The sequence below is a fragment of the Theobroma cacao genome, chromosome 6 (genome assembly GCF_000208745.1).
Source record: "Theobroma cacao cultivar B97-61/B2 chromosome 6, Criollo_cocoa_genome_V2, whole genome shotgun sequence".
NCBI classification, from domain to species: domain Eukaryota; kingdom Viridiplantae; phylum Streptophyta; class Magnoliopsida; order Malvales; family Malvaceae; genus Theobroma; species Theobroma cacao.
Window position 1 is genome coordinate 6573372 of NC_030855.1, and position 72089 is coordinate 6645460.

Genomic DNA, 72089 nt, shown 5'->3' on the forward strand with positions numbered 1-72089 from the left:
AGACTTGTGACATTCTACCACATCTAATTGTGTAACACCCTCGTTGCATTAGCTCTTTCACACATAGAGGACAGGGACTCACTTTTGTTTAGATCTATTTTGACCCTAATATTTCTAATGAGGGATCCTACATCAATAAAGAGTTAAATAGGCTTTGATACCAGAGTTAACAAGTACACATTTTCAACCCAAAAGGTATATGTTAGGTGAAAGAACATTCTTATTTATAAACTTAAGGTTTATCTCATCTTTTATTAATATGAAGATCTATAACATAGAAACTCTCACCATCTCGCACCCATTCGGCTTCAAAAGATGAAAGGTTTTTTGTTTTTAATTTTGGGAAGAAACGAACCTTACTTTTCAATGGGGGATCAAGAAAAATAAATGTATTTCTTCTTTCATCTATCAGTTTGACTATGCAAAGAAGTTAATCATAACTTCATCCCATGACATACTAACCCACATGCCTAAATCCAAACCTAAAATCTCTTATCTTTTTTTTTTAAGAGAAATATCACCAAAATCGTTGAATTTTTTTTTAATAGATAAAGGTTTAAAAACTAAAGACAAAAATACAACTAATTGTGGTTGATAAGGTTGTTTGATAATTGATAGAAGAAAAAGCAGGATATTTGATCAGGTTGAACATGTGTTAGGACCTAGGGAGAAGAAAGAGGACCTACATCTTTTACCTACTTCTAACCAACACCCTATCGAGTTTCGTCCTTACCAACTAACTGTGTCATGTGATATTCTAATAAATTTGGTTGATTTGGTTGCCCAAGCAAATGATTGCAACTTAATAAATTTTTGTGACTCGATTCTCTCCCACTCAGATTTGGTTTCGTTTGTTTCTCTCCTTTTGAGGGTATATACTGTTCATATCATCTCCTGCATTATATATGACGTAGGCTTTTATTTCACCTCATAAGTCTCATTAAAGTCTCAAGTTTTAACCAACAAAAATTTGATGAAATGTCTTCTGGCAATCCTTACCAAGCCTTCTATTTTTAACCCAAAATGGAAGATTTAAAAAGTTTTATATTAAGTTCATTTGTTTGACACTTTTTGTTATTTGCTTTTCACTTGTGAAAATAAATAAATAAATAAACAAAAAGTGCATTCAATTAGAGGTCTCCACGAGTCAAATCCGATTCGGTTGATATTTTTAAAAGTTCAAACTCCATTCGTCAATTTAATTAAATTTATTATTAAAATATTAAATATATTTTTATATTTAAATTTGTCGTAACGTGCAACTCCAGGAACTCGACAGCCAGACGCGATGCGAAAATTCTAAAAATTAAAAAAACTAGGAGTCGCCACCAATCTTTTTTACTAGATGCGATTGGCCACCTATTGACTCAATTCTAATCGATGAAGCCTTAAATTAATTTTAAGCCCACCAAAAAGAACCTTAAACTGGTCTACATTTTTTTAGATCTAAGTTCGGGAGTACGGTTACGCTCGGGGAAGGATTAGCACCCCCGGGACGCCCGTTTCATGAACGGTACTATTTTTAGATTATCCTATTAGGCTTTAATTTTTAATTTCACTATATTTTTTTAGTTATTATTCTCTTATTTTATCTCCTATTTAACCTAAAATGGAATGCAAATGTGAGGCAAGATGAGATGCATGGCGTGAGATAAAAATGTCGGACGAGTAACCTTTTATTGAGAATGTTCTCCCGAATCCGCCCATCATACTGATGGGATCCGAGGTGTTCTCTCACTTAGAGAATTATTCGAGAAATTCACCTTCGCAAATTCGACGAATAAATCTCGTCATCGAGGTCATCGTATGTTTTCTTTTAAAATAATATTTTCATGCATAATGAACCTAATTCAGGCAAAAGTCTTTTATTAAAGATGTTTCTCGAGCCCTCTCATCATACTGGTGGGACCCGATGACATCTTTTCACCTAGGGGACTTTTCGAGGAATACCCGCATTTGCAAGATCCTCAAGAAATCCCATTATCGGGGCTTAAACTCGAAAACAGAAATATTTGTATGCAATGATACACATGATGTAACATATATATATATATGCTATGCTAATGCAATTATCTATTTTTTTGTCATTTTTTATTATTTAATTATTATTTTCATTTTATTTCATATTATCATATTTTTTATTTTTATTCTCCTATATTTTATTTTTTTATATTCTAAGTTTCTCCTATATATTCCTTGATATTTCTTATCTTATCATTTTTTACATAATATTTATTAATTTATACCTTATACCATTAGATATTTAATACTTGATTTTAAATCATTTAGTGTTTTGGGTTTTCCTCATTAATAGTTTTTATTATTTGTCTATTTATTTAATGTCATGGATATTACCTTTTCACAAATTTATTATATACATATCTGAATTATTATCATTATTGTTTTATTTTATTTTTTTTCTTTTTATCTATTATTTGTTTATTTATTATTTTTTTTGATGATTTTGTGTTGTTAATTTTTTAAATTTTTATAAAAAATTTCGGGATCTCGATATTGAGGCCCTCCCATCGTACTGGTGGAGCCTTAATTCGAATTTCGAACCTAGGAAAAATTGGCCCCGGATTGCGACTTCTCGCATCCCGACCAATCATCCCATCCTCGATATTAAGTTTAAACAATGTTGTTGATAATTCTTTATATTATCTTAATTTCATTCTCTCTTCATCTATATCCTTCTCCATGTTATATAAAGCGCCCCTTTTTTTTATATTTTCATATTTTTGTTTCATTACATTTTAATTCTAATTCTTCCTAATTTATTCTCATTCCTATGGTTTCTATATACATTGACATAACTATGTATCTTATGAATATATTCCACATTTCATCCTTTCCCACACTTATATTTTTTTTAAACAATATTCTAAATCCAAATATGTGCATATATTATTAATCTAAATAAATCTATTTCTACCCTTCAATGTTTACTTTTCCTATGCTTACTACTTAAATAAATCTATTAATCTTTTTTAATAATTAAATGTTTATTTATTTCTCTATATATTTTATGCTTGGACCTATTTTTATAGCTAAATAACTATTTCACTAGATTTTATTTTTATTTATTATATAATCAAATATATACTCTTATATTATTTTTTTTATCTACTCTCATTTTTTATCATCATTCATTCATCATTCATTTTTTTTTTCATTAAACATCCTATTTTATCCTCATCTATTTTTTTAATTTTTATTTCCTAATAATTTTTTTAATTTCCATTGCCAAGCACAACCACAAAATCAAAAAAAAAAAAAAGTGTATACCTTCAGTGGATTAACAGTAGCCCAACACAATCGGCCTGACCCAACTAGTCTGCCTCTCAAAGCCCAACGTCTGGTCCCTAGTCCAGTAGCCCCAAATGCCCAAAACGGCATCGTTTCACTCTAACCCTAACTATAAAATCCTTCTTGTCTTTCATCTCTCCCCATTTTCCCCTTTTTGTTTCTCTATCTAACCGTCGAACCTTCTTCCTTCTCTCTAAAACCCCAATGTCTCCTCTTTGCCAGATTTCTCACCCTCACGCCGGCGAACTCCTCTTGGCCATCAATTTACAGGTGGCCTCACGTCGGCGAACTCCTCTTTGCCACCGATCTACAGGTGGCCTCGCAGGTTCCCCTTTGGCGTAACCAATCCACCCTTCGACTTTCCCTTTAGGCGTCGATCGATCCTCTCCCCACCGTCAGCCTTCTCTAGTTGTTCGCTGGATCTCTCTCACTCTCTTTTCGCCGGTGATTGGCAAACCGCACCTCTCCTCTCTCTTAGCCCCTTCCTTCCGTCGGTGGCTATCCCCAAAGCTTTCCTTCCTCAATCTCTCTCTAAAAAACCCACTAAAAATTCCCCAAAAAATGACACAGTTACTTGCTTTGTTTCATTGTGATTTTTTGGTATATTTTTTTGATTTGTGAATTGCAGTTGTTTTGGCTGTTAGACTAGGATTTTTTATTTTCGATGCTGTGTTTCTGTGTTGATAGGGATTCCTAGGAATTTTTGGTTTTTTTTTTTTGGCTCCCCCCAAATGAGTGCTACAATACCCCCTTTATACTGGGTTAAAGAGGGCATGCTCCCACTACTCTACCAGACGCAAATTTTTTGCGTCTAGCAGGGTGAGGGTGGTGGCTGGTAGGGTGCGTCCGCACCCTGCCAGTCATACCTCTCTCTCCTTTTTTCCTCTTCTTTTTTTCCCTTTTTTGTTTATTTTTCATTTACTTTTAATTAATTATGATTTTTTTTTTACAGTGTCTATAAAATTAAAAATATTTTCTTAATATAAATAATATTTTAGATCATACCTTGGCCGAAATTATCTTTTAAAGCGAGGTCTGACGCTCACAACCTATGGACAGATTTAATTTGGATACAAATAGTAATAAAACTTTTGAAGGATTCTACACAAATTAAATATGTAATTCGTTTAAATGATAAAATATATACGATTTCATTTCTATATAAACTAATTAAGTTATAATAGGTATTATATTTAATGATTTTAAATCAACTATTATGTTCTACAAAAAAAATCAATTATGATATTATTTTTTATCTTTTACTTTTTTTGCTTTATAATAGCAATTTTTCAAAAAATAAAAGTAAATAACAAAAAATAAGAAATATAAGTATCAACCAAACAAAATATAAATGATTAAACTACAATAGAAATTCAATATTATAAAATTGAAAGGTAAAAGAATGGTAAAAAGTTTTTCATAAAAAAATTAAAAAAATGAAAATAAAACTTATGGGGGAGTTGAGATAATAGAAATGTTCACATGTGAAGTAATAGTATATATATATATAATATATAAANATAAAAAAATTAAAAAAATGAAAATAAAACTTATGGGGGAGTTGAGATAATAGAAATGTTCACATGTGAATATATATATATATATATATATATATATATAGAAAGTTGGTGATGGAAGTAATGATGAGCTTAGGGTGGAATCACTGAATTAGCATTTACAAGGTTTTTAATTAAATAAAATAAAAAAATGATAAAATATTTTATTATTTTTAATTTTTAATTATAATTATATGTTTACTAATTTATAAAATAAACATTTCATCTCAAACAGTTAAACAATGTTAATATTTAAATTAAAATGTCTAAAATATCTCTTTTTTTATCTTTTTTGAATCAACCGACGATGTTCCTCGCCCTGACTGGCCACCCCGTGATTGGATCTGAACCAGATTCGATCAGATTTCTCATGAAGCACTAGATCTAGTGCTCTCAAAATCACCAAGATTGATGTTCCCCAGGGAGCACTGGATCAATGCTCCCTATGGAGCACCCATCTATGCTCTCTGGGGAGCACGGAAACAGTGCTCCCTATGGAGCACCCATCTAGGCTCCCCAGGGAGCACGAGAACAGTGCTCCCTAGAGAGCACCCACAATGGGTGTTCCCATAGAGCACCACCAGATCGGTGCTCCACAAGGAGCACCACGTTGGTTGCTCTTGAGGGAGCACTGGGGAGGGCTTTTTTTTTAATAACAAAAAAAATTAAAAATAAAAAATTATAATTTATATAATACGATAATTTTTAAAATTGATAAAAGGTAAAATTATCTTTTCAATATTAGCATGTCATTAAACTAATAGCAATATTAATGGTAAGCTAACAACTGGACTTATGTGTCTAGCGTAAAATAGTTTTTGAGACGGACTATTCATTTTGAAAATTAATGAACTTTCGTAACAGTATGATTAAAAGTTAAAAGGTAAGGGTATTTTAGCCAAAGGAAAATGGAGATGGACATAATAGTATGGACCAAACATCTTCTGCAAGATATATATCTAAAACAATACCACCTACTATCATTTATCAATTATGGATGAATGATAATATTCAAAAATAATTCATCAATTCTCATGAGCATTAGTGGAAGAATCACCCCCTCACAAGAATGAAAGAAGTGAACCCTCCATTTATAATTTGACTAAAATAATGACTAAAATCAGGTTGATGACCATATCTCTTGTCCCTTTAGGAACCCTTACTTGTCTAGTCTTATAAGGAGCATGTCTTCTAATAGGACAATGGTAGGGTTTCATTGCAGAAAATATAAGAGAGGTGAAAGAGTAAACAAAATCAGGCTTGGACTTCATTCCTTTTCCTCAACCCTTTCAAGGAATGTTATATGTATGCTAATCCTATGGCTTAACAAAACAAGTGACTTCCCACACTTATGCCTCTTCTTTGAAAATATCTACTACTTATATTTATCAAAACCTAAATAGATCTTCCATCTTCTGCCCAAGTCCTACAAAATTAGTTGTGGAGCACCAGAAAACACAATTCAAATAAACGACCTCCAATAAACCTTAAGCTTTTTTCTATAATTTCATTGGTAACAAAAAATACCACGTATTTACAATAAGTAATATAGACACGCTTTCAACAAGAGATGCAAAACCAGGGACACCGTCAAAAGCTACTATTCCTATGTTGAGAAGCTGAGGAAAAGCTGTAAATTATCCCCCCACCCCATTCTCCAATCTTCTTTATACTTCTCTACAACGTAGAAAACTGACAAAGCTACATGCAAGTTGATAAAGTACGGACCTGGTCTGCTGATCATGCGATGCAAAGAATGCAGCCGATTACCTCATTCCTTGCAACTTAGGAGCCCCAAAATCTTCTTTCTACAATATCACTATTTACAAGGAAGATAATAGCACTTCATCAAACTCCTTCCTTCAAAAAAGTGGAAGACTTTCATCCTTAGGTCCTACAAGCTCAAAGAATTGTCTATTTCACTGTGCTATTGGTGAATCTGATCTCGCAGTGCCCCCTTTTTTAGGATTTTGGTGGACCTGTGAGAAGACAAATAAGACCATCAAATGTAGATAATATCCAAATTATACTTCAATCACAAGGTTATCAAGATATATTTTTCACTTCACAAATTGTATCATTTTCATCTTTCCAACACGCAAGTGCAGTCAAAAGGATGTACAAGACAACCACATACTGGCAAGTAAGACGTCCATCATGTTATCAAGAGATAGGTTGTATCTAGGAACTAGCCATATCTTTCTTCCTGAAGAATAATAATATTTATATAGATCCATAAAAAATGATTACATATTTTTCTCTGGAAGTACCAACTTGATCTCTAAATAGTCATTTCTATTGTTTAATATAGTTCATGTGCAAGTGTGCACATGCAAGAGAGACATGTTCAACCGAAGTAAGTTGAGGGTTATCAAATCATATGAAAATTATTTGTAGAGCATTCTCAAAAACCAGGGGCCATCAAACTAAACACACTAGAGTAGAAGAGATTATTTACGAGTAATAGATTCCCAGTAAACCTATTTTACACTGCTATCGAATGCAGATATAGAACTACTACCAGCTAAAACATGCATCAGGTCAACACTGCAGACTTACTTTTGCTAAGGATTGTATTCAAACAAATGAGATGTATCAGGCTTTAGTAAAGCAGTAGAGCAGAGGTTCACCTTTCATTTTCTTGGGTGGTTTGAAGCCACCACTTACAACTGAAGGTGGGGAAAGAGGCCTTTTTTGGTGCAAAGCTTTTGTTGATTGTTCAGACTTCTTTGAGGGAATTAGAGCTGAGAAAAGAATAGCATCAACAGCTTCACGTTGCTGTTTCCTTTTTGCATTTAAATTTTGAGAATTGCCAACTTCCTTAGTATCTCTACCACCTTCATTTGCTTCTCTCTCCTTTTTGTTGCCATCAGGTCTGGGAGTTGAAGCATGCAAGCTTCTTTGTTCATGCCCAGAAGATTTCTTTGATCCTTTAGGCATATTAAATTTCTTATTTTTCCCACTATGACCCGCTTCTTCTCCAGCATTGTTGTTACTTTTTCTCTCATCCATATGGGTTTTCCCCAAGTTGAATTTTACTTCACTACCCTTTTCCTCTTGGCTTCCATTACCTGTAACAAGTTTCTCCAAAATTGTAGACTTCACATTCTGTGATTTTCCTTTTTCAGCATTTGCAGATGCAGATGAAATATTCCTTTTAATTGGAGGACCACAATCATCTTTTTCTTTTCTTTTGCTACAGGGAATATCTTTCCTTTTCACAGAGTCATTGTCATCTCCGGAAACAGTCCTGATACAGTGAGACAGACTGCCAATATGCTTTCTGTTCCCTTCAAACTTTAGCTTTTCCCTACACTCGTTTTGTTTAACAAGCTGGCCAGTACCTCCGACCTTTTCAACATGCTTCACATGACTCAGATGATTATCAGAATCTTCTGGAAAAGGATTCTTCCTAGCAATTGTTTTAAAAATGATATTGTAAGGCCTTTTAATTGATAGAACCAAATTTCTTTGCTTAGCGTCCTTCACAAGAGCAGCCCAGTTATGGTTTGTCTGCAAAGTCCTTGCATTCCCCAAAATCCAAAGAGAGAGCTTGGCTCTTGTCAAAGCAACATTCATTCGTCTTACATCAGCAACAAACCCAATACTAGAATTTATGCCAGGTGTAGAGCTTGAATCTGCTGCTCTAACTGTGGACAGTACCAATATATCAACCTCCCGGCCTTGAAAACCATCCACAGTATTGAACTCTATATCAGCAATAACAGAAGAACCAAATGCACTAGAAAAGCGAGAACGCAAAAGCGAAAGCTGACACTTGTACGGAGTTATTATGCCAATTCTGCCACCAACAAACTCAGATGGATACCTATACCAATAGTAACAAATTTAAAATTATAAAAATAAATAAACAAGATAAATGATTTACTATAATAAAATCCCAAAAGGAAAAGGCCAAAAAAATACTTTTTCCTGAAAACTCTAAGCAGTTCGACTGCTGCGTCAGCCTCATGTTCATTATAAAGGGATAATGCACCAGAATTCTTGCCACGAAGCTCCTGACCATCAACAACATCATAAAACAAATAAGGACCAAAGCCCTTGGTCCCATGAAATGATGCTAATTTGCTCAACATTGTATCACCATTCAGCACCTTGTTGTCATAAAAATGCAAAGAAGGGAAGCGACATATCTCTGGATGCATCCTATACTGTCATCAGAAAGCTCACATATAAGATTTAATGAAACAAGTGTTGTGAACATTTTATGGAGCAGACACCATGCCCCTCAAGTAACAAATAATAGCATATACATCAAAATATTCCTGCAACAAGTATTTCACAAAACATTTGTCCATATAAAATACGTACATAATTTCTTCATCTTCCATAATCAATTACCATTGAAATGATAAATTTTGATTTACTTATCACCTAAAACAAAGTGCATCATATATAGAGCCACACACAGACATTTATGGAAAGCATCATTTAAGGTATGGGTATTGAGCACAGAGCCAAATCCTTACAAAAGAATGAATAGCATAACCAACTAGTATACCCAAAAGGAAGAGAGAGGGGGGGGGGGGGGGGGGAGTTGGAGAGCACGAGAGAGAGAGAGAAGGAAAAGAAGATTTTGCTCTGGTCAACACAGTTGGATTAAACAGCCTGCAAACCCTGGTAACAGTTCTTTCAAGGGGATAAAGCTTTAACTGAAAAGAAATTAGCAACAAACCCCGTGAATGAGAACCTTCAAGAAAGATCAATATCATCCAACAGTACTACTAAAAGCTAGATAACTGAAGAGTACTACACAATATGCTAGACTGTAAATATCTAAATATGCCATGTCTTTGATACTTGCCCAAAGACAGAAAGGATATGTTACACTAACGGACTGGGAAAAATGGTATACTACTTCATAACAATCAAGAGTGAGCACAATAAAGGCTTTTATCACCTCACACTAGTCTTCATGCTTTAGAGCATAATATTAAGCTACACAAACCACTAGATGAGTCGCATCAAGTTGAAACTATTAAAAAAGTGGATGAAAACATAGAATTAGTATCTCCTAACAAATTCTAGTCAAACAACATATTTAATCAATCAAGCTAAAGGAGAAAAAATTTAATACATAGTAAATCATGTTTTAGATAATAGGGTTGATTTGAGAGAAGAAAAAATCAAGAAAAATAGAGAAAGAAAACAAAAGGAGATTTGCTTTGGTTGGATTTTTATTAATTTTAATTTGGGCTGTGGAAATTAGTATGGCTCAGCCTGTAGTGAGATGACAATCTAATAGGTTTAATCATTTTGATGCCACATAGATAAAGACTTTTATGTGTCAGCGTTGTCTTACCACATTAAGGGTCAGCATCAACTCCAATACTATTTTAATTTGATTTGCACATATTGTTAATCTAGGAACTAGATTGAACATCAGCTAGTAGGTTGCCAGCTGCTCATATCACCATGCCATCCAAAATATAAAGAAGCTTAACATGATAGAGGAACTTAAAGGCCTTTTTTATGTTTTATAACAAGAATGTAATCTTTTTTTCTTAACATCATCTTTTTTATATTTTCTTTTGTTCAAGCATTTCACTAAATTGACACAAATGAGCTGGCCTGCAGATATGCGTTGAAACTATAAGTTAAATTTGATACAATATTCTAATCAATAAAGTGCAACCTGCATTGATCCTTAGTGGACTTACAAAATACGAATAAGAAGCCACAGAGATAACAAGTTGGATAATTCCAACACATGCTCAACTACATATTCGCATTTCCAGAAGTATACCTGATCTTAGATACTTATGCAGGTTTTTATTAGATGTTGGACATTATGCTCAATGGAAGGCAATCATCAAAAGTAACCAATAATACAATTAAGTTGTTATCATCAGTACAGACAATAGTATTAAACTCCAAGAGTTCCATTAAGATGTAGATACACAACCAAATCTCAAGGAACATCATTCAAGGATGCAAGTGAAAATGCTAATTTAAATATCATTGCGTGGTGCATTACAAAATAATACAAACACCATAAATTATGCAATTGACAATCTGATCAAATGAAATACTTATCCTTTAGCATGGCCTAAAAATTATCAGAAAAAAAAAAACTTAGAATAATGCGCACCCTTCAAGTCAGTTATGACAAAAATATGCATAAAAGATATTAGAAATAGACCCAGTGTCAATCTCAAGCTAACAACACCCAAGGCATAACCCAATATATGCACAAGAATATTCGTATGAACTTTCCAAATCATATAGCTACAGCAAACCTACATTCTCTTGCAGCCTAAAAGTCTTAACCTTAATATTCCTTAACATGTGATGACACCCATTTCCATGGTCAATAAATTTTAGTCTTCACCATAATAACTCTTAACACATGAGCACACTCATTTCCATCGTAGATCTTTTTTTTCACATCCAGAGAGTAGGCATTTGTAGATATGGCACGTCATACAACTGGGTAAAAATTTTCCAGAGCAGAAAGAATGTTAGGAATACCCAAACTTCCGATTAATATAGCAACAGCTAACTATATTCTTTTGCATCCTAAAACTCTTAACCTATTACCCCTTAACACATGAACATATTCATTTCCATGGTAGGTTTTTTGTTTGAAAACCAGAAAGCAACCATTGTAGAAAAGGGATACCATGCAACAGGGTGAAAAAGATTACCAGAGAAGAAAGGAATTTTATTTTAGACTTTACAGAACGGAATAAGCAACTGCAATATAGGTTACCTGTTCAGTAAGCATAACAACAGGATGACCAGCTCTTTGTAAGCGCTCAAACATGCTGCATTCATACATAAATTTGCTTGCAACATTAGAGAGAACTGTTGCAGGAAGCTGCTTCGGATCACCAACCTTTAAGCAAATATTTTTAACTTCAGAATAGATTCTCAAGTTTGCAAAATACAATTCCAAATATCTATTAAGTAGTCCTTACTACTTTAGCCCATACCATGATACATTTTGTCCCTCTTGACTTTAAAAGCTGAAGAGGAATCAAACTAGCAGGTTCCAAAGCCTGCAGTGGCAAATTCAAATGTTAAAAACCAAAGAGAAAGCAACAATAAAACTTAGAAGAAGAAAACATAAACAGAACAAAAAATCAGGATAATTACTTGAGCCGCTTCATCAATCACAACAGCATCAAAAAGAGTTTGTTCGGATGGATTGCCAAACTTAAAACTTGATATGGATGCAGCGCATACTCCATAGAGATCTCCACCACAGCCACTTAATGTGGTTAGAACTATTTCAGCTTCCTTTAGAATAAACTTCCGCAGTTTATTTCTTAATGCTTTGGTTTCTTCATTATTCTTCTTCTCTTTTGACTGAGTGGCACTAAGATCTTTATAAATTTGTTTCTTTTGTTTATACAATCGTCGTAGCTTTGCCTCTATTTCCATATCAGACATTTCCTTTACATCAGTTGCCTTATGAGCTCCATCTTCCAATGTTCTCTTCAGATCTGAATTACCATCCCGTATGTTTGCACGCTTGGTTTCATAGAACCTGATATTTTCAACAAGCTTTTCCAGATTAGATCGCAGTACCATAGAAGAAGACTCTACACTTGAATCATTCCTAGCATCACTTGCATGCATTTTCTCTTCTGCCAACCGATGATCAACAAGTGTATCAATAAAGAAGGGTAGTGAATTTGGATGCACTGTTTTTGCATTTCCAACCCTTACAAGATATGGTTTGTACTTCTTTCCATCTCTCCCATAGAGACCTTCACTAGATATTCTTGACACCAACTCATCTACTGCAGCATTTGACTGAGCACAAATCAACACTCTTCCTCTTGTAGAACTTTCTATTGATTCTTTTGACTTTTCAACATCCTCATTTAATTGTCTAGCCAAGGCAGCATCCTGCCATGCTCTTGCGACTGCAGTGGACTGGCTTATATGTGTCCTTGAATTGGTGAAAGAACTACAGCTTTGTTTCAAAGCACCATTCTGAGAATTCTCTGATTCATTTGTTCTCCGCTGAAAGGAAGCAAGCAAAACACCAACCATGGCCACAATAGTTCGGGTCTTTCCAGTCCCTATTGAATCAAGCAGGAAGCTGTAAATACAGCATATAGGATATGCTACTGGATGAAACATTATGTAAAATCACAATCTACTAAAAGTTGAAAGTCAAAACTAAGTAGAAATAAAGATAGCAATAACCTACCTGGAGGACCCTGAATAAGAGACAATTCAAAATCTTTCTTTATCCTCTGTGATCCAACAGCAACATTGAGAGCTTGAAGTTGGCTATCATTGAAGGATGACCTCAATATTTGCTGTAAGGGCTGAGACAGCTTACTAAACTCAACTCTTGGCTTATCAGGTATGGTAGAATCTTTGACAGGGTTTAAAATGACAGGAAGTAAGGGGATATCCTTTATTGAGGATAGTGCCTGAAATTCTCGAAGCTGGGGAGTAATGCTCATTATATGACTTGCATGCCATTTACTACGTTCAAGAAGCTGCCTCCTCGCTTGATTCAAACGTATTGAACCATTCTGAAGATAAAACCTAACCAACAGTATACTTGACCTTCTTTTATTGTCTCTCTCACGCCTCTCCACCTGTGAGCAGGTCGGTTACTTCGGTGAAATATGGACATGTAATCTAGAAACTTTAGGAAATTTTTTCAATCTAAAAAGAAAAAACAAAGAATTATACAAACCAATAACAGAGTGGCATTACATCATTAAAGCTAATGGGGAATCCAATCTTCGTCAACTTAAAGCTCAGAAATTAAAAATGAAGTTAATGAAAAGAAGGCTTGAAGTCTAAGCAACCTAGATAAAAAATTCAGCTCAATGAGAAACATAAGATTGCTGATTAAAAGTGAGGAAAAAGCCCTTCATATAAACAAGGGAGTATCAACCATCAAAGATATGCACTATTTTTGAGGGTCTTTGATTGAAAAGAACACCTAAGAACAGGTTCACATAGAACATGAAACTCTCAACCAACTGTTCCATCAGATTTTTAAATAAACCAAGCAATAATGCTAGCATGTTGCCGTAATAATCAGGTATTGAAGAACAAAATTTTTTCAAGATCAAAAAATTGAAATATTTGTGAAGCTAGAGAGAAGTAACGGATATTTCATTTTTCTTTTCAAGTGAAAATCACCAAAAGATTTTTTTGCTATTGACAATAATAAAATTTAGTAACTTTGGCATTAACTTGAACACCAATAGATTGACCCTTCACAATTTTGGGTTTAGACCCTAAAAACTACTCAAGCTCATTGCACTTTCTAAGGTGTCAGTTCAACTGAATTTATAATTCAATCATCATAATTCATAATCCTTACTTTGGAAATTGACTACTTAAAACCATATTTAACAAACAATAATTAAATTTAGAAGTCAATTAATGTGTCATTGAACTTGCTGCTTATATTCCTCTCACAATTGAACACTATGCAAGCATACAACTTAATTGACTATCAAAATATCAGGTCCCCCCATAACTATTAGCTTGCACTCGCTATAGGAGCAGCCTAATTATATTTATAAATGAATCATCAATCATACCAATTTGTAACCCACACTTCTGGAATCAAATATTTAAATTACCAAAACAAATTAAGCACGCTCTATAACTCTAATACCAAAGATTAAAAACAGTCCATAACTAAAAACAATAAATGAAACAGTAAAGGATAAACGGCAGTATTTTGTAGAGTTGGATGTTGAGTTCAGGGGGTAGGTCTGAAATTTTGGGACATACAGAAATAATAAGGTCAAAAAATAAGAGGGTGAGATATAAATAAACAAACAAAAGAGGCTGCACATGTCTGTCAAAAAAAAAAAACTACAAGGAAAAGAAAAGGCAAACGCTGCAATCAAAACAGTAACGATAAGACTTCAGTACATAGTATAATGTGAAATACCTTTCCAACCATATGAACATCATGGGAGACACTTTGCAAAGGCTCTTTAGTGAGCAAAACAAGATCATTCTCTGAAAAGCTTTTAGACGCTGTAGAATCATCACCCTCATAGACAAATCGAACAAGATGGAAATCATCAACCCTCTCAACTGACAGCACAGATATAGTTCCACAATACATGTCCTCCCATGAAGACATCTCCAGAAAGGAATTATGCAATTGTGCTTTAAACTCCTCCAAAACCAATGGCTGAAAAATGTTTACATACTGTTCAGGTGACTGAAATGACACAGGAACCTCCCTTAATTTGTTAAAAGTGCGACTCTCATCTTCTCCAGGAGATGCTATTCCCACCATTACAAAGAAATCAATTTCTAGTATTGGCCTAAACCAATCATCAAGTCTTGGAGGTTTGAACCTTTTAACCTGAGCTTCCAGCCTATGCAGGCCAAATTTGTTTTCAAAAGGTGATTTAAGTTGAATGACTTGCCTTTTAGGAAATAAAGAACCTGACTTTGCAAGAAATGATGGCTGTACTCTCACAGTTTTGAAAGCAACCTCCAATGGATCATCTGCAGCATCATGTACTAACTCCTTCAAAATTCTGTCACTTGTTCCAGAGACAGTTTTATTGCAACCCTGATTACTGCAGCGGGATTTGACAGATTCATCAAACTTGTTTTTCTTATCAACTCTACACTGAGATGAAATAACATTAGATTTGGAGTTGGAGCTTATTTCTTTCCTCTCACCATCAGGACCTTTTGACTTGAGAGAATGTGGTGGTTTGACTCTTGATTTCTCAAATTCCTGCTTCTGAGAAACAAGGGAATCTCTTTCAAAGGGAGCCTCCAATAAATCCTTTGAAGTATCAGTGGTGGTGCTACGCACATCCTTCTTGGCATGGCCAGTTCCCAATGTATGCTCATCAGAACAAAGGGACCCTGACTCATCATGCAACATGTGGTGATTTGACTTATCAGATGCCATATCTTTCTCCTCCTCATCATCAGAGAGAACAATCAGATTATTTTCATTCTTCCTTTTTGCCACGTTTAAGGAATCCAAGACCTTTACATCTGTTTCTTCAATAGAAGAAGCCTGCACCCCTGGTACAGAGTACCTTCCCTCAACAGAAAATGCTCCAGAAAACGACTTTTTTAACCTCAAGGTTGAATTTTCAATATCACAGGAAACTTCTTTAGATAATGAAACACAAAGACGTGATACTTGTTCTGTCAATTCATCCATGTCAACAGCATCTATATTCAAAAAGCATGTACCAAATGAATAAAACTAGTAATAGACAAATAATGATAACATGAATGACAAAAAAAATTAATAGGAATTGCAATTAAATTGATTGAGGTTGCATTCAGGAACTCACATTTAAGAGGAAGGATTTATATTTGTAATGTAGTATAAATTGTGTAGTCAAACTCAATGCAAACGTACGTTTTATGGTTACATACAAATTCATCAATTCGTTTGATCTCAAATGAGTAGTGAATTCAAAAAAACTAAATAAAAAAGTGCATTTCAAATGCATACTTCTATACTCATTCAAATACATAGATATGTTGAATGTTTATTAACTTTTAAAAAATGACAATATCCATCCTCACGATTCGTACAAATAACCAAACCCCCAAATACAATCCCAAATATTTGTTTTAGAATGCAGCATAAAAATAAAAAAAAAATAAAAACACACTGACCGCTTGAAATAAGATTTTCAATGGCAACAACCATCAATGGAGGACTATCACTCCTTAACACTTTGAGTGCATTCAGCAAAGAGATTATGGCCTTTTTCCAATATACAACAATGACCTTAAGTTGTGACTTTCCCCAGTCCATGAGATCATGAAGCCATTTGAAATCCATTAAATTCTGTAATGCCACTTTAAAATCTCCAAATGGTCTAACAAATGATGGACCAAGTCTTTCAAATAGAACAGGGAGGATCTCAAGCACACGAACACAAGTCATCTGAAAAGAAGGAAAATAATATCAACTATGTCTGCTAAATGAACTGAGCTATGATGCATCTGACAGAAAAATTTAATGCTGAATCATATTTAAATTGTACATAAGAACCACCATCATCTGTTCTAATTCTGTTTTAGCAAAGAACTAGCCAGCAGTGCATGTGCAAGGGCATATACACAAACACATGGACAGGCATGAACACACATAGGCAAGCACTCAAGATCAAACCTGTAATTGAATTGAACAAGGTCATACACAGAGAATTTGTAAGACCCAATACAGTTAGTCCAGAAAGAAGTAACTAGCTTCAGATGATGCCCATAGTAGTAATCATATGTCACATGCACTTCCATAATCAAGAATTCGTGAAAGAAACAAAGAGAACTGCAATAAAAATCCTATGATGATACCTGACAAAGACTGTAATCAATAAATGCCTTCCCTTCTATTAAGCACTTGCATATAGTTGGCCATGCAATTTCTGACAATAAGTAACAGAAATTTTCCCTTATTTTTAGGTCAATACTTGAGTGATTTCCGCCCATGGTTGTAGGCAAAGCATCAAAGCGTGGCTGCTTAAGAAATCCACCCTGCGAAGAGTACTTCATGATATTGGAGGCATTGGATGAGTTTTCTGCTATATCCGAATTAGGCAATTCCTCATCCGTAAGTAACTTGCGTAGAACAAAGAAAAAATGATGCAAAGTCTGAAACTTTAATAGAACAGTATCTAACTGAACCTGGAGAGAACAAGCAAAAAAACATCAAAACATGGTTTTTATACATGGAAATATATGAAGAGAACAACATCAGTAGAAGTTCATACTGATAATAAAGATGATGCCACTAGATCACTAATGTGCTGTAATTTTACAGTGCATAACATGTAGGCTATTGCAAAAAGCCATTTCCAGAAAATGATCCTCTAATAAAGAGCAATCCATGCTGAGCAAATAATCAGTCTCCATGTCAACAATATCAAATAAACAAGAAAAGAAATTACAGCTGAAAGCTGACTGTGCTTCTTTTAGAACCTACTGAAACAAGAAGTTAACACTTACCAGTTTCAAGGCATGCCTCAAGCCCAAATAAACAGCAGATAGAGAAAGACTATTGGAGCAAAGAAACTTCAAACCACAACCAAGACCCCGCGTATTTGAAACTTGCTCCAAGATACACTTGCCAAACTGCCTCACATTCTGCATCAGCAAAAATAACAAAGAAAGATAATAAATGAAGTTTATGTCTAAATCCTTCATAGAAGTTTCTTCCTTAAGGCAGGAAAAAAAAAGGAACAGAGAACATATTTCATCACTCAACCTATATAATAAAGGTAATGTAAGTTGATCTATGAGATCTAGACCACAATTAGACATACATCATTAGGGTCAACAAGCAAGAGGATCAAGCTTTGACCCATCCTCGGTTCCCAAGTCCATTGCTTTCGAAGCTCCCCTTGCCCCATTCGCACCAAAAAATGTGCAGTTAACCTGTAAGCAAACACTCAGCATTAAAACCTGCGTTTCACTTGAAACATGGGTTTCCCAATAAAGATAACAACTTGAAAACATATAACAGACATCGCTATAAAGTAAAAGACGTAGGAAAAAGTACAGACATGCTGCGAACCTCTTGAATGTCTTTAATAAAGGAAGACACATTGTAATCAATCTTATTGAGTTTTTAGATTCCTTCCCTCCACCATCATCAGAACCTGTTGGTAACTTCCATCCAAATGTAGAGGAGATTTCTGCAGCAGAAGATGAAAGCCAACCTCTAACATCAAGAGCCACTTCTGCACTATTCTCAGGCTCTACCATAGGGAAACAAGATCGAGCCCATAATACAGCCTTGGAAAATGATATTGGGAGAAGTGGAGGATCAATGTCAACTAGAACATCAATCCACAACATGGGAACGCACATCCACTCTCTATACTCCTGAGAAGTAATTTGGCTCTGGGCACTGAATTCACTCCAACAACTCATATTTTTTCCTTCAATAACCTGAGTAAATGGAAGGTCATTATCTTCTTCCTCATCATCTAGTTCAATACAAATGCTTTTCCCAATACTACTAGCAGTGCTGCAATTCAGCATTGAAGTTATTAGGGCAGCAGCATCAGACACAAGAATGGTTTGTACTAGATCAAAGGCAGGCTGCTGCAGGGAACTGTGGAGTGAAGAATCCTTCAAACAAGACACAAGCGAAGGACCCCTGTCCAGTATGATTGCTCAAATATCAGTCATATAAATCTGTTCCTTCGCAAAATCCCTTAACCATAATGAAACAAATATGTCGTGCATAAATATATACGTGTGGGAGTGTAGAGACAAGTTAATGCATCCATATATATCAGTAAATTATGTCCATCAACTAGATTTCCAAAATGCCTAAGAACAAGTATCAAACCTACAAGCTCCACAGAATGAACTTTTTTCCTCCAGTAAAAGAGGTGGTATTTAGTTTCAAACACACTCATAGAAAGTAAGCTCCATCTAATGTCAGTAGGAAATTGAACAAGCGAATGTATGCCTCTTATTTTATCCCTGGCCAAGAATAACTGAGGTCAAACTTGTACAACCATAATGCTTCAGCTAATACAAATGTCATTCTCTTCTACCAATATTTATGTTCATCTGATACGGTCTTGGCCCTCAAATCCTTTTCTCTGACATCTCAGCATGCTAATACTTAAATAACGACATTTCATACATCTCCACACCCTTGATTCCTAAACAAAGGTTTGAAAATTAGCATGATACAAATATGCAATAACACATACCAAATATGTGCACATTCAAAAGGAGGGCACGGTGGATTCATCTTGTAGCCTCGGTGTATGATAAGAAGAGCAATCTGAAAATACAACCTTGTAATAAGTAGCAAAAAAAAAAAATGAACCAAGACAAAACAAACTATACAAGAGAAAATAAGAAAGCATAAAGCATTGCTATCCTCCATAATCTAGAATACAGTAAGAACCTTGCAGGCTGTTTTTCTTGTTAAAACACTGAAGTTACTGCTCACAGGAACTTGATGGAGAAGAAAATAAAGGAAATGCCTGCGTTGCTTTTCATGTTCCCCATCTTGCAAAGCTTCAAGTGACTAAAATATATAAATAGTGCAAATTAACAACTTTATAACAACTATATATTCTGCAAAGTTAGTATCAAATGAAAAATAAGAAAACAACATGCCTGTAGAAATGGCTGGAAAAGATCAAAAATATCTTTATGTATCTTCTCGTTTCTAGTGTGAAAACACTGACCCAACAACGTGTTGCGCATCACACGTGGAGATAACGTAGACCGCAGCCAAAGCTTACAACCTTAAAGAAAGCGGAAAAACAAAAGGAAAACTCAGGTTTGACAGGGAGCAGTATGAATGCCAAAGACCAAAAAAAAAGGTGAATCCAACATTACACATACATCAACCTAGATAACAAAAAGAGGAAAAAAAAAGGCTCATACCAAGCATTTTGAAGAGTTCTTTTAAGCAACTAACAGCATGGGAAAACTCAGGCGAATCACCGCTGATGTGATTGAGCACAATATCAAAAAAGATGGGATAGCGCTCCAGTATTCCCTCTTCAAAAGCTGGAGGTTCCAAGAACTCAAGCCTTCATTTGCACAGAAAGAAACATAAGATTGCAAAAAACAAAAAAAAAAAAAGTTATACAAGTTCAAAAATTTAACCCTACTTCCTTACAATGATGTGATCCCAAGCCATATGGGTAACCGGTCCAGCTGTGCCCTTGTCCTTGAAGTCTCTATAGTTGAAGGCAATACTTCATTCTCCAAAGAGCCAATGAATTTTTTAAGCAAAGGTTGCAAAGGTTCCAAGTCTGTTGCTCTTCTACATACAAACAGAATAAGTTTAAGGAAATAAAATGTGATAAAATAAAATAATCTAAACCTTAGTTCAAAATGTTATGCAGCTATCAGCATTGTCAAGTATTCAAGGGATTATATGCATAAGAGGGGGGAAAAGATATAAAAACTCCTGATGACATACAGAAGATTGCAGATTGCACGACATGCAATAAAAGGATACCATTTAATGGTTTTCTACGAATCCAGACAATAATTCCACATTAGCATATAAAATAAAATCATGAATCAAGACAAATTCTACAAAGTCCTTGGCCTACTAAGAAAGTATCCACAAAGTTCAGACAATATAGCATTTCATTGCTCATTTATTCATAGAAGTAAACCAAATAAGTAAGTTTAAATGGAAATATGTTAAACTAGTGGAGACAATCTCTAGTCACTTGCTCGTAACCTTATGCAACCTAATTTCTTCCATCTAGTAGCACACGACTTAATAGGTGTTTGAATACACATATGAGCACATCAAAATTCCAATGGATATCCAAAACAAATGCATTAATGTAAAACCTCGAGGGGGAAAAAAAAGCAACAACTAAACCCCAACTCCATCTTGTCAAATTTCAACACCATGCCAACCAGCCGTATGACAAAAGAAAACAACATTATCAGCATATTTACAAAATGGTGACACTTAAATGTCACCACTTAAACTGCCCAAAAAAATCAGAAGAAAAAGAAGAGGGGAAAATGAACATAATAGGATTGGGCAATAGAAAGAAACAGTACCTCAATTTTCCCATAGATCTAGCTAAACGATGACCAACAGTCCGCACTCTTCTATTGAAAAAAAGCAATGCATAAACACCCTGAAAAATCATGTTATCTTGATGAGGTAGAAAGCAAAATGAAAATTTAAAGGCAGAAAAGAAGGTGCACAAACAACTTGCCAGTAAAATACCGGAAACTGTTGATGCCCAGCCAAAGCCAGTTCATGCATATTATCCACTGCCTCAATAAATCTTTCAAATTCTATAAACAAGGACTGATCATCTAATAGGACAGGAAACATCAGAACCTGTGATCAAATAAACAGTAAACAAACAACAAGGTGCAATCAGCATAAGATCAGTAAAAAAACAATATATATATATATCAGATAGCTATCAACTCAGCCAGAAGTTGTCATAACAAGATGAGATAAGTAACTCTTAGCCACTTTGATCATTGAAAGCAACTTGGCAAGCTTTATCCAACCCAACCTGAACTCTAAGGTGTATGGCTCTCTTTACTTGGTAACTTTTCAAAAAATATATATATTCCATTGAGAATTATGCTGCATATCCAACTCTTTAAATAATTTATGCCAAAAATGAGTGTAATTCAGGATAGAAAAACAACTGCTTCCAGAGTATTAGATAAGATCCAAATACTATCAATAAATCATTAACATGGCATAACAAGTGTACAAAATGCAAATGCTATTAGGCTAAATGCTCAATGCTTGTTGCCCAAAACAAAGTAATGAGATTGTGTTAAATTAAGCTCTACAAAGGAGCAAAGGCATTCCACATAACCCGAAAAACAATTGATTTTTCATGGGAGAAGTCACAATGAACCATCAGAAAACAATTTTTTTAACTGGAGGAGAAAACAGGGGGCACTAGTAATCGTTCACCATATGCCTTCTGCTTGTTCCTATAATCAAGAAAACTCTAATGCATAAAGCCAATACCCAAAAGAAATAGAAAAAAGAGACTAAAAAACAGTGCCCTTCAGGAAATTAGTATGATTTCAAATTGTCAAATTTAAGTACCAAAAAGAAAAAATGAGACAACATGTAACTATACCTCATACATGAGGTTGACAACCTCAGCATTATCACATACAGGATCATACTCCTGTCGCACCAATCTTTCATTTATCTCTCTCAAATGTTGCGTCACCCTTTCCTCATCAAGGTTCCGCAATACATCAAGAAGGGGGCCTATGGAGCACAACTCATATTCTATGCTATACATCTCCTGGGCTTGATGATGCTGAGAAACACATTGGATGCAATGACGCATTTCCTCAGAGATCCTTTTCCACAGAAGCCTGAGAGGAGAATCATTGCATTCATCTTTGAAATAATTGTAGAAAGTTTCCAAGAGAGGGCCCATTATGTCCCAAGAGCCGCACCAGATATGACTTTCCTTTGGCAAACTTATCAAGAAACTAAATGCATCTCCAAACCTGACATAAACAATCAAAAAAGAAAAATAAAATATCCCTGCCTCGCTAACTTTTAAAGGCAATAAACCATGAAGGAATCAAATATATTTATGGATAAATATGAGTCTGGCAAAGTACTAGCAATTTCCTTAATATATAGGAATGCAAGGAAAATAAAATAATGTATGAGGAAGCTCAAAAGGTGAACCTTCACATTGATAGAAAGTGTTGTATTCAGTAACTAGAAATCTTTAGCTATCCAAAATACAATATCACCTCAGTGATGTTGGCAACAATAATTCAAAGTTAAATAGAAAATCACATTAACATACATAGAAGTGTATAATTTGTGGGTTTAATTCACTTTACTTGGAAAGAAATAGAAGTGCATAGAAAAACAAGTAGTTGAGACCTTTTATTTTTGGGACAAAAGATAGTTATATTCATAATTGAAACCAAAACAACTAAAGTATAATTGTTATAAAAAGGGAAAGGAACTAAAACACATCCTAACATGATTTGTATATAGCACATTAAAATGGAAATCATGTTTTATGTTATAACGCTGACACTTACAAACAACAATTTTTCAAATTAAACAAAAGCAAAATACTGCATTCCTCTTCTTTTCAGAAGGACATGATTTAATAGCTACTTAACTTTATTAATTAGAATCAGGAAAACAAAATGGATCTCAGCTAGTCAAGGTTCCATTTGATTGTTACATTGCTACTTGCTTTTTGTTTCATAAAAAAGTAACTAGAAAGAAGCAAAAAATAGAAAATAAAACTATAGTTGATTAAAAAATAAATAATTAACTAATAAATATACCAACTCTTAACACAATTATAACTATTCTATATAAAAGATAATTATACTCTTTGTTCTCAAAAGAAGATTAAAATTTTAAGCATTAGTTCTTCAAAGAAAATTGTTTGCTTTTATATCCAATTACGGGTTTGAAAGCAAAAAGCAAGTAGCAGAAGTAATAACGAAGAAAGAGTACAGAATGAATCTTAATTCTAGAATTTCTCTACGAACTTTAACCATTAAACAACAGAAGATTTAAAAATAAAAAAATTCCAAAAAAATATTTAAAAAAATTCCTTATTTTTCTCTTTAGAAGACTTGACTTTTGGCCATTGTCTGTCCAATCAAAAACTGAAATGTCATTCCAAAGCTTTCCTTGATAAACATTGTCTGTTCAGTGGAAAGAAACAAAGAATTGAAAGCAAAACAATTTACTAAGCTCCCTTCATTTCCAAGAAAAAAAGTAGAAAGAAATAAAATAAATTTTTTGAACTGATTGCACAAGAAACTACGATCGTACATTTTTAAATTTTCATTTCTAAAAGGAAATAAACAGTAAGGGAAAGAAAGAGAGAAAGAACAACCATTCTTCTTTGCGCTTGTGAAGACGACGGCGTACAGAAGGATCGGTATCGTCGTTTTCTTCTTCCTCTTCTTCGATGCCTCTCCATCGATCCAACAACTCTCTTTTCGACAAAATCTTCTTCGTCATTTTCCAAACTAATTTTCCTATGATCGATAATAAAAATCCAAAAAATTATCAAAGATTTATCGCAGCTTTTATCATTATTATTATTATCATTATTATTACTATTATTATTACCATGAACTCCGCAGTTGAAAAGTTGCAAAACAATGTTAATAGCAATGAGAATTTTAGGGTTTTTCCGATTGGACAGGCAAAAGCCAGCGCCCTCAGCAAAGGAAAAGGAGACGCTGCTATCTTATAGGTAGGCTCCACGACGTCGTGTTTAACTAACTAGTTTCGCGCCTCTAGAAGATTATACTATACCGTACGATTTTTGACTGATATATATATATATATATATATATATATATATATATATGTTATGGTAAATTAGGCAATAAGTTTCTTTGTTAAGATAAAGTGGTGATTTAATCCTTATATAATAATTTATAAAAACTTAATTTTTGTTTTTTAAAATTAATAATTTTAGTCCAATTGTTAATAATGTTAAAATTTTTTCTATTATTTATGATGATATGATATTTTCTTATTAATGTGACATTAAATATGATGATATATTAACGATGATTTGGTATTTTTAATCTATTTCACGACGTTCTTTTCACTACTTTAAATTATGAAATATAAAAAAATTCAATTTTTTTGTCTTCTAGACTCTTTCTCAAAATCGTACTTTTGACCTATTTTTTTTCTAATCTTGCTTAAAATCATTAGCTTACATTGAATAATTCCACAACTACAATTATAAAATCCATATTATTGTTTAGTCATGTCATATCACATTACCATTACATTATTTGTAAAATGTCACATCATCATTGTCATGTTATTAGATTCAATGTTATATCAACAAAAAATGTCACATCAACACAATTAATAGAAAAGTTTTAACACATTGGATTAACATTGTCAATTTTGATAAGTATGAAGACTTAATTTTTACAAATTATTGTATAGGAACAAAATCCATTACTTTGATAAAGTACAGGGACTAATTACATAATTTGACCTATATTTTAAGAGAGTATATTTGATTTGTCAGGTGATTAAAAAAATGTCATTAGTTAAAATTAAAAATTTCCAGATCTTAATAATAACTGTGTAAAAGGGTTCTTTGTGAAAGGGAGAGGAAGTGTCGTAAACAAATAAAAGGGTATATCGGTGCTATTCTTGAAGTATTGAGTTGCATGATATGTGAAAGAAAATAGGTAAAGAACAAGTTGAGAATTAGGGAGTAAAAAGAACTAGAGAGAAGTTCTGGATGGAATGTGGTACTAGCTTTAGAAAAAATCGTCCAATGAATTGTGAAGGCTTTATATATAATGTCAAAAGAGATAGTTACTCAATATTAGGCTTTAATACACGTCATGAATAGCGTTATTAAGAAAAACTTGTGTAATAACCCATCCTAATTGACATTTGGATTAATGTATCATGTATCTACATTGTATCAAAGTATAACAAATAGGCCTTTTGAGTTAATAAAAAAATTAATTGGGACCAAACCCTAGTCTTATGCTAGGGTTTATTAGAATATAAACTAGGGTTAATATAAATACGTCACTTGAGTTTGGCAATCACTTTTCATTTGGTTTAGAAAACAAATGTTTTAAAGTAAATTTCACAAAAAATCTCTCTATGATAAGACTTGGGGATTTTCAAGAGCAAGATTGGAGAACAAAAATTAAAAGACACTCTGGATTAATCATTACAAGGTGAGTAAAACCCTCTTTTAAATCAAAGAAAAATATTTGATTGATTTAGAAGAATTTGGATTGAAATTGAAAAGGAAAATCTACTTCATGCACTGTCCCATCACTTTGAGTTTGATTATGAAATGATTTATGGAGTTTCACTAGTTGAGTTATATATGATTGGAAAGTTACATTAGCCTATTTTCTAATGAACTAAATAGAAGTGGATAATGAGTTTCCAATGTAAAAATATTTTTTTTTTTTTTAAAAGACGGTGCAACGTACCTAGCAACAATGCTAAGGGAAATTTCAAAAATTTTCTGCACTTTTCTTACAATGAACTAAGTTTTGAGATTTATATGGATAGAAAGTTTATTAAGTCTAGTTTCCAAAGCATTAAATGAATCTCGATTTCGAGTTTCATAGCTTAAGATATGGTTATTTTAGTGAATGATGTGCAAGCTATCCAAATTTCTAATTTAGAAGAGTTTGGATTATTTTGTATGGTTTCAGGTGATAAATAGATTTTAGAGAGTTAGATTGTCTCTAATATGTTTAAATAATTATTATTAGCCATTTGATTATTTTGGAAGGAAGCGAGTTTGTTAGAATGAAGGTAAGTATATCCTCACACACTTTACCTGTTTCGAAACTATCATATATGTATATTTCTTAAAAGAACCAAACGTTTTATTTCATTATTTTCAATATATGAAAATAGGGTCAAGCATATGATTATTTTCTATTTTGGGTGAAATAATATGATGAAAATGGATTTATGAATGATTTGATTTATACACATGACAAACATTGTTTAATGAATGTTTTAATTTATTTATATGATGAAAATCAATTAATGAATGAAATGAAATCCTTTATCATTTTTAAAGAATGTTTTAAGAGCTATGAAATGATCCTTGGGAAGTGGGATAATTGACACCAGAACTAATTCTAAGGCTTTGCTAATGGGTTATAGTAGTCAACACATGGCCCTGCTAACGCTTTGCTAATGGGTTATAGTAGTTCGCACATGGCCCTACTAATGAGTTACAATAGTTAGTAATGATCATGAGAACGATTTGTTGATACAGTCATGTCATGGGTTAAAGTCGTGACCGTAGCTAAAGATGATGAGCTTTACGATTTTGAAATATTGAATCTATGATTTGCTTGAACAATATTTTAGGAATGATGTTTGATGATCAATGATTTATAAACTTATAAAATTATTTGGTTTGAATATAATGAATCTGATTATTTCGAAAGCATAATTAATTGAAATGCTCTTGAATGAATTATATGATATATTGAAAATGATACTTGATTTAGTAGGGTATGTGTGGATATACTTGTTGAACCGTGGTTTGCTCATTTCTTTACTTACAGTTTTGCAAATGACTAGAGATTGAAAGCTATAGAGTTATGGGAGCTAAGAGAACAATTTGAGAAATATACCTTAGTGTCAAGACATTGTTAGTTTTGTTGAAACTCTTATTATATATAATTGATATTTAAGTTTTAGTTGTTTAATTTATTATCTTGGAGACTTTATTGAGATTGTAATAGATATTCATGACAATATGTTTGAACATAATTGTTAGTATGAATTCGATTGAGGTATTTTGTATGAATTTTAGATAAAAAGGCTTCGTATTACTTTGGGGCTTAATTTCGAAGTACGATGGTGTAGTACCCCATACCTTGATATGGTGGCTAACAATGCTAGTTTTATATTTATTTTATGTTTTTAGAGGAGTAAGATCAAAAATAATTTCAATTGGTGAAGAAAGGTGCACAATGGATTGTTGCTCTATTTGCATATGTTTCGGTTTTTCAAGTATATCTCCCACTACATAAGTCCAATGATATGATTTTTAGACCATTAGAAAGCTAAGAGGCAGGGCTACAACTTTGATGTTTACCACTTTGCCCAGTTCTGGAGCGAATGTAGTCAAAATCTTTGTTGAAGTGAAAGTATTGCGCTAGAGGAACAAAATTTGGCAGAACCTTTGAGCGACGCGACGCTGGAAATTGAGAGCCGCGACCCTCACCATATTTTCCACAATTAACAAGTTTATGGGACTTTGGAAGCTAGGGCTTTTGGGAGGCTATTCAAGGGGCCTTTTTAGAGGATCTTGGACCTTGTCTCAATGTTAAAAGAATAAAAAGATTGCACAAAGGATAAGAGTAAGATAAGTCACCTTGTTAAGGGCATTATTATAATTGCATGAAAAATTGGATAAGTTTTGGCTATAAATATCTAATCTCCAGCAACTCTTCTTCATTTTTCCAGCAGCCTCTTCCAATTTTCAGCACCTTCTTCATCTTCCATGGGAGTTCCCTTCAAGCTTCCATAACTCTCTCAAGTTAGCCTCAATTTTCATGCTTTTGTGCACCTTTTCACAAAGTCCTTTGTGCTCTGTTACTCTTCCACCTTAAAACCCTCCAAAGTCTTACCTTAATACTTTCTCTCACCAGCTAGGTGTTTTAGAGAGAGAAGGAAAGAAAGGTGGAAGGCTTGGGTAGTGAGTGATTCAAGAGTAATTGAATAAATATCAAGTGGGTGTCAAGATTCAAGAAACATAAGGTAAGGATTTTTGTATTTTAAGTTCATGGTTGGTTAAATCCTTGGGAAAATGATGTGTGAATCATTTTGTGGTAGCTATGGTGACCATGGATGTGAGGAAATCATGAATTTTGTTGGGTGAAATTCAAGCTAAAACCAAGTGGTAAGCTTAATACTACAATTTGAAGCTTATGATTGGTTTAATATTGTGAGAATGATTATGTGCAGATGTAGTGTTATTGTGATGTCATAGGTATGGTTGGAAAGCAATTATATTGATTGGAAGTTTGGTGTGTAGATATGTGTTGTTAGGAACGGTTTAAAAGGTTATGCATGTTGGTGTGCATGAATGAATATTAATATTATGCTTGGTGGCAACATATAAATGAGGATAGTGGTACATGTAGTCTTAGAAAATGTTGATGGAAGTAAATTTATAGTTGCTGCCATATGTTAGGTAATTATTGTGGAAATAATGAATAAACTTGATAAATATCCTTAAACAAGATTTATATATGTGCTAGAGTCATAAATAATTTGCCGGTATCTAAAATCTAAAGAATTATGCAAGTAAAGATAAAGGCCACTTTGGTACAGAATCTGTCAAGATATAAGTTAGTTGGATGAGGATTCATGATTGAAGGAAAAAGAAAAGTAAAAATGGGGTACACTAAAAATATTGAATTTGGATTGTTGCTAGGAAGTACAAAAGTAAAGATAGTGTATGGTGGTGGCGTGCCGGAGGAAATAACGAGCGACCGGCAAGTAGAAATAGCTAGATACGCCTTTGAACTAATAGCGATGTAACATCCCGCTATTGTAAGGTGAGTGAACTTGCATTAAAATGTTTTGGGTAAATGTATATATGTTTGAATGAACCACTTGAAATATTTAATTGATTTTTCTTCAAAATGCACACGAGAACAAGCCCTTGATGAACGTTTTTCTTATGTGTGTTGTGAAATGTGACTGTAATGAATCCACGTGCTTATATATCATGTTGATATATATATATATATATATATATATATATATATATATATATATATGTAATATATNTATATATATATATATATAAATATATATGTATATGTAAATATATGATTATATGATATGTATTGATAAGTAACATTGTGTGATAAATATAACCGTATGTGTGCGCGATGTGGGGGAGCACATGCTAGTAATGACGGGTACGGGAGTGTGGATGATGATATTGCCTGTGCGCGATGTGGGGGGGACGCACACGATGGTATTTGATGTGCACGATGTGGGGGGATGCACACGATGACTTCAACTATGTGCACGATGTGGGGGATGCACATGAGCTGGGTGAGGTGGTTGTTGTATACATGCTTGTATATATATATATATGCTATATATATGTTTTTATATGCTATAAAAAGGGTTATGAAAAATAAAATGTGATCGCATTGGATGTTGAAGAAAAGAAAATTTGATTATCATCAATGTGTTCAATTTAATGTATAATGTGGCATGAGTGGATTTTTCTTATGGCAGTGAAAACCCTTTAATTTTTAATCTGACCTTAATTTTGCTGCAACCAGAAACTCTTGGGTGGTGAGGGTTTGCACTAGCCTTGGTTTCGCTACAGCGAGAATGCCTTTTCACTGTGACGAGAATCAATCCGTTATGCTTGCCTTGCTTGAATTCTACCACAGTTTTCACTCATTTCAACTTCATGGTTGAACATGGATTTCTTTAACATTAAGGGGTTAAATAAGCAAGTTTGGGAATGAGGGGTTTTTAACGAGAATTAAACTAAATTGCATTATTTTCAAAATAAGTGCATCATGTTTTCTAAACTTTCCGTATTGCTTGCTTGTTCCCCTTCTATGTTCACTCACTGAGTTTATACTCACGTTTTTAAACTTCATGTTTTAGGTTCTTTGAGTTAAAGGTGACTAGATCCTAGGATGAAGTGCTCCTCTCTATCCATTGCTCGGTAGGTTTGTCATGATACTAAATGTTAGCACCCACGCCCAGAGTCACTTCGTTAACAGTCAGAGTCTTTGAATGTGTACATGTAAACTGGATGTAACTTGTTAAGAATTGTTTGGCAAACTATTTATATATATTCCGATTAATGAATACCATTATGAGTATATACTTGGATTTTATGAATTGATTTCAATGAAGTTATTATTTGAACATTATGATTTATAAATCTTAAAAGGGAGTATAGATGATACATGGACTAATGTACAGATTCATATAGGAAGGCTTGCTAAAGCCTAGTGGGTTATGCCTATTGAGTCCTTGCGCCGGTCATGGCCAGAAAATTGGGTTATGACAAATGGTCGTGTCATGTCTCGATTTCACGACGTGACAGCTTGAATGTGAGTAATCGTTATTGTAACTCATTTTAATTCATATAATAAGTAATGGTTTGTCACATCCCATTTTCGAGTCATGACTAGTGCATGAACCTATGTGGGTATGGCCATTAAGCCTAAGCAAGCCTTTTCAATCAATATGTCTGGACTTATCATTCACCACATTCATACAAACATCCATCCAACATAATGGAATTCACAATCATATAAACATCATCACATCATTATAGAACTTCTTAACATAATTATTATCTTTATTTTGGTTTTGAAATGACAAAATTGGTTTACTTGAAAGAGATGGAAAAAAGTTTTCAAAGGTGAAGAACATCCCTAAAGAGTTTTGAAGTTGATCATGAATTGAAATACATTTTTAAGTCTTACTATACAGAAAGCAAAATCTCGGTTATTTTTGTGATTTAAAAAATATGTGAACTTCTTTGATTTGCCTTGAATGGGTTAAGTGAGCCATGTCATACTATTATGATTTTATTGGTTGGTGGATTATAAAGTGGGCACTGCAGTGACGGGGGTTCCGTGGGCCAGCCTAATTAGAGGGGCACGGTTCCCAATTATTGAGCTTACCTCGATTGGAGAGGCGCGTAGGATAACTCCCGAGGTAGGATTTGAGTACACTTCACGCTAGCCACCATGTGAAATTGGGACTCAGCCAACGCCAAGGAACGGCTATGTTGTCAGAGGTGAAATGTGTTTGTGTGTGTGACAATAAACAGCCTTGGCGGTCTCGGTAAGATGCCTTCGCGGGGTATCCCCGAGAATGGATTTTTGGCAAGGGCCAAGTTTTGAAAAGTGCATAAACCATGTTGAGTAGTTGGATGAAATCCAATTATTTATATGGGTTGGGATGAATTATTTTAATTGTCTTTCATTACTTGGCTTTAGATTATTTTGATGATGTTTGTCTAGTCACTGGGATTTTATAATCTCACCCCTTTTTCCTATACATTTTTCAGGCTCAGAATAGGCAGTAGACTGTTAATTGCATTGAAAAGTAAATTTCGGAGTTGCATCCTAGAAAGCAAGGTTATAGACTTAAACCTTCTCAGTTATTTGGGGGCCCACGTTTCATTGTAATTTAAATTGCACACTCCAGTTTTCTATATTACAGTATGTATAAATTTATTTTGTTTTTATGTGCAGAAAACTAATTTTTTGATGTTTCAAAAATATACATATATATATATATATTGTTTTACATTAAAATAGATTATTTTAATTAATATTTTTAGTTTATTTTATTATTAAAAAAAAAAGAAAAAAAAGAGAGAGAAATGGAAAAACTGGTACGAAAGCCTTGCGAGGTCTCGAAAGGCATTCGGGGTAAGAATGTCTGTCGAGGCTTCGCGACGGTTGTCACGGGCTCGATGGGAGTTCCGGGTCGTGACAATCATGATACCTTAATAACTAGATAATGAATGTTTACTTAAAACAAACTTTTCGTCTTATTATCAAAATGTACTTTCATTACTAATAAATTAAATGAAATTAAACATGAGAATATACTTACTTTCCAAGGCACCATATTCTCAAAATTCCTAACATTTGATCCTCTCAAAAAGACAGTGTTTGTGAGGTTATGTTTGCTTCTTGAATGACAATTTATAGTGGATTCAAATTCCTTGTGATATTAAGGAAGAGGACGTAGACATTGAAGGCCAAACCTCTATAAAAATCATGTCTTTGCTTTCTTTACTTTTCATCACTTACATACGTTGTTATGCTCTGTTTTTTTATTTTGCTGCACTTAAGTTTCATGATCTTTTTAATCTGTGAAAAAGAGGGGCTTTTCTCTTAGTAACCAATTCACCTCCTCTTGGTTAACTAACTTTAAACTTATTTCAACTAACAATAATGTGTGGAATTATTTTCATTAAATATCAACATCGATATAAGTAGACACCATTTTTGGAAATATATTGATTGTTTCTATTTTTGTATTTCTACCTCTATTTTAATTTACATTTTGATTTCATCTTTATTTTTATCTTATTTTATTGTACTTGGATATATTTTTGGTCCAAATTCAATGGAGTGTCTAACGGGCTTTGGCCCATAGTAATGCTAGGCTTTGCTTGGATTTATTTATTTTTAGCTACATGCGACGTGAAAATTTTGGGGAATTGCCATTAATCTTTTTTTATCTAGATGCGATTGGCCATATATTAGAATCGTTCTATTTGACGAGGCCTTAAATTGATTTTAGCTTTGTCTAAAGAACAAAAACCTAGTTTGTGAATTTTAAAGCTAGGTTTGGGAGTACAATTAGGCATGGGGAAAAATTAACACCCCCATGATGTCCGTTCCACGAACAGTATCATTTAATTATATATTACCTTATTAAACCTTAAATTTTAATTTTATTTTGTATTTCCTTAATCATAGTTTATTCTTTTATTTCTTAGTTTCATTCACGACTTAAAGTCTATTATTCGATTTTACAATTATAGCGTGCATGTGATGCAATTATGAAATGCATGGTACAAATTTTGACAAATGTCAAATGAAAACATTCTATTGGTGTTTTTTCCCAAATTCCGCCCATCATACCTGTGGACTCGAGGATAATCTCTCACATAGGGAATTATTCGGGAAAACTCACTTTCGCAAGTTTATCAAGCGAATCCCATCATTGGAGTAATCATTTGTGAGTAAAAACAATATTTACATGAATGCAAACCTTAGTATGAGTAAAAGCCTTTTATTAAGAACATTCTCTGAGCCCTCCCATCATACTAGTGGGATGTGGAGATATCCTTTCACTTAGAGAATTTTGATAATTCTATTATATAGAGTTATTTTGTCACATTTTTAAAGCTTAAGTAGTTAAGTCTTTGATATTTTAAATTTAAAATTAAGTATTTTAATTACTCTTCTTAATTAAGTTTAATGCATGTTAAATAGTTTAATTTAAGTTATTTTAGTTTAATTCTGATCTCTTTTATTGCTTTTATGGGAAATTTGATGGAAAAGATCTTATTTGGTGATAATCCGTGTAAGTATGGTGATAGCTTCATTTGTACATATTGCAGTATCTCTATCATAACTCTTGTTACAAAAGTTCAATTAACATGATTCTTAAGCCATTGGAATGCAAAGAGACAAGGCTACAACTTGCATGTTAACCACTTTGCCTAGTTTGTATTAGATTGAGGTAAATATTGCATTGGAAAAGGCTAGACTGCTGTAGTTTCTACACAAGGCAGCTAGAGGAAATGAAGGTTGCAGCCTTGGAAAGAAGGAGCCCGCAGTGCCTTTGATGCCTAACTCTCATACAAGAACCAAAGAGGAGAACACCACGACGTTAGTGAAGCAAGGCCACGACTCTTAAAAAAAACTGAAGCTTCCATACTTTCACTTGAGAACATGGCGCCACGGCTTTCAAGGACCAAGGCTGCGACACTGGATCATGTTTTTAAGAAAACTACTTCTATAGGAAAATTGAAAATAGGGTTTTTGAGGAGTATTTAAAGAGCCTTTGTGAGGGGTTTTAGAGAAGGCATAGAGAGTGGCTATTCTAGAGAAAAAAGAAGCCAAAAACAAAGCAAGAAAACAAAGGAAATCAAAGAAGATTAGAGATTCAAAAGCTTCAATTCTTGGTTGCTCTCTCTACTTTTGTTTTTCTTTTACTTCCTTTGATTAGAATTGATAGTTAATTTTCTTTGGATGATATTTTTATTAATATTATGAACTAATTTAATTTTTCTAGGATTATGTAGTTTGAATACTTTATCTCTCTTTTGTTTATTTTCAAAGAAATATGAGTTGTTTATTCTAATCTTGTGTTTAATACTTCTAATTGCTTGATCACCAATTAGATTGACTTAGATATCTAATTACAACTTGATGAAGGGAGTTTAGATTAGGCCATGAAATGAATAACATGTGTTCAAATTCACGTAGTTGATTAGGTGATTTGATTTTTATATAGGATAAACGTATACTTATGTGTCGCTTGTAGCCAAGATTAGAGTACAAACTTAATAAATACTTCTTCAGTTGAATTTACATAGACATATAATAAATTAATTGAGAGAAATATTTTTTCGAGCACCTCGACAAAGAATTATAAATAACTTGGGACTTTAGGTTAGCAATTCAAATTATTGAAGTAAGTTGAGAAAGAGAAAGATGTTTTAGATGAAGTGTTGAAGGATATCATAATCCTAGACTTTTAATCAATTTTTTTTAGTAAACTTTGTTATTAAACTCTTAGTTTTAGTTTGTTAGTTCAATTTTGCTTTTAATTATTCTTTTAATTTTGATTACTTGGATAAAATTAGTTTGTTATAATTTTAGTACTTAGCTTAAGTTGGCATAATTCCTTATGGGATTCGACAATCTAATTACCTCTGTATTACTTGTTGTGGTACATACACTTGCATGGAGAAATCTAACAACAAGTTTTTGGTGCCATTGACGGGGAATTGTTTTCTTACTTCTTGCTAATATTACAACTAAGCAAACTCGTCTCACTTTAAGCTTTGTTTTTTTTTTTTTAGGTGCTTTGGGTCATTGTATGCAAAGAGTGAGAAACTTGGAGAATGTCCCTTTTTATTTAGAAATCGAAACGATGTTTCGAAGACTTTAGAGAAAAAATTCACAAACTTCAACTCACATTGAAACAATGGTTGAACAACAAAGACAATAGCAAACTCAAGGGTAATTAGTGGAAGAAAATTGATCTTTGAGAGATTATGTTGTTTCGTTGGTGCAAGGTCTTCATTCGAGCATTCAAAAGCCAACTATAAAGCTAACAACTTTGAGATAAAGCCAACAATTATTCAAATGATCTAAAGTTCAGTCTAATTTGGGGGTCTATAATGATGATCTTAATGCTCATATCTCAAATTTTCTAGAGATCTATGACACTTTCAATCATAATGGAGTATTCGATGATGCTATTAAATTGAAACTCTTCCTTTCTCATTACAAGACAATGAGAAGATTTGGTTGAACTCATTTCCCATGGGCTCAATGACTACTTGGGCTAATATTGCCCAAAAGTTTTTAGCTAAATTCTTTCCTTCAGCTAATACAGTGAAACTATGAAATGATATCACATCATTCATCCAACTTGATTCTAAGTTGTTGTACAAGGCTTGGGAGAGATGTAAGGATTTGCTTCGGCGTTGCCCTTATCATGGTCTACTTAAGTGGCTTCGGGTGCAAACATTTTATAATGGTTTGAATGGTCATATTTGGACTACTATTGATGCTACTACTAGAGGAGCTCTTATGGCAAAGTATATTGATGAGCTTATGACTTGTTGGAAGAGATGAAATCTAATAACTATCAATAGTCATATGAGAAAACGATGCTTAGAAGAGTAGCTGGTGTTCATGAGTTAGGTGATATCAATGGATTGATTGCATAGGTAACGACATTAACTAAGAAGTTTAATTTATTGAGGGTTCATTCTTCATTTTGTTGAAAGCTTGTTTGTTACTTGCGATATGTGTGGAGAAGGGCATACTAGTGATCATTGTCTAGTTAAAGCTGAATCAGTGGAATTTGTTGGGAACTTCAATAGGTAGTAGAACAATCCGTATTCCAACACTTATAATCTTGGGTGAAGGAATCATTCTAACTTTTCTTAGAACAACAATTATTGACCTTCTTTTTAAGAAAAGCAAAATTTTCCCTTGGGTTTCTTACCTCAAATTAGAGCTCCCATGCTTGAGAAAGAGCCATCAATGGAAGAAATGCTCATGCAATTCATGGCCAAGAATGATGCTTACATAGCAAAAAATGATGCCATTATTCAAAGTCAAACAACTATCATTCAAAGTCAAGCTGCATTAAATCAAAATCTTAAGATACAAGTGGGTCAACTTGCCAATGCCATCAATAATAGGCCTTAGGAGACCTTGTTTAGTGATACTAAACCCAATCTTAGAAGAGAAGGAATGAAGCATTATAATGCAATCACCTTTAGGAGTGGAACAGAGGTAGGAAGCATTAGCAAGCAAGCTGAAACTCATGATAAGTTTGTAAAGAGAGAGACAGTGGTTGAGAAGTCTGATAAACAAGTTCAAGAAATGGAAGCCAAGTCAACCCCACCACCACCTTTTCCTTAGCGTTTTCAGAAACAAAAACTTGATAGTCAATTCCAAAAGTTTTTAGAGGTATTTAAGAAGCTCCATATCAATATCCCTTTTGCCGAAGCTTTAGAACAAATGCCAAGCTATGTTAAGTTCCTAAGAGACATTCTGACTAAGAAGAGGAAATTGGAAGATTTGAAGATAGCTGCACTTACTGAGAAGTGTAGTGCTATAATCCAAAATAGGCTTCCACCAAAGCTTAAAGATCAAAGGAGTTTTTTTATCCCTTATAATATTGGTAGTGTTAAATTTTCTAAAGCTTTGTGTGATTTGAGTGCTAGTGTTTCAATTATGCTTTTGTCTATTGCTAGGAAACTTGGACTTAATGAGATACAACCTATTACAGTTTCTTTACAGTTAGCAGACAAAACAATCAGGTACCCTGTTGGGATTATAGAGGATGTTTTGGTTAAAGTTAGAAAGTTGTACATTCCGATAGACTTTATTATGCTTAAGATGGAGGTGCTGAAATTCCTTTTAGTTTGAGATGATCATTCTTGGCTACAACTAGAGCAATCATAGATGTGAAGAATGGTAAGATAACTTTCAAAGTTAGAGAAAAAGTAGTTGACTTTAATATGTTCAGTATAAATAAGTATTCTTCCTCTATGGAAAGTTACTGTAGAGTGGATGTAGTAAATGAGTTGGCTAAGGAGGTTTTCAACAAGAAATATCCAAAGAAACCCATATAAGTTTTTATGGGAAAATGGAACAGATTGGTCACAACCCAAATTTGAAATCATGATCGGCGCAAGGGTATTAATGGGAATTACCCTTGTAACCCATGCAAGCCTAATAATAAATAATAAACCATTAACCATATGTGCCTCTTGGAACCATCACCATGGAGTCATATGCAGAACAAATATAAACATGATTATCATATACATCAAGTATTATAAAATCAATTTGCACGCTTACGTGCTTAACATGTGGAAGCAACATATAGCATAAATCGAGGTATGAGCTATTAAGTGGTGAATACATTCCCTAAGCCATTTCGTGGCAAACATTCAATACATGTCACTTATAACAAGACATAAACATTATCAAATTCCATAACAGTAAAATGTAAAGACCAAACTCAACCAGCGAAGTACGACACAAATGAAAAAGTTGATGCCTACTAGATGCCATAACGAACAATTACCAGGCCAACTGTAGAAGACTACTCTTTCCAAATGGACAGCGAGCCAACGAGTCTATTGATATAAGAAACAAGGGTAATAACTTGTGAGTCACAAAAACTCCTAGCATGAATATAGAGAGGGGGAACAAGCAATAGGGAAGAGTGTTTTGTAAAACACACTTTCAAAAATATGCCAATAAACATCATAATCACTGTTTACAAACCCTGCCTTTCCAGGTGTATGCATAAACTGAGTTTTGCTTCCCAAGCGTCCTCATCTGTTAATCCCACTTAACCCAAGCATGACAAATAATTACCAGGTCATCTAGCCCAGTCATCTTTCAAATGGCTCATTTATCGACCAAACCTATAGTCTTTGAGTCCATTATTTTTCAAACAACGTTAGCAAATGTATGTCCTTTCTCACTCCAAGACCGATATCATTCAAATGGTACATGGATTGAATACTATCATGACCCAAATCCGAGGGTCCATGATCAGTGCACGAGCCTAATAGGCAAGCCCATTAGACTCGAGCAAACCTCTAAATCCAAAATTATATAACACAAATGCCAAGGGATTTATGATCAAATATTCATAATAATACAAAATATAATACATTATCCTTGGCACATAATTCATACAAATATTCATGAGGCTGTACATTGGCCATTAAATCGGGTTTGTACATAACAACCCTTATACAATTCAAATAGCACATCGTGTTTAACATATTCACCAACTAATCAAACCGAAAGGCGGAAGGCCTATACAGACTCAGCGGAGTGACATGTTGGGAAGAAGACCTATCGAATGCCAATTACATGTCTGTCCAATCAATGACACTTGTCACATAACCCCACAGTTTCTCTTATCTGCACATGGTACAACAAAGGGGTGAGTCATCTACTATTTGGTGAGGGGATGTTATCACAACATAATATTTTACGTATAAAACAAATAGGCCTATCTAGCCGTAAAACTTTCATATTCAAACATCTCTAATTCAAAAGTGCGAGGATCATCCTAATATCCTACATGCACAATTCATCACAATTAAACTCGCCAAATCACATATCAATGGCGCATCATAACCACAATACACAAGTTCTATGTCCTCACATCACATCATATGAAATCAAGGCTTACCCTTAATGCCATTACCATCAAACTAGGCTTCGTAGGCACATTTTAGTTGCCGAGCCCAACCTCAAATATCATTCACATATAAATTATTTATCTTAAAGCTTTTCATCAGATACCATTCATAGTCAGCCACCATAATTTCATTTTCAAATCAGATCATGCCATCTATGTTGCATGTTATCATAGTCAAACAAAAACAAGTGAGTGGTTTTGCCTTAGACATCATCAAATCACGCACGGTGGCCAATAGGTGGAGAAACAAAGCACACGCAAGTCAAAATTGTTGGGTGGAGCATAGATCACACACGTGCCAAAGAAATGAGCGGAGAATAGATCGTTGATAGGAGTAAACTCCAAACGTCAGCATCAGTCGAAGAAATCTCACACAAGTGGCATCATAATTATCATCTGCAGTAATCTCCCAACGAATGGCATCGTACACTATAGGTGGGAATCTCAGGCGGGGTATCAACCATTGCCTTTGCTTACCACAGTCCCTGAGGCACAGACATAGTCATAGGGTATTGGATTCCACTCATTCACAAATCAAATCAACATCCGGAATTCATCCCTCAGACAGAATACATATCCACAAATCAGGCCATCGTGCCTATGACATTCCATATGTCCACATCAAATCACAATCAAATTCATCAAGCTTTAGTCATTTCTAAGCTCAATATAATTCTAAGTGCCTACAAATCTTTAAGGCATCATTAAAAGAAACATAATCAATCTCTAGGCCCTTATGCCCATAACCACATATGGGTATTAATCATATTCAGTCATATCAATCATGGCTTAAAAGCGTTATGCATATCTTCAAATCAACCACAAATATGTGGGCATTCATGCATATATCATGTTTGCAAGTAGTCATGGCTCTTCGGCCTCACATACTCAACATTACTTCAATCATTGTGCCATTAACCCAAATATATATTATACCCATATTCCTAATTAGGTAGTCCATTCATCACAATTTGGCACAGTCCTTAAGTTATAATTTGTATCACACCATGGGTGGGCCTTTTGCTCTAGGTCCTACATACCATTGGTTCAACACAATGCCACCATGTGGCACACCACAAATTACATAAACATAGATTTTCTTTTTCAATTAACTAGTTAGCCTAGGCATTCTCATCTAGGCACACAATCATAATTGTTCTCTATCCTAGGCATATACCTCTAGGCAAACAAACATATACACATGCACATAAATATATATATATATATATATATATTATATACGTATCAATTCCTTACCCTAGGCTTTCTTATCTAGGTATACACACAACATTTCAATACCATGGCAGCATATACATTATGAGAAATGCATTACATGCATTTAATTAAATCCCACTCACCTTGACAATCAGAGGCACACCACATCAAGCTCAACCTTTAGCCTTCAGTCATCTTCCAACTCACAAATGCATTAATAGCCTCCATTCTCCCTTTAAACACATCAAAACAATGCAAAATTATTTATTTCATAGCTTTCAAAAATATCTCAATTTTTCAAAAATACCCAAATCCAATATATAAGCTCAATTTTCCAACAAATGAGCTAAACCCTTACCTTATAAGCTAGGTTGCCCAAATCTAGGTTTCAAATCTCCAATAAACTCAAGGGGAGAGAGTTTTACCAAATCTGAAAATATTTAGATCCAAGGTTATTAACCGATTAAATCGAAAATCAATTGATAAAAATGTGTAATCTTACCTCTGGATTGTCTCCCAAGCTTGGATCTAGCTCAAATGGGCTCTAAATAGCGTTTGGGGACCTAGGGTTTGAAGAGGGTAAAGAAAGAATGAGAGAAAAAGCTAAGAGAGAAATGGGGAGGAATGCCCGTTAACCCTTTTTTATTTTTGCCTTTTCTCTTTGATGTATCGATACATTTGGCAATGTATCGATACATCTACCCTAATTTTGACTACATGTATCGATACATTTGGACAACGTATTGATATATTTCGGGCAGAATGCTCTTGAGTGCCCTTTACTTCAAATGTATCGATACATTGGGACAATGTATATGTATTGATACATTAAGATAATGTATAGATACATGTTCATCTTTCCAAGAATGTATAGATGCCTTTACTAATGTATCGATACATCTTGCCCAAATTACACCTTTTCAGCACCCAAACCTCCAAGAATCTAAACTTAACACCCCAAAATCATTTCCTACTGATCTTATACCTCAAATAACTCATATAATTCAATTCCTCATACATATATCCTTAAATATGCATCGAATTAAATCAAATCCTCAATTTATAGGATTAATTCATCATTTTCATCAATATTCACCTTAAAGGCATACTTAGATGTCAAAGTGCTAAACATCTGCACAATTCAAATAAGGACCTTAATTTACCTCCCACATTCATAGTCATTTATCTCTAAACATAATCATATTCATCAAAACTTAAATAACTCCTTAAATTACTTGGCCAACATAACATATAGGCCATATAAAAAAAATCAGGGGTGTTACAAATATTGTTCCCTTATTAAAACATTGTTTAGAACAGAGTTCATATACTTTTAAAAGAATATTTAAAGGAAATAAATGAAAGACTTATGAATCATATGTATTACAAGTTTATGGTTACAAAAAACTCTCCCCTTTGACTTGTCCCTTTCCCGATATCCATTCACAAAGTCTTTGTGACTCACACGTTATTTTTTCTCACTATTTTTGTTGCAAATTAGTGATTGCACTCTCTTGCTAGTAGTTAGTGTCACGAAGATGTGATCCGTTATTCCTTATTTGTAGATGTCCAGCAGTCATTTGATGCCTAGCGAGTCAGGTCATGTTCCGCTAACGAGTTAGTCTATGTTATGTTTATGTTTACAAACTATGAACATGTTTTATGGATTATGAGTATGTTATGATAATGTAGCCAAATGTTTGGGCATATTACTTTATGAATGTCATGTTCAATGTATATAGTGGCTCAAGATCCCATATGGACACTCGAAGGTGTTGAAACATATAAATGATATGGTGCATTGAGAACGTGACACTCTGATGGTATATGAAATGTTTGCACTTATATTGAGAAGTTCCATATATGTGAAATGTTGCATATGATGGTATGAATAAGTTGATATTGCATGCCTATGGATGTTTAAGTATGTTTTCATATTCATGAATGTTTAATGATGAATGTTAAAGAGGCTTGCTTGGGCCTAACAGCCTACACCCCACACCCCGTTTGGGTTCATGCATCGGTCATATCCCACCACAAAATGAGATGTGACACAAACTCTTTAGAATATCTCAAGATGAAAATAACCTATGAACCTTGACATTTATTCTAGGTTGCTTTTACTACTATCCATATAAAGTGGTTATTTTGTGCGAAGTACTTATTTCACTTGTATTAGTTGTTCTGAATGAAATAATTCTCCATTTATTCTAGTTATTTTGCATAAAGCAATGCTTCACTTGTTTTGCTTATTCTATGTAAAATAGTGTTTCATTTATTCTGGTTGTTCCGCTTAAAATAGTGCTTCACTTATTCTAGTTGTTATTATTATTTTCTATACAACATTATATTGTAAAACAACTCTAAAAAAATTTTGGTAGTAACCAAAATCAAATATTTACAAACTATACACATTTTAATGTTTAATGGGTTGAAAAATAATAAAAAAAATTTCCTATCCATACTTCTTTCTCTAACCCTTTTCTTAAGGGGATTGAATTTTGTCTCTAACTCTCCTCTCAAAGGGATTAAATTTTAAATTTATATTTGATGCACTGATAGTATATATTTTCTATATTTATCACTTCATCAAAGCATGCCACATCATTAATAAGTAAAGATAAAATCTTATAAATTCTTAAAAAATAATATTAAAATTTTTTAATAATTAATCAAATAAAAAATAAATTATCAAGTGAACTAGACATCACAAGGAGCTATTAAGTGGCCATGGTGCAACACAATTAAGAATCAAAACAAGTAATGCCTACGAAGTACCCAAACACATGCACAAGTGAGATTAAAGGCATAATACTCAAATAAGTCCTTAAATTATTTAAAAATTCAAATAAATCTTTATTTTTTATTGTGATCAATCGAGCCCCTATGCTTTTATTTTGGGTCAAATAGACCCTTATGATTAATTATTGACTATCACCGTTAGTTAGAATGTCATTTGTCATTGTATATCTACATGATACTGACATGATATTGATTTAAAAGATGAAAAATATCACATAATTACTGTATCATGTCAAATTAACATGTCATGTCATTATCAATTTTAATATGTCAGTATACCATATCATTATTAATTTTGATATTTAGCAAGCCACGTTAGTGTATCATAGTATAAAATAACAAATGATATTTTAACTTAGTCAATCATTAGTCATAAGAGTTTATTAATTTTAAAAAAATAAAATAACTTATTTAACTCAAAATAAAATATAATAACTTTACTAAACGTAATAAAAATATGAAGACCTATATGAATTTTTTTCAATAATTTTAAAAACTTTTTTGAATACTATACCAATATTAATTTATTTAAAATTCTGATATAAAAAACCTTTCTAATCTTCATCTATGTCAAGATTAATCTGGCTTGCCTTCACGTGGGCAAAACACGTTATTTCCCTATACACATGCTTCATTGCCATCACCTTTGTTCTCAAATTTATCTGCCCAAAGTCCTTTCTATCTTAGCCTTTGTCAAGTTAATCTCATATTGCTCATTTTGCTCATTCACAGTGGAAGAATTAATTGTAACTTGAATCCATCAATGACTTCAAATTGCAACTTCAATTTTCTCGTTAATGGTGGGAGAATTAATTTGCTTAGAAGAAAAGTTTGATTTGGATGCATGCGGACAAAGAACAAGAAAGAGGGAGAGAAGCATGAAAAACAGATTTTTAAAATATTTTATTTTTTATCTGATTATTAATTAAAACTTTCTACTATTTACTTTTAAGATCAACTTTTCTTTTCTTTTTTTTTTTGACAAAGAAAAAAAGTTGAAGCAAATGAATGGATACTTTTAAGATCAACTTATTAATGAGGTGACGTGTTCTATTGAACTGATAATGTATACCATCAATATAACTTGTATATACTGTCACTATGAGTTAGACTTGGTAATTTTAAACACGATACGAAAAAATACGAGTTAAAACAGATTTTGAGTTTAATCTTAACATGTTTTGTATCTAATCGTGTCTCAAGTGTCAAACTCGACAAACACATTTAAAACACGTTTAAATACGTTTAGTTAATCGTGTTATCATGTTTAAACGTGTATACGTGACACATTTATTAACATATTAAAAATTAATAGTTAAAGATTATTTTACTCTTATATAAATAATTTTAAATAATTATTTTAATAAATTTTTTTAATTTTATAAAGATAATAATGTAATTATTACGATTAAAAACTATGAATAATTTTTTATATTATTAATATTTGAAGATTAGATGTTAATGATATATTTTATCATACTATATGATAATGAATTTTACATATGTTATTTATATTAACTTTTTTATATTTAATGTTATTATTATTTTTGTTTTATTATAATTATTTTTATAATTATAAATTTTAAATTTAAATAATAAAATTATATTTAATTATAAATATTTTTATTTAATCGTGTTAAACGTATTATTAATCGTGTCGTGTTATATATTGATACGTGTAATAAACGTATTAATCGTATCGTGTCATATTACACGTTTATTAAACATATACGTATACATGTTTTAAATTTAAAACGTGAATATTTAGCGAGTCTTGTTCTTGTTTAACCTTAACGTAACATATTTCGTATCTAATCGTGTCTGATACGTTTACGACACGAAAACACGAATTGTCAGGGCTACTATCAGTGCATCAAATATAAACCTCTTTCAAAATATGTCTTCCATATTACTCAAATTCAAGCCTTGTATCAAGTCTTCCTCATGTAAAGCAATGAGCACAATAAGACAGAAACTTGATGTAAGTAACAGCTTCATTTCGTATATTGCTCACCAGGATATATTATTGATAATCTGCCTCTTCAAAATCATGACAATCTACACTAACAAGAGTAGCAATATGCAAATCAAAGTTTTGGTAACTGGATATCTTAACAAGTATATAGCATGGGGCAAGTTTTCATTTGGATGTAAATAAAACAATAGGTAAATCATAATTAATATTCTTGACCAGAAATAGGTACTCATCCTCCATCACTTGGTCACACGGTAGCTCTGCATGATAGTCAAAGATAAAATAAAAGTAGAGTCAAGTTTCATACCACAAGAGATGAAGAAACAAGTCTTACAAGCTGAAACTGGCACAGCCTGTCAAGCACTCTATGCTTCATAAAAAGATCATAGTTAAAATGCAGAGAATGAAGGAATAAGCACCAATACCTTAACCCGTTTCAGCAGATCCTTGGCCTTAGCATCATTGTTAAAGTGATTGCGCACAGGCTGTAGAAAGGATGGATAGAAAATTAGTTCACAGGCAAGTAAACAAAATAAGGGCTCTGACCACACTTGTATGTAAGTGGCACCACCAGGATCATCAAACTAACATGAGAAACTACATTAGCTACATGTTAAAGCTCACTGCCTTTTAGAGCCAGGACATTCATGAGTTAGAACAGCAGTCCAATACTGATTAGCAGGAATATTATAAAAAGCTGATAGATATTATGTTTCTTGAATGACAACACCTCATATATGCTACATAAGCAAACACGAATTCCCCACACTATCATTTTTAAGTGGCACCATGAAGATATAAATCATAGCAACAATGCGAAAAAGCCAAAAAGGAACAGTCTGGTATATTCTATTACTCAAATTATTTGCCAACATTTGGCTACCAATGCGATAAGGTCCTTTAGTTATGCAAAAAAAGAGTGACTAATTTCACAATATATAAGACAAAAAGAGAAAAACAAACTGTAAAGTTTGGTGAATAGACAAGGTCCATTAATTATGCAAGGTCCAGTAAGCCATTACTTTGAACAAGTATTCTTTCCTTTCAGTATATATATTAATAAAACCTTAGGACATATCCGACTACCCTTTGTTTTCTTTATCTAGTACGAGGCAGAAGCAAACTCTTTTGAAATCAATGATGTAGAATGCGGAAAAGGAAAATAAACTGTAAAATTGGGTAAGTGTATAAGTTCCATTAATTATGCAGGTCTGTTAAGCCATTACTTTGAGCAATAGTCTTCTTTCCTTTCAGTATATATATTAATAAAACCTTTGGACATATAGACTACCCTTCATTTTCTGTACCTAGTGGGGAAGAAGCAAACTTTTTTGAAATCAATGATGTTCAATTAACAGTCCCATGCATTGTTTTTAGCTGCCCTGGGATGCAGGACTATAGCATTTATGCAATGTAGTATAACATATTTCTGCCTGTTATATAACTCCAAAATAAGAAAAAGAGAATAGAGAAACCAAATATCAGACATCATTTACATTACAGAATAGAGTACAGACGCATAAAAAAGCTACTGCAAAATGAAATAATTAAGGATGAAATAAAAAATCACATAAAGCCTAGTGTAGCTAATTAAGAAGAGCTGGTCTATCCTATTAAAATTTGTTTGAGTTTAACCAAAAGATTTAACATTGTGTTTGTCTGCCAGGACCTGGCTCAGTTGCAACAGGATAGTTTTGACAGAGTTTTAGGTGTTTTCTTCAAGAGTTACCTAGTTAATTAACAGAAATAAAGGCACAATAGGTAAAATACACTTACCTGTAGTATCTTGTTCAAAGCTCTTGAAAGGGCAGGTTTCAAATCAGCAGGATGCAACTCCCCACTCTCATAGTCAGAAACAAGCTCCTCAAAATTTTTAAAGTTCCTAAATTGAAACAACATTACATTAATGTCATGCTACTCTGAAATAGTCATACTAATGACAAAACTACAAAAAGATGGCTTGTTAAACAAATATAGTGAGATAAAGGAGTTTATGAATATCAAGTGTGAAAACATAAGCGTTAATTATCAAAGCCCCTCAATCATTCTTACACAGGAACTAAATGAAGTAAGGTATGGAACTACTCACTTGTCACCACCATTTTCTGCACTGCGCTCCACCCTGAACTCATGAAACCATGGGAAGATGATGTACTTGATGTATTCCAAACATGGATTCCCCTCAACAATTTTAGGGGGGCAGTATGCCTTCTTTATTTTCACATTCACTTCTGCCTGTCACGTAAATCATAGGAGTATCAGAACATGATTCAGGATTCAAGTCAGTCAACACTTTGTTTCTAAGAACTTTGAATAGAATGACACCCTGGTTATTAATCCCGACGAGTAAAGGAAAGCCAACCTCCTCATCCTCCATGAATATTGATGATGATGGATCACTCTTTGACATTTTCTCTTGTCCCTGCTGCAGACCAGGTAGCATATCTGCATGTCATGAAAACCGAGATCAAGTAACATAAAAGGAAAAAAAAAAGATAAGAAAAAGAACTAAAATGATGTGGAAGTAAGAGAATACGATGAGACAAGATAATTGGTTTGTTTTTCCTCTTTATGTCATCACAATACTCTCTTGCAAGGACATTCACTTTCCTTTGATCCATGCCCAACTGGCAAATGTCTGCCTGTTCAGATAAAGTAATTCCACTTGCTCTTAGATAAATAGAAGTTTGAAATTTACATTACAATCTATCATTAAACATATAATTTACACAAAAAAGAAAACAGCTATACAAAAAATAGTCCAGAATTGCACTGCAAATAAGTGGAAGGAGATGTATAGCAACCATGCTGGAGATCCTGAACAGCTGTTCTTTACTTAAACTGTCAAAATGATTTTGAAGCTTTACAGTATGTTTGGAACTTCAATCAGGATTTGAAACTTTTCTTGATTTTGACAGAATAGGAACAACATGAACCAAAGAATAAAATTCAGAAAAAATACCCAATAATGTCCCATATAAAATCCTACAATCAAAGGACACCAAATGATATCTAACAGAACCTCCTCAATGGAAGAAAAAATACCCAATGATGTCCCATAGGAAATACCCATAATAAGCTTTTATTGATTGATGTCAACATATCCTCCCTACAAAGTTTAGATCCACTGTCAAAAACAAACTTTCGTATTTTCCCAATTTTAAAAATGAAATTTCAATCTCTAATGAGCAACTGACAACAAGGAAATAGAGACTAAATACTGTTTCTCAGCAAGATTATAATCATGCTTGAGTATGATTCATTCTAAACCAATCCATGTTAGTTTAAACAAAGGGTTCAGAAAACCATTTGATTTTTACAGCTCAAAAATTTGTTATAGAATATGCTACCGAGATAGTGCAACAGTCAGTGGATATTGGAAGAACTAAAACAAGGAGTCTCATTGATCTAGAGAAGAATATTTAAAAGGAAAAAGAAAATAGCGTATTCATGGTCCAAAAGCAATGTTGAGAAGAACAGTAAAAAAATTGCCCATCGGACTTTACTTTTTTCCTCTTCTTGTGGCCACCGAAACAGTATCACTATATAGCATGCCAAGCACATATGTATAAGACTCAAATGACTACTACATATTAAAAGACAAGAAATTAACAAAGATTAAAAATATTATACCAACATTTTAATTCATATGCATGCAAGTGTGATATAAGAGAAGGTGAGTAATAACTATAAATAACTCATGACACTGAGTGTCTCTCAACTTTTATAAAGCTTTGCATATAAATCTGTCTCAAATTCTTTACGAAAAGGCAGGGGATCAGAAAAACTTAAAATTCATAAGCAGAAGCACCTTAAGGAAAAATATGTCAGCACACTGCATGCATGGGTAAAGAATTTGGGCGGCTGACAACTCATCTTGCTCACTACGGCCCATAATTTGACAACACCTAAAAAGAACAAATTTGTGTACGGCATCAACAGAAGCATTACTAGTAATATAAGGAAAAGATTAGAAAAAAAAAAATCAAAATTCTATTGTTTCCACACCTCATTATCCTGGGAAGCTTGTTTCTGCGGGCTATATCCATCACAAGGGGCCAGTACTCCGACGCCCTGGAGTTAATTTCATCTGAAGACCACAAGAATTCAACCTTTCCATTAAGATCCATGCCGACTGCCTTCCAGATTTCAATCAAATATTGTCCAACTATTTTAATCTTCTTCAAGTCACCACCCATTTTATTGTTTAGCTGCGCAAACCAATCTGCAACCCAGATTTTTACTTTACATCCAGCAGAGGTCAGTTTGTTAACATTTATCGCCTTCACAACTCCCTGTTTACAGACAAAAAACAAAAGAAACTTCAATGGATGAGGGGGAAAAAAAACCTAAAAAGAAAGCACCGGACATCTAAAATGACATAACGTAAAGGAGAAGTTGCCACCATCTTGTCAACATGCATCATATGAGTTAACATTACAAATGAGAGAAGCATGTTAGATCTGAAGTTCGAGTATGTCAAGCGGTTTAATTTATGGAAAAAGAAATCAAGACGAATATTCTAAAAATCTATAAAAATCGTTCAAAACCAATTAAATCTGCAAACCACTAAGAAGAAGTTGGAACTTTGAAATGAAATGATGAAAGAAATTACGCAAAGAAAAAAAAATCAGCATGTTTCATTTTCATAAATAAATCCATAATTAGCTGTGACGTATTAATTAAATCCAACAAACCATTGATTTCAATTCTAAGATTTCGACTCAAGAGAGAATTTAGTCAACAACAGTAGAAAAGTTGAGAGAAAGATAGAAGAATATAGATATGAATAAAGGAAATAATGGGGCACCTGAGCAATGTGCATTCTGCCAGAAGGCTCAAAGCCATCGTAGCAAATGGGTTCAGGCTTGTGGGTGAGAAGGTTCAGCAGCTCATCCTCTTGAATGCATTCTTCCCCAACACTTCTTATAATCCGAAACCTCTCTTCTACACTCAGCCTGAAACCATAATAAAAAAAATCGATTTCTATCTAAAAACTGAAATTAAGAAAGAAAAAGAATTCCGAATTCAACGGAAATGACTTACTGTGGAGTTGATGAAGACGAAGAGGAAGAGGAAGGTTGGGAGTTGATGGAGAGGGATTGGATGTCGCTCGACGGCGGAGTCTGGTCCGGCGGCGATTGCTCCGCCATTGGTTCTGAGGATAATGCGATGGCGGCAGACGTTTTACAAGTTTGGGAATCAAATTCTGCTGAAGCCCTAGTCTGGGGTCAAACCTTATAATTTAAGATGAAAGAGTTCGTTTACTGTGTTGTGAGTCAGTTCACTCCCAAAGGAAGCTTAACCTTAGGTGCAGTTAATTATTCAGAACCGGTATTACAAACATCTTATAAAAACTAATAGCTTTAAAACTGTTTAATTTATTTTTATATAAATTTTAATTTTGATTAAAATTATGATAAAAGATATTTAATAAATAACTTTATATTAATCATGAAATTTTTTATTTATTATGAAAAAATTTTAATTTTTTATTTATTTAAAACAAATTTTTGAGAAGAGAGGTAGAGAAAAGTAAGATTGTGATTTACAATGATTTGTAGAGAGAGCAAGAGAGGAGAGAGAAATCGATTGGGAAATGGGTATTTTTTGAAAAGGTAATATTGAGATTATTCTTAATAAGTGATGACCGTTTTAGAATAAAATGAAAATTTTTTCTAATAAGCTTATCTGTTTTTAAAAGAAGAGAAAAGAAAACTTTGGAATTTTGTTTGAAGTTTTTTTTGTTAATTTTATTTTTAAAAAAAAAATTGATTTATTTAAAAGCTTCTCAAAGCACTGTTAAGTTCTATTTATGTTTTTAAAAGATAAATAACTTGAAAAAAAAGTCAGGCTAAATAGATACTCATTCTAAATTTCAAATTTTTGTATTTATGCTAGAAGTTATTTAGCTTTTTGTAAGAAGTCATAAATCGATTTTTTTTTTTATATTTGAAAGTGTCATTGTTTAATAATAAATGTTTAATGGGGATTTTATATATTTTCATTTTAGTCTATAATAATTCATAAATTTACAAAAAAGAATTATATTCTTTTCATTTTAGTTTCAATTTATTTTACTTGATTCATTTATTTTTTATTTAATTTTTTTCCAATTAACAAAAAATAGATTTATTTTATTTGTTTATTTCACTTTAAATCTTATTGTTTGGTTTAATAAAGTTGATTTTTTTATTTACTGAAAATAAAAAATTTACAAATAGGCTTTTACATTCTAAAACAATTATGCATTAAGTTTATTATAAGGTCTTAGTTTTTCTTTACAACACTTACAAAATAGCTCTTAAATGATACTTTTTAATGTAAACTAGGCCATATAAATTAATATGGCTGGACCACCCTCCCCTTCTCCCTCTCCTCCTTTCCGTTCTTTCTCTTCTCAAATTTCTTTTAATATCAAATATAAAAAATTAAAAAATTTCTGTGGCATTTTTTAAAACACATGTCGAGTTATTATTAATTTTTTTAAAAGGTTGGCATATCCCTTTTTAACTCATAAGGTTAATCTCATATATAAATTGGAATATCTAATTATTCATTTTCTTTTAAACTTTAAATATCAAATCTTTTATTATTATTTGAGTATAATGAGTAACTAACCCTTTTACTTTGTCTTTTAGAATAAATACTAACCTTTCCTAATTTTGTTTTCTATAATCAACTTCTAAATTAGTATTTTACTTTTAGATAAAGAAATCCGATTATGCTTTAAAATTTGTTAAAAGTAATCATCCCTTAAAATGAAAGAAAGAGAAAAGAAAATCCCAAGGTTACTTTAAAACTTCATTAAAATAACCTAACTATTCATTTTTTAAGATTAATTTTTTTCGACCATAAGAAATATCAAAGGAGCAAAAAAATAGAATCTTTTTCTCTTAGCTGCAAATAATCAAAATTGCTCTAATAAGTTTTATTTTAAATTCATAATTAAATGATTTTTTGTAAGCTTAAGAAACATTCAAAAACCTTAAATTACTTAATAAAATTCAATAAATGTATTTGTCAAGTATTTAAGGTCATAGTAAAATAGGAAAAATGGTTCTTGAATGAAAAAGGCTAAAATTAAGAGGATATACTTTTATATAATACTTATAAGGATCGATCTCTTCGAAATAGAAGTAAAAAAAAAAACAAAACTTAGTTAAAGTTACAAGGATTGATCCCAAGGGTTAAAGGATTGACACATATTAGATAAAACTAAAAGATCCCTTGCTTCCTACTAAGAATCAATCTCACCATTTTAAGGATCAATCCCCTTCTCACATATTTTTAAATTGAACCCCTATAATTGAGTTTGCAATTCTCTTTACCCTTCTTACATTTTGGTGTTGTGAATGGTCCTTACAAACCAATGAAGACAATAGACGGTAGATGAGTAATCAAAGAGGAAAGTAAGTGGGATACAAACAACAACAACAAAATGACTCAACTTAATACCAAGACAATACTCTCTTTTGTGCACTTGTGTTGATGATAACAATTGATATCCATGTGTGAAAGTACCAAAGAAATATAAGATAATATGAAGGAACAAATCAAGTAAAAGAATCCAAGATAAGGATCTTTACTTGACAAGACATACCTAAGGATAGAATTTGTGAAAGAAAATGCTACATAGCTTGCCATAATCATTGGAAACAAAGGTGACAGTCATTGAAAAGCCAAAGAACCTTAATACTCTATCCATGAATGAGTTAATTGACTTTCTCCTAACTCATGAGATGAAACCAAAACATGAAAATAAGAGGGAGTTTTCAAAAAGGATAACATTTGCATTAAAGTCTACCATACAAGAAAAAGAAAAGATGATTGAAGTAGGAAGTGACAAAGATGACAAAGTGGCTATCTTTGCTAAGAAGTTCAACAAGCTCATGAGAATTAAAAGGTACAACAAAGGAAAACGGCAACAAAAGAATGAGACAACATAAGGAGAACCAAACAAAGATCATGTTATTTGTTATGATGCAAGAAACATGGGCACACTAAGTTTGAACGTCCAACTTGGAAGAAATACAACACAAATAAACTAAAAAAGAAGGCTATGGTTGTTGGTCCCAAAGATGTGTGTTAGAAGGGGGGTGAATAGTACTTTTTAAATGCCACTAACCTTAACTTCTAATTAAAAGCTAGTTAAAGGTCAATGATGAGAAGTTGAATGCCAGATGAAAGAATGATTTTAAAGAAGAATGAAATGAAAAATACGCAGCGGAAAGAAAATACGCAGTGAAAATGAAAGAAGGCTTTTATACCACTGATGGGTTTGGCTATAGACGGCATGCTCAAAATACGCAGTGGAAAGAAAATTAAAACTTATAACTAAACAACCAAGACATGCCTCCACCCATGGATCACTTTGGTGATATTTAACACATAAAAGTACAAAATAAATTATTATTTAGAAGTTACCTTGCCATGTAATTTCGTAATCACGATGACACTTTTCAAAGCAATCTCGCGAACACCACAAGGAGCAAAAACCCTAGCTAATCAAGTGCTTGGCCTCCAATGGTAGTACACACGATTGCACTTGAACCTTCAACAAAGGAGGAAGTTTTTTAACTACACTTTGTGCTAGCAAATAGGACAACAATTGCCCTTTCCTTCTTTTTCACAATCTTAGCTGAATCTTTCTCGAAAATTGCTTCATAAGCAAATTTCTCTTTCACACAAAGGGAGTGGTGGCAAAGAAAAAAAAACGTTTTTCTTTTTCTGACAAAAACTAGGTTTTCTTCAATTGTGAAAAACTCTAATATGAAAAATAATTAAAAGGTGACTTATATAGTTAAGTTAAAATAACTTCAACTTTGCAATTAAGCCCTCAATATTATAAAACATTATANAGTTTTTTAACTACACTTTGTGCTAGCAAATAGGACAACAATTATCCTTTTCTTCTTTTTCACAATCTTAGCTGAATCTTTCTCGAAAATTGCTTCATAAGCAATTTTCTCTTTCACACAAAGGGAGTGGTGGCAAAGAAAGAAAACGTTTCTATTTTTCTGACAAAAAACTATGTTTTCTTCAATTGTGAAAAACTCTAATATGAAAAATAATTAAAAGGTGACTTATATAGTTAGGTTAAAATAACTTCAATTTTGCAATTAAGCCCTCAATATTATAACACATTATAATATTGGACCCATTACTTAATTAAACTCTTTTAATTAAGTCATTGGAAATTAAAATTAAAATTAATTTTCTTTATATTTTGCAATCAAGGCCTTATAATTATAACTATTTATAATTATGCCAAAAACTTAATTAAACTCTTTTAATTAAATTTATAGAAGTTAATTACCTAGCATGTGATTTACGTCTAACTTAAATCGTCACTCTCTCAATTTAATTGAAATGCAATCATTGTGTGTGACCCATTAGGTTCCCAACATATTGACAATGGAATTGATTAATGACTTAATTGATTAATATAAATTTCAATCAATTAATTTATAATCAATTCCATAGTCCAAGATTGGCATCTAGCAATGCATCATGGCCACTCAATTGTTGAGAGAGTCAAAGGGTTCTTTGACAACCTTTCAGTGTACAGTTTATCAGTGTAATTCATTCCCTCATCATATATCTCGAAGATGATAAGAGCTTAGTATAGTGTCAACTTTTATTGACCTCCATATTTGTTCCTGCAATTATAGCATTAGCTTTATAGAGAGTTATGAAACCTTTTTCATAATCTTTATGTCACCTTGGCCAAGGACTTCAATAAGCTAATGTTAACTAAGAACTGATAGGATATGTCCTCTAAAACACTTGAGGTGATGATTCCTATCTTGACCACTCATTTTCCTTCATATGCTTTATACTAGACCCAAAAGCATCCTGTTTTGGCACCCTTGGTTAGGCACCCGTAGGGATGAAATCAAAGTATAGCACTCCACACATAAGACAACTTGGTATCTCAAGTCTAGGGAGTATTTATACAACTGACACATGAGAAGTGTTGCATAGACACTAGAGTGTATTACCAAATGCACTTCTCATGGCGAGTCATGTTCAGTGAACTTGCTCTCCTAGGCAAGCACCTATATTCTAATTCCAAGTATCTCTATACTTCAATCTATGAGATTGATTGCTTACTTCCAAAGTAAGGAACATAAAATATACCAGTCTCTAAGCATCATTGATCTCCAATCTCAATGATACATTGACCAGGAACATTTTTGAGATTATGCTTTGATGCATAGGAATCTCATAACTGCAACCCATTACAGTTTCCTTGCAAGGCATATTAATCTCATAGACTTCATTCAATTAGAATTATAACTCATTATAATTAATGTCTTATTGATGAAGGAAAATCTCTAATCATTCAACATGAATGATATTGTTGCATGATTAGAATCAAGCCTCAACCAATCCCAATTGGCTGCAGGGCTCATCCCAACATCTCCCACTAGCACAAAGCCAATTGCTACGTCATCGTATGTGGATTCAATCCATTTAGCAATCGTGTCTGCATGTAGACTCGCTTGTGCCCTCCAATGTGGTTAATTACTTTTATCTATCTTCGTGATGTCCGTGCATCACATCATGTTATATTACTATATCTAGATCCAATGAGACCCAAGTTCTGCTTGTAGGCTCCATTGTTACATTAACAATGTTTAAAACCTTTTATTAGTTCCATAAACTAACGATTTAAGTATCTTCCTATTAGAGCCCTTTTAATAGGATGTACATGACTTTAATTATATACATGTACATAGTCCTTTTTCTTTCTTTGGAACCATTCCAACTAAACTATGTTGTATGCATCATATGCATTTGTTACTTTTCATTGTACCATCTGGCCCTTTTAAATTTTGGCACTTTCTTTTTATACACATTGCATCCCATGTAATTGTATCACCAAAGAATTGTATTCACTCCCACTAACTTCCTTTTGTGTATGAGATAAATACATTTGTACATATTATTAAATCCAACCCTTTGGATCCCATATAATATAACAAAATGTATATCTCCAACAAAAAACATATTTAGTAGTTCATCTCATATGAATAATACATCTTCAATGTATCTTACTAAATCCATGAAATTCTCATACATATGATTATGCATCTCTATGCAAAATCTTAAGAGTTAGATTCCAATGTAACCATGTAATAACTAAAAAACTCTTTTTTTTAGTGTCGTCATACTCCCACTAAATCCAAGATCCTTTGTGAGAGTAATAATCAAACTCTTTTGAATTTTTTGTGATGTTACATACATATATCTCAATGTATGCTTGGAATCATATTGGTTTGGAATAATATAATTGGCTACATCTAACTTGAAAAGATATGGACCAAATCATATCACTATATGAATTTGCTTTCTTCTTTAAACAAACATCTCTATGTTCTATTCATAAGAAAGTTCCATTTCACATGAATCTACATTCATCTTTTGAATAATTAATTAATAAGTAAGAGTAATCTTCAATAAGATCATATCTTAATAAGAGTACTTCATACTATATAGCTCGTATGATCTTATATTTGAGTTCTCTGAACATTTCAAGGTTTCAAATTTTATTTCTTTAAGTATATAGGACAAAATCTCAATTTAGTCTTGTGTAAACTTAATGAATTAGGAACATTTTCCATAACATTTTATGTTCAATGGTTCGTATACATCTATATGTAGAAGACCTTTTGAACATACCAAGTCATTCACTTTTGCATGAAAATTGATTTGGTCATATAAGAATTACTAGCTCCTTTATGATTCCCAATCAAAAGGATCTAAGTATCTTCATACTCTAATTCTTACTTCGATGACCAAGACAAAAATGCCATAATTGAGATCATATGCAATCAATTTTCTTAACATTTATATTGAGCATTGACTTACTACCATTGTTTTGCGCTTTTTGTCATTACTTAAATGCATTCAACATCTAGTATCGAATACTTATGATGTTAATACAACAGTAGTAACTTCTAACTCAATCATAAACTTTTGGCAAAGTAAAGGCTTCTATAAGCTTCCTCTTCTTTAACTCTGTCAAGAAAAAAATTTCTATTTTTGGTCCCTTATTTGTCCATCTTTACCATAAAGATGTTTGAGAACATTTCCCAGTTAGTGCCATTATCATGGTTGTCTTCTTAATTCATAATTAAGGCAATATAAATTCCATCTCATGGAAGCACACTCCTAATTATGAATTGTATTTGGTAGAGATTGTGGAACGAACAACCTTTCGCTTGAGAACATTTCTCAAGTCCTGGTACCTTTAAAAAGGGTTTGGTCTAGTGAGTTTGATTTGCATCCAAGATGCACCATAGTGACATATTATTAGCCATGTATATAAATTATGTCTAAATAGATAAAATAAAGCAATACGTAAATATCATGCATAAACTATTTAAAACAAGGTTTTAAAATTTTAAATAGTTCTCCCACTATTTTTTACAAAATGATAACCTTCCATATCACCTCGAGAGATCTTTACTAGGATTTTCTTAGTGGGCTAGGATCCCATCCATCAAGTCATGGCCTTGAGTGTGCTCAACAAACCATGATCGGTGGATTAGGTAGGTAACTGAGCTTACCAATTGTATCTCTATACAACTCCTAGATCAGCTAGGTGACAACACATTGCCTAAACATATCATATATATTTCGCCTAGCCTTTGCCTATAGTTTCATAATAATCAAGTTTCCAAGCATCCGGATTTTATGAAACTAGTTGAGTAAGATCCACCAATAGCTCAAACATACTCGTGTAAAAGTGTGACCTTGAGTGTGCTCAACAAGTCTCCAATTAAAAGAGCAGCCAGGTTATCTTGCTATATGGTGGAAGGCAACTTGCTCATGAGTGGCATGTGACTCAATATATAATGAAGGATTTTGTTTCGCCTTTATTAGGGTCTCATCTTTGCATGCATAACATTTATTAAATTGCATAAAATAAATCTATCACATGCATACTACTTTGCATTGCATAGCATTTATTAAATTGCATAAAATAAATCTATCACATGCAAACTACTTTGGATGATTATGGACTTTAACTATACTAATTTCCTTGAGCCATCAAAGGAAACTAGCTTGGTCAAATCTAAGGGATTATATATAAGAATCTTCAAAATTTTCTTATAAATCTACCATTTAAATCACACCATAATGTCATGAGATCGGATCTTTATTTGCTAAATTAATTTGTGCATCTCATGCACATGTTAATCTGAAATATTTTGACATTAAAATGAGATTAATATTATGAAAAATAAATTTTAAAATTTACAATTAAAATTTATCTAGAAATCGAAATAAATAGAACAAATTGTAAAATTTTAAAACTTACTAATTTGTGTAGAATAAAACCCGAACATGTCATACTCCTTTTCAAGAAGACATTAACAATAATAGACATTAAAATGTGTTAAAACCGAATCTAGGAAGGCTCTGATACCACTGATGGGTTTGGCTATGGACGGCATGCTCAAAATACGCAGCGGAAAGAAAATTAAAACTTATAACTAAACAACCAAGACATGCCTCCACCCATGAATCACCTTGGTGATATTTAACACATAAAAGTACAAAATAAATTATTATTTAGAAGTTACCTTGCCATGTAATTTCGTAATCACGATGGCACTTTCCGAAGCCATCCCGCGAACACCACAAGGAGTAAAAATCCTAGCCAATTAAGTGCTTAGGCTTCAATGATAGTACACACGATTGCACTTGAACCTTCAATAAAGGAGAAAGTTTTTTAACTATACTTTGTGCTAGCAAAGAGGACAACAATTGTCCTTTTCTTCTTTTTCACAATCTTCGTCGAACCTTTCTCGAAAATTGCTTCATAAGCAATTTTCTCTTTCACACAAAGGGAGTGGTGGCAAAGAAAGAAAACGTTTCTATTTTTCTAATAAAAAACTACATTTTCTTCAATTTTGAAAAACTCTAATATGAAAAATAGTTAAAAGGTGACTTATTAGTTAGGTTAAAATAACTTCAATTTTGCAATTAAGCTCTCAATATTATAACACATTATAATATTGAGCCCATTACTTAATTAAACTCTTTTAATTAAGTCCTTGAAAATTAAAATCAATATTAATTTTCTTTATATTTTGCAATCAAGGCCTTATAATTATAATTATTTATAATTATGCCAAAAACTTAATTAAACTCTTTTAATTAAGTTTATAGAAGTTAATTACCTAGCATGTGATTTACGTCTAACTTAAATCTTCACTCTCCCAATTTAATTGAAATGCAATCATTGTGTGTGACCCATTAGGTTCCCAACATATTGGCAATGGAATTAATTAATATAAATTTCAATCAATTAATTTATAATCAATTCCATAGACCAAGATTGGCATCTAGCAATGCATCATGGCCACCCAATTGTTGAGAGAGTCAAAGAGTTCTTTGACAACCTTTCAGTGTACAGTCTATCAGTATAATTCATTCTCTCATCATATATCTCGAAGATGATAAAAGCTTGGTACAATGTCTACTTTTATTGACCTTCATATTTGTTCTTGCAATTATAGCATTAGCTTTATAGAGAGTTATGAAACATTTTTCATAATCTTTATGTCGCCTTGGCTAAGGACTTCAATAAGCTAATGTTAACCAAGAACTGATAGGATATGTCCTTTAAAACACTTGAGGTGATGATTTCTATCTTGACCACTCATTTTCCTTCATATGCTTCATACTATACCCAAAAGCGTCCTGTTTTGGCATCCTTGGTTAGGCACCCGTAGGGATGAAATCAAAGTATAGCACTTCACACATAAGACAACCTGGTGTCTCAAGTCTAGAGAGTATTTACACAACTGACACATGAGAAGTGTTGCATAGACACTAGAGTGTATTACCAAATACACTTCTCATGGCGGGTTATGTACAGTGAACTTGCTCTCCTAGGTAAGCACTTATAGTCTAATTCCAAGTATCTCTATACTTCAATCTATGAGATTGATTGCTTACTTCCAATGTAAGGAACATAGAATATACCAGTCTCTAAGCATCATTGATGTCCAATCTCAATGATACATTGACTAGGAACATTTTTGAGATTATGCTTTGATGCATAGGAATCTCATAACTACAACCCATTACAGTTTCCTTGCAAGGCATATTAATCTCATGGACTTCATTCAATTATACTTATAACTCATTATAATTAATGTCTTATTGATGAAGGAAAACTTCTAATCATTCAACATGAATGATACTATTGCATGGTTGGAATCAAGCCTCAATCAATCCCAATTGGCTGCAGGGCTCATCCCAACACTTTTCACAAGCTCAGCCACAACTTTTAACAAAGGTTTGTCTCGGGATCAACCAAAACCCAAAACTAACTTTTCTAAGGCTAAGTTAGATCCTACAACAACAACCAAGCTAAATCAAGCTTGATTAATCCCCTTAGAGTGCCTTGCACACTCTAAGTAATCAAGGATTACAGATATGGAAAAGTACCTATGATTATTAACCTGATCTAAATGATACAAGATAAAGTGCTAAGCTTTATTACAAAGATTTAAGTGAAGTGCAAGAAGGATTGTGAGAATTTTTGCAATTTTTGGGCTCTTTTTGTTATTGGAAGCATCTTATCATCTTCTTAGTTGTTGGAGATGTCTTTTATACTTGAAAAATCAACTCTTATGGATGTAGATAGCTTCATACCGTTAGAAATAGTGTAGGGTTCTTTCTAGCCATTTGTTTGTCTTCAGGCTTTCAAATTCAAGTTCTCAAACAGTGTGCTTTTAGCTGGCTAACCACACTTCTTAGTCGATTAAGTCTTCTTTGTCTTGCAATCAAATTCTATGGTAGTGAGCTTTTAGCTAGCTAACCATGCTTCTTAGTTGATTAAGTCTTTTCTGTCTCGCAATCTACTTTACTCTATTAATCGATTAAGTAAGACTTTAACCGATTAAGAGCTTACTATCTTTGAACCAACCAATTTCACTTTTGGATTTTAGCTGACTAAATCCTTTGGTTATCTTACTAAGAGACTTCTATTTGTGGCTCATTTGTAACTCCTTATTCTGATAAGTTTTGATGTTTGCTTTCCAATAATTAATTTATTATTGACATACATTTTCATCCTGCACACTCAAGTAATATAGTTAGCATTAATGAGTGGAAATGTTTTATTATCATCAAAAAGTTATGGAGCCAACAATCTCCCCATTTTTTGATGATGACAAAACATTCATTGATTAATAGCATAGTGTCTCTTCGTTCCTTTTGTATTGCACAAGATGAGGAATTTCTCCCTCTGAGTGTGTGCTCGCCCTTAATGTATGCATGATCTTTTCAAGTTATTTTGTTTTCCAACACAACAAGCTAGCTAATTTTTATCTATTTCTTAATGTAGATAGCAAGCATTGTTTTAGACATATAACAAAACATATTCATGAGTTGACATACAAACTTGCATAACTACTAGTAATAAGTGACAAGATATCATCAATATTGTAACCAACTGTCATCAGCATATCATCATCAACAGACCATATCCATTCTAAAATCAAATGTCATTAACAAGCCAACAAAAATAACAAAGTATCATAACCAAAAGTAAGTTATCAATATCCAAATACTAACCATCAATAGTCAAAATAGCACAATGTTATAAACAACTACGCATCATCAGAATCAAATTCCTAAATTATTGTATTGCTACTTGTATTTTCTCCCTCTTTTCGTCATTAGCAAAATAGAGGTGGTCTGCTAATTCAAGAAGAGTCAGAGGAAGTGGATTCATCAGTCCCAAAGTGAACATTTATAGGTTTGGGAGATGACAAGGGTAATGATTTTTGTAGTGAGGAATTAGGGGAATGAGTGTTTAAGACTTGGAAAGGATTCTGGCTAGAGGATTTAACTGAGGATCTAGCTTTGTCAATCAACTTGGAAGATATTCTTCTTTTGAGGAACTTGGGTTTCGTTGCCATTATCTTTTTTCTTATTCTAGTAGGTTTGACTATAGCCTGTGCAGATGCAGCTACTTTCCCTTTCGCTTTGTTAGTAGGTTCACTTCTGTCGATGGTGTGAACTGAGTCAGGTGAAGCCCTTGCAGGTGCGAGTGTCTATGTTTTGCTTCTTACTGCTTCTTTTTCAGCTTGCTCTTCCTTTAACATTTGATGCAACACATCCATAATTAAGATTTCCTCAGAATTTGTTGGAGATTGCTTAACCTTCTTTGCTTCATCATGTTGTTAAAGATTAAAATTATCAATGATGTCATCAAGAGAACCAATTACTTCTGTATCATTATTGCGTTCTTGTTCTACTTCAAGTTCAGGAGTAGGTTATTTTTTTGTTGTGGCAGGTTCAGGTTCACCACATTCAGTTTGAGAAGCAAGATTCTCAACAGTTTGTCCTTTTGGTATAGGACTTGGGGTTGCTGAGGTACCTTCATATGAAGGACCAAATGGTGTTTTTCCTTTTTCTTTCACAATATTGGCCAAGCTTTGTAGTTGATCTTCAATTTTTAGAATCTTGTCAGACTGATCAGTCATCTTGCCATCAATTCTCATCAATAAATTTAAAATCATTTCATTTAAGATTTGAGAAAGGGTTGATTTGGTTTGAGCAGAGGTGGGATTCTCATTTCTTACGGTGTCTTTGGGAGTTTTAATAAAATTTTCTCCTTCAAGTTTATATCCCATTTTTGGTAGACTTCCCAAATAGATGGCTTGATCTCTACTTTTGACCTAATCCATTTGATATCTTGTATTCTAGATTCTCTTTTTCCTTACCAAGAGGGTAATGAGGCTCCCATAAGCCAGATTAATTTTATCTATATGGTAAGTTCCTTCATTCTTTCAATCATAAATCTTCCAAGATTGAGAAGGGTTGCATTCAATGCATGTTCCATCAGCCACATGTCTTGAAAACTTACATAGCTATAGCTACCGCTTCGTCCATGAATTGTTGATGTAATAAAGTAGTGTAAGATCCTAGTTTGAGGATTATTGATAAAGCTTGCACAACTCCTAGAGGAGTACCTTTCCTTTTTCCCAGTGATGATTTTCCATAGAGATAAGGGATCATATTCCTCTAGAATCTCATATTCACCCACATTACATTCAATTTTCAGCAAATTTCCCAAATCGGTAGTAGTGAACACAAATTCCTTTCAATTCAGAAACACATTAAGACTATCCTCGACAAAATCCTTTAGATCATCAAGCTCTGTTTTGTCTAGTGCAATGCTAGAGTAAAATTCTTTAACAAGACTAGCACTATAAGATCTATTCTAAAAAACACTTAAATTCTTTAATTTGAGTTCTCAAAATATTTTGATAGACCCTTTTTGATATTAGGAACTTCATCAAAACTATCCCAATCCTTAGTTAAGGAGATGATTTAAGCCATCTTTGAACTGTTTGAGCCTTTCAAGCTAACCTTATTAAATTTTATCCCTAGTTTACCCTTTTAAGCTTAATTTTTCTTTTTCTTTGTTTAAACACCTAATTATTTTAGCCTAGCCCTTTAAATAAAATTTCAACCTCATTCCTAAGAATGTAAATCATTTTAGGAAGAATATTGAGCTAGATGTTGAATAAGGTAGAAACGTGAAATTGATTAAAAAGTTCAAAAATATGTTTAGAATTCACCCCACTACCTATAATAGAAAGAAATAAGTTTGGGGAAGTAAAAATTGTGATATATATATAAAAAAAGAAAATAAAGTGTTGAACAAAAGAAAAGTTCAAAGTTGAAAAAAAAAAGGTGTGCATTTGGAGATTATGAATAGAGCTTTATATAAGTGCTAAAACGATTATGTGCTTAAGGTGAATTGAGCCACATTAATGACCTTTATCCTATCTTGACCATAGCCATACATTATACAAGCTTAATAAAAACCTAATGATCCTCGCCTTAGTATTAGTCTACATTAGCGAAGAGAGAGATGAAAAGCAAACTTATGGAGTTCTAGTGCTAATTTAAAATTTTGCATTGGCATAAACTCATCCAAATAAGTATGATGTTCTTTGTAAAATATTTCAGATACACACGAAAATCCATTCGAGAATGAGTTTGCATTTGAATTGAAACATGAACTTAAATTATGCCTATATTCAGGGCCGACCCTTGGGTGAAACCACCCAAGTAAGGGCTTCAGGCCCCCAATTTGGGAAGGCCTCAATTTTAGAGAAAATTTATAATTTTATAATAATTATAATATAATTAATTATATTAAAAATATATAAAAATTAAAAAATTATACAAGTAAAAAATAATTAATAAAATTATTTGTTCTTTCACTTTTTTAATTATGTGCCTATTAAATCTCAATTTTCTATTACTTCCTTATTTTTAGAATGTTATTAATTCTCAACTATATTCTCTTATTTCTAAAAAACTAATAGTCATATGTATTTAATCATCTCCAACAACTATTTTTTCTCACTTATTTCTCTTATTTCCAATCAACGCATTTAATAATTTCCAACAACTATTTTTTTTCCTATATATAAAACCAATTATTTTTTTTTCAATGTATAATATCTACTTTTGAAATCTTCCTTTCTCATTTGCTCTTTCTTCCTTTAATTTCAATTTTTCTCCAAAAAATACACAATAAGTCTGTTCTTTTATTATCTTCATAAAGTTGTGAGCCTCATTTGAAAGAATATTGCCTTAATCTTGAATGTTCCTTAAAATATAACAACTATTCTGACATTGATGGTTTCAATTTATTTTTAGAGTTAAAAATTTTAAAAGAAATTATATATGAAGAAAATAGTCTAATTGACATACTTAATCATATAAGAAGACTCGATTCTGTTCCAAATGTATATATTGTTTTTAGAATAATGTTAACAATTTCAGTAAGTGTTGCTTTAGGAGAAAGAAGTTTTCCAAAACTAAAATAAATAAAATCTTATTTAAAATCAATAACGTCTCAAGAAAGATTAAATGGATTGATTATATTACCAGTTGAAAAAAAATATTAGAAAAACTTGATTATAAAGTTTAATTAAAAATTTTGCATCTAAAAAAGCTAGACAAATAAACTTTTAATAATTTTTTTTAATTTCAATTAAAAAAAGCCTCATTTGAATATTTCGCTTTAGGCCTTTGAACTTATTGAGCCGCCTTTGCCTATATTTTATCTTGAGTTAGAGATTTATAGATATACTTTTGAGAAAATTATGGAGATCATTGATTTGGTGCTACTTGCCTCTAGTTAGTTGATTTATTTATGGTTGCTTTCATCATTTAAGTTGTTTTTGTTTTAGATTTTGTTTTATGTTTTGCTCAAAGACTAGCAAAATCTTAAGTTTGGAGGTGTGATAACTCTATTATATAAAGTTAATTCATCACAATTTTGGGCGTATTTTGTCTAAGTTCTTGAGATTTAGTTTAAGTATTAATTAATTTTAGTCATTTATTTTATTTTAGTAAATTATATTGAGTTTGATTGTGTTAAGTTATTTTATGATGTTTTGATTTAAGTTAGTTTGTTGCTATTGTGGTTGTGCTATGAAAAGGAGCTATATTTTGTGAAGAAGAATGCATTCAAGGTGCAAATTTTTACTACACATGTTCTTATATTTCAAGCATATCTTTCACTATAGAAGTTCAATTGATGTGATTCTTAAATCATTGAAAAGCTAAAAGGTAGACCTAAAACGTTTTATGTTGACCACTTTTCCTATTTCAACCTCAAAAAAGGAGAAAATCGCATCACAAGTCAAAGTAGTATAGCATAACCTGAGATTTTAAGACAAAGCAAAGAAGGTTGTGACCATGGAAGGAAGCAACGCTACGGTGCCTCGACAAAGAAAGGACACTTCAAGCTTCCAAAGAAGTTGATGCCACAACCACCAAGGAGGCAACATTGCAACGTTCAACAGAAAACTTGAAAAAATTAACACCAAGGCTCGGTGTTGTGGAGCCCAAGAAAGGATGGTCGTGGTGCCTATACGTCAAGAGAGAGTTCTTGTGCATTTTGACTTCTATTTTGACACAAATTCAGGCTCTATTTAATCCCTTTTTTAGAAGCACATTTTAGCAACAATTAAGCTAGGTTTTTTTTTTTTAAGAAAAAGAGGCATTGAAGCTAGCAAGAAAGCATGGAAAGCAAGGAAAATTGCAGATCGAAGACTTGACAAATTTTGGAGTTTTTTCTTCTTTTGTTATCTCTATACTTTCTTTGTTTAGTTTTGATAGTTAAATTTCTTTTTTTGGATGATGTTTTATTAGATATGTGGAACAAAATTTTTTATAATCTAGAATCACAATTGAATCCAATATGTAGATTGAATTTTTAATATTCCTTCTTGCTTATGGTTGATCATGTTTAAGTTGTTTATTTTAATCATATTATTAATGCATCTGAATGGTTGATCACCAATAAGATTTATTTAGGAACATAAACAGAACAAGAAGAGGGAGTTTAGTGTAAGTCATGGATAAAATAGCATATGTTCAATATTAATTGTATGAGACGATTGATTTGATTCACGTGTAGGGTAGAAATACACTTACATGTCATTTGTAGCCATAATTAGAGTATGAGCTTAATGAGTTTTTCTTGATTTCAATTTGTATGGGAATATAGTAAGTTGGTTAAGGAATATATTTTTATAAAAATATCGAAAGAGACTTATAAATATATTAGAACTCTAGATTAACAACTCAAGTCTATCTAGTAAGTAGAGAGAGAGTGGAAGAAGTTTAGATAAAACATTGAGGGGATATTGTGATTCTAGACTTTTGCTTGATTGATTCTAGTTAAATTGTTACTTTTTGCTTTCAATTTTAGTTGTATTTTTAGTTTCTTTAATTTTTAGTAGTTTTAAACTTAGATATTTGGATAAGATTTAAGTTTTTTTAATTTTAGTACTTAGCGAAAATATTTAGGCAATTCTCCATGAGAAGGGACTTTACTTTTTATTATATTACTTGTTAACGATACGTGCACTTGCATGATAATCCAACAACACCAAACAATGTTAACATCTTGGAATAGTGGATGCATGGAAATAAGGTATGCTGGCATGCAATTATTAGCACATTTTCTAATGAGCTATTTGATGTTTACAGTCGAAGCAAAACAAATATGGGATTCGATGGTTGCCAAATATACTACTGAAGATGTTGGTAAACAAAAGTTCGTAATTGGAAACTTCTATCGTTGGGAGATGACAGATGACAAGTATATCAAGAGTTAGATTAATGAATATCTAGAAGGCAAAAACTATCAACTTGCAAGAAAAGTTCATTGCTAGGTTGTTGATTAAGAAGTTGCTAGATTCCTAGAATGACTACAAGCAACAACTGAAGTGACAAGTAAAAGTACTTGTCACTTGTAGACCTGATTGTGTACATCATGATCAACGATACAACCTGGAAGGAGATTAAGGCTTTCAAAGCTAAGGAGATTGCAACCAAAACCAATCTGGTGCAAGACAAAATCCAACATCGTCAACAAAGGTACATTAATAAAAAACCTTATTATAAACCCAAAGCTACATATCCCACTTTCAAAAAAAGGATACTTGTTTTGTTTGTGGAAAGCCAGGGTATCATGCATCATAGTGCAAGAAGAAAGCAAAAAGGAAATGACAAACCTGCTAATCCAAGAGTCAAATTGGTTGAAGCAGATGAACTCAATGACATAATTGTTGCGATCATTTCTCAAGCCAATATGGTGGCTAGTATGAAGGATTGGGTGGAAGACTCAAGTGCTACCAACATATTTGTGCAAACAAAAATGCCTTTACCTCATATACTCTAGTAGGAGAATGAGAAATAATAATATATCTTGGTGATTCTTGAACTGCTCAAGTTCTTGGTAAAGAAAAAGTCTTTCTCAAACTCGCATCTAGCAAGACCTTAGCTCTAAATGATGTTATGCTATTCCTAATATAAGGGCAAACCTAGTTTCTATGGCTCTATTGGATAAAGTTGGGGTGAAAGTGTTTTTCGAATCTAACACAATTGTAATGATAGAATAATGTCTTTGTGGGCAAGGGTTATTGTAATCAAGGACTTTTCGTACTCAACATTTCAAATATCTTGAATGAAAATGCTAGTTCTTTTACTTACTTGATTGACTCTATTGATCATGGCATGGTAGATTAGGATATATTAGCATTCCTTATATCAAGAAAATGCAATCATTGGGTTTAATTTCTGGTGTTAAAGATGCATGCTTGAGAAAATGTGTAATATGTGCTAAAACGAAATTGATTAAGAAAACTTGTATTTCAGTAAATAGAGAATCTGAATTATTAAGTTTAATTCATACTAATTTAGGAGATTTGAAATAAATTATGACTAGAGATGGTAAGCAATATTATGTTACTTTTATTGACAATTACTCTAGATTTGCTAAAGCTTATTTACTTAGGTATAAGGATGAAGCTTTTGATATGTTTCTTAAATATAAAGCTGAGGTAGAAAATGATACAAATAAAAAGATAAAAAGAGTTAGATAAGAAAGAGTTAGTGAATATACATTGATTAATGATTTTTGTGAAAAAGAAGCAATAATTTATGAAACTACTCCTCCATATTCCCCTAAATCAAATGGTGTAGTTGAAAGAAAAAATCAAATATTAAACGAAATAATGAATTCTATGCTTGTTAGTTCTAATGCACATGAAAATTTGTAAGGTGAAGCTTTATTATCTGCATATCATATTCAAAATAAATTCGTTATAAGAAAATTGGTAAGACACTTTATGAATTATGGAAAGGCTATTCCTCTAAATTAAAATATTTGAAAGTGTGGGGATGTCTAGCTAAGTTTATGCTTCTTAATTCTAAGACAAAAAAAACAGGCTCTAAAACATCTGATTGCATGTTTATTGGTTATACTAAACAAAGTGCTGCATATAAATTTCTTGTATTAAAAAGTGATTTTCTTGATTGTAATACTATTGTTGAAACAAAAAATGCTGAATCTTTTTAGCATATTTTTCCATGAAGAACTGATACAATTTCTTATGCACCTTTTAGTTAAAATAATTTTGAAATACCAAGTAATTTAAGGAATAAAAGTGCAAGGAAAGAAATTTCTTCTAGTAATGATTTTTACACTTATCTTGTAGATAATGATCCTTTAACTTATGCTGATAAAATTTCTTCTAAAAAAATCCATTTTGGAAAGAAGCTATAAAAAATGGGATTGATTCTATTTTACAAAATCAAACTTGGAAATTAGTTGATTTACCACCTGGAGCTAAACCAATCAATTGTAAATGAATTTTTAAAAGAAAGTTGTCACAGCCCAAAACTTGAGCCATGACAGGCGCATGGGCCCAATAGGCACAGTCCACCAAGCCCAAGCAAGCCTCTTTATTTAAACCCATTAATAGTCCATCTATCACTTCTTTTTTTTTTTAGGATTTAAGACTCGTGATTTTTAATAACAATCTCTTCAAATTTAAATCGTGAAAATCAAGTACATACAAAGTTCACAACAAATCTCACAATTTACATTAAACCATCACATATAAACATACAACCGACCCTTGACAACCAACGGAGTGACTTTAGGTGTGGGTGCTATCATTGAGAGTTGTAGTGAATCTACTGAAAGATGAATAGGAGAGAGCACCTTGACCTCAAATCCAACCACCTTGGATCTTGAAAACTATAAACTCAATGAGTGAACATAGGAAGGGAATAAGCAAACGATACGAAAGATTTTTTAGAAAACACGATGCACTTGTATTGAAACCATGTAATTTGTATATCATAAACAAAACTCGATGCCATATTGTTTTTCAACTCATTTTGAAAACATTTAAGAATATCAACTTTCAATATACAATTCAATCACATTACATTTTTCAAAAATCTCTATTCTATAGGACAGGTGCACATGCGTGTAAAAATTCACGTATACATTATGTATATATAAATATATAGATAATTTAAACATACACCAAGGTCATCCCCACACTAGTCACCACAACTTCGCACATACACTCGTCAACCTCAACTCAACTCATGTGCACTCCCACACTACACATAGCTAATATCCTTATGTGCACTATCACACCATACATGCCATATGTCATCATCATGTGCTCTCCCACACCACACATGACATATATCATCATCATGTGCTCTCACACACCGCACATGGCATTTATGCACACGCACGGTTATAATTATCATTCAACATTACATTTCAATGCATGGCACACATAACAACATGTAACAATAATCTTTGCATAACAATACATCAAATGCCACAAATCAATTGGCAATTCAACATAATATTTCAAATACGTAATTCATCACATTATAAATTTAAAAGTGTAGAAGTATCACTTGTGAAAAGCTTGTTCATGTGCATAAATTTGAAAAGAGTCAACCAAGGATATTCTAGCATTTCATTCAACACATATACATTTGTTCAAAACCTTTTAAATGCAAGTTCACTCACCATACGATAGCAGGATACTATATCGCTATTAATTCGGAGGCGTATCTAGCTATTTCTACTTGCTGGTCGCTAGTTATTTCCTCTAGCACATCACCATAATACACTATCTTTATTTTTGCACTTCCTAGCAACAATCTAAATTCAATATCTTTAGTGTATATCATTTCTACTTCTCTTTTTCATACAATCGTAAATCCTTATTCAACTAACTTATATCTTGACACATTTTTACCAAAGTTGCCTTTATCCTTTGCTTGCGTAATTCTTTAGATTATAAATACGGACAACTTATTTATGACTTTAGCACATATATTAATCTTTTCTAAAGATATTTATCAAGTTCAACCATCATTTCCACACCAATAACCTAGCATATGGCAGCAACTATAAATTTACTTCTATTAAGCATTTTCTAAGTCCACATGCACCACAATTTACTTTTACATGCTGCCACAAGCACAAAAAATTAATACATATCTCATTTTTCCTTTCTACTTGTGATTTAGAGGTTAGAACGCTTACCCACCACTTAATCTAACTCAAAATCACCACGCATTTCAAGATTCTTCCACAGCATGCCTCGGGTTCCTTGGATGTTTATTGATCCTTGCTACCACAAACAAAACCTCACATCATAATTGGTTCAAACTATATGCTTTCAGACAAAACATCAATTTCTACCTTCTTTACCTTGAAATCCACAAGGCAAACCACCAAAATCTTTTTAAACCTCAACAATGGTGTGTGGGTGGGGAGGAAAACCTTTTGATTTTCTCTTTTCTCCTCCAAGGCCAAGCTTCCTCTGAACTTTTCTCTTCCTTTTTCCTTTCTTTCTTTCTTTCCTTTCTTCTTTCTTCCTTTCTCTGTTCTAGGGTTTAGTTGGAATAAAAAATGAGGTTGAGAATTGTGGGTAAGGTGAATAAAGGGGTAGGAGAATGGAGAAGTAAGAAAAGAAGAGAAAGGAAAAGGAAAAAAACTTGATTTTTATGGTGAAAAAAGGAAAATGGCATGGGAGGAAGAAGATGGAGAAGAAAATGCCTTTTGGAGAAGATAAAAATCAGCCATGGATAAGGAAGAAAATAGTCAAAGTTTCATTTGGAAGCTTTGACCAAGCACATGGAAAAATTACCATTTTGCCGTCTAAGTTTCTCCCTTTTTTAATTTAGTCCTCCCAACAATCTTTTAATTCCAATTTCCTTCTATTTTTTTTCTTTTACATGTGTACAAACAAAATATAAAGTTTTCACCTCAACACGGTATCATCATAATATTTAAATATATACTTACCCGCACTAGCTTTATTTAATAAAGACACGCAGGTTCCAC

The 72089-nt window shown here is 32.7% G+C and overlaps 2 protein-coding genes and 2 long non-coding RNA genes across 6 annotated transcripts; 1 reads left to right on the top strand and 3 right to left on the bottom strand.

The window, feature by feature from the left end:
- On the bottom strand, window positions 6327-24532 carry LOC18595576. 3 transcript variants are annotated; one of them, XM_018123596.1, is made up of 24 exons: window positions 24445-24532; window positions 24206-24350; window positions 22448-22832; window positions 21559-21675; window positions 21387-21466; window positions 20476-20622; window positions 20238-20386; window positions 19965-20095; window positions 19750-19872; window positions 19550-19623; window positions 18394-18981; window positions 18143-18254; window positions 17826-17963; window positions 17175-17504; window positions 16491-16764; window positions 14773-16034; window positions 13051-13450; window positions 11985-12919; window positions 11822-11887; window positions 11599-11724; window positions 8981-9037; window positions 8793-8884; window positions 7496-8694; window positions 6327-6844 (listed from the first exon to the last, which is right to left on the bottom strand). In XM_018123596.1, the coding sequence occupies exons 2-24, from the start codon at window positions 24331-24333 to the stop codon at window positions 6828-6830; spliced, it is 6930 nt and encodes a 2309-aa protein (XP_017979085.1). In that variant the 5' UTR covers window positions 24334-24350; window positions 24445-24532; the 3' UTR covers window positions 6327-6827. The 3 variants fall into 3 exon arrangements, with proteins under 3 accessions (XP_017979085.1, XP_007023652.2, XP_017979083.1); XM_007023590.2 differs by having other exon boundaries at window positions 8793-9037; window positions 20476-20619; XM_018123594.1 differs by having other exon boundaries at window positions 8793-9037.
- Window positions 28356-30688, top strand: LOC108662520. The gene is made up of 3 exons (XR_001928401.1): window positions 28356-28611; window positions 29291-29414; window positions 30496-30688. It is a non-coding gene; the product is annotated as an uncharacterized LOC108662520 (long non-coding RNA).
- On the bottom strand, window positions 39563-41158 carry LOC108662535. Its single transcript, XR_001928418.1, has 4 exons — window positions 41072-41158; window positions 40928-40999; window positions 40713-40802; window positions 39563-39839 (listed from the first exon to the last, which is right to left on the bottom strand). It is a non-coding gene; the product is annotated as an uncharacterized LOC108662535 (long non-coding RNA).
- LOC18595578 (tyrosine--tRNA ligase 1, cytoplasmic) lies at window positions 45348-50626 on the bottom strand. Its single transcript, XM_007023592.2, has 10 exons — window positions 50393-50626; window positions 50157-50304; window positions 49355-49641; window positions 49158-49254; window positions 47883-47988; window positions 47709-47791; window positions 47436-47581; window positions 47123-47228; window positions 45772-45831; window positions 45348-45606 (listed from the first exon to the last, which is right to left on the bottom strand). Exons 1-10 carry the CDS (start codon window positions 50497-50499, stop codon window positions 45586-45588), a joined length of 1161 nt encoding a protein of 386 aa, XP_007023654.2. The 5' UTR covers window positions 50500-50626; the 3' UTR covers window positions 45348-45585.

Bases quoted from the DNA above. Each gene is read 5' to 3' on its own strand.
- LOC18595576 (XM_018123594.1), bottom strand. From the start codon at position 24,333: ATGACGAAGAAGATTTTGTCGAAAAGAGAGTTGTTGGATCGATGGAGA. The intron at 17,505-17,825 runs GTAAGTGTTAAC...TGTTCTCTCCAG, and splicing joins TGAGGCATGCCTTGAAACTG to GTTCAGTTAGATACTGTTCT. The intron at 11,888-11,984 runs GTAATTATCCTG...TTGCCACTGCAG, and splicing joins TGATTGATGAAGCGGCTCAA to GCTTTGGAACCTGCTAGTTT.
- LOC18595578 (XM_007023592.2), bottom strand. From the start codon at position 50,499: ATGGCGGAGCAATCGCCGCCGGACCAGACTCCGCCGTCGAGCGACATC. The intron at 47,792-47,882 runs GTATTCTCTTAC...CATGACATGCAG, and splicing joins ACCAATTATCTTGTCTCATC to ATATGCTACCTGGTCTGCAG. The intron at 45,832-47,122 runs GTAAGTGTATTT...TCCTTTCTACAG, and splicing joins CTTTGAACAAGATACTACAG to CCTGTGCGCAATCACTTTAA.